Below are 72089 nucleotides of genomic sequence, written 5' to 3' on the forward strand. Positions count from 1 at the left end.
AGAGTGCATGCACCTGAGGACCTTGTCCCTTACCTCCTTCTACCTAGATTCCGAAGCTCCCTCAAGTTTCTCCATTCTGAAGTCTGCATGGACAGCCCTTCCCTGGATTCTGCCAGTCACTCTATCACCATGGCAATAAGGGCCTTTTATGCTAAGGTTGGCAGAGTCAATGTCTGACACTTTCTCCAAAGAGTCCTAAGTGACACACTCTTTCTAAGCAATCTTCAAAATCTGGTCCTCTGCTCACTGCCCTCGCCTACTTCTCATCTACTTTCTGGCAGAACTATCAGTAGCTGAATGCCTTCTTTGTGACATGCCTTCCACGTGCATTGTCACTAATCTTAATATCAACAATGCAGAGATGGTATTCTTGCTACTTTATCAACGTAGAAAGTGAGGCACAGAGAAGCTAAGCAACTTGCCCAAGGTCACACAGCTAGTGAATAACAGAAATGGCATTCTAACTGGTCTATTTACTGCCCTCAATCAGTAAGTGGAATTTATTGAAATTGAGATCGACATTTCACAGACTCCTGGGGCGGTGAAGATCTTACGCACTCTCTAATGAAGCATTTTCATTTTCTTTCTTTCTTTTTCTTTTTTCTTTTTTCTTTTTGGTCATAGACTGTAAGAAACATTTTACATCACAACCGTGCGCGCGCACACGAACTGACACCATCTGCATGTGTGAGTGTTTGTAAAAGGAGGCAGGGCCAAGCTGCATCTTTCAAGGCTCATAATAATGATTTGTTTACTTGCATAATGCGTGTTTCCTAGGCCACACCAGCCGGATGGGAGAGCTGGAATCAGAACCAGCACAGGCTGTTCCTCTCTCACTCTGCTTTCATCAGCTCTCCCAGAATCTCCAGCTCCCCCACAAAGCCCCTGTCCAGTTTCTGAGGATGCCCAGGGAACGTCACACACATGCTCCCAAACACACACCAGATCCTCATTTCCCTTCTCCTGTGCTCTGGCTCCTGCTGGGATCATCCGCCAACTCCTCTGTGGGGCTGTCACTGCTGCTGGGTCACTAGTGTTGAGCTGCTCCTGGTGGAAAGCCCGGTGACTTTGGTGATATCTGAGTTATGCACTTGCATGGGGACGCTGTTGGTCTTGTATCTCCAGTGCCACAGCGCTGTGTGCAGTTCCTCACAGCACCCACCTGCAATGCCGCGATGCCCACTAAACTAGAGAGAACCCCCTCTGTGACAGGGATCCCAAGCAGATTCCTCTTACCCCTTCTAACTTACACACGTTCAAGGGCAGAAGGCTGAAAACAATCTTTGTCCCGTGTTTAGAAGCACCTTCTTTTTCTCCAGCTCTGGACCTTGTCCTTGGACTGAATTTCGATGTCGTAGTCTCACCCAAATTGGTGAGTTCTTTCTTTCCCAGGAGGATCCTTGGTTGCTTTATGCAAATAGACTCTTGGCAAGGCCACAGTCTGTCATCCTGCCCAGAAGTGCCTGCTTCCTAGAGTGAATACAGACTTAAGATAAACCCATTTTTATTTGAGAGCTTTGCTTCCCAGGTATCAGGAGTCACATGTTCAGAGTTCAAGTCCTGTTGCAGCAACGATGATGATGATGACAAATCTTTCCCATGTATCCCATACTAAACACTTTGGATACATTACTGGATTTAATTCTGCCAACAATTCTGTGTGATGTATATTATTATTATCCTCATTTTACAGAGGAGAAAACTATAGCTTAGAAAGCTTAAATTGTAGCCTGCAGTCACGGCTGGCAAAACGCAGAGCCAGCCCTGGACCCACTCAGCTACTCCTCCAGGCTGGGCCTGGCATCGAGCCTTCCTCAGCCTGGCCTCCCAGACCCCCTGGGCCTCCTGCCAGCTCTGCTTTCATCCTTTCTAGGCCAATCTCCCAGGGTCCCCACCGCAATCCACAGGTGGCTTATCAAACCTTATCTAAAGGTGTCTGAGTTTGTGGAAACTCCTAAGCCTCCATCCTCCCGATTCCCACAACTCTCTGAGCCCAACCAGGGCTTCCTGGAGAAGGGGGAAGTGTCATCAGCAATAAGAGCCCCCTTGCCAGGCCCCCTAAGACTTCAACATGGTAAACTGCTCTCCCTAGCCCCCTCCTCAGATCCAATCCTTCAGTCAGGACTTTGTCTTTCCTAAAAGGCCATTAGCAATCTACATGACAGGGTTAACATTTTGCCTGATCTTAGTGGGTTAGTGGGTGTTTTCATTGAATAGGGAATTCAAGTCTGGGCTTTAAATGCCATAGAAAAAGAAAAAGTTACTGTCTTTTCAGAATGCCCATTGTAATTTGTCCTTAGAGTCCCCACTCCCCTCCCCATGGTCCTTTTTCCACTTGAGCTGACAAACTTAGCCACCAGATACATATAGCGGCAAAGTGAAGTTATGGATATGATTTCTTTCCCTCATCCATTTGCCCTCTGGCTTACTCAAGTCAAAAATAAAAGACTGTTCACACTTTCTTTGACCATGTCTAAAGAGTACAAAGCCAAGGTCTGATCAAGCAATCTTGATAATTTGATACATTTGACGGGGAAACACAGGGAGCGAATGACCCTGTTTAACCGCATCGATCAGTTTAACCAGGTATCTGTGATGGTGTTACCCCACACAGAGTGGTGGCTCTGCTCCTAACCGTCCGAATGACCTCTCAGTAACTCAGTTTCCTCATCTATAACATTTTGGAGATCGAATCTGAGAACTCCAAGGTTCCTGAAAGTTCTCCGGGTCTTTATTTTATAATTACAAAATGCATCAGTTACAAGTCAGATAAGTTAGGGGATGGGTGGTAAGAATAAAAACAATCCTCTATAAAATTTTTACCACATAATTATTTTTATGGAGCAAATTTCCACTGTGCACTGAAGCAGGATGCAATTTACAAAAATCTGGCTTGCAGCCAACTTTTAAGTGACACTTTTACCATTTCAAGTAGGGCTTTGCCCGTGGGTCACAGTCTAAAAACACTCTCATATACTCCCTCCCTCCCTCCTTCCCTACAGAGACTTTGACAGTGAAACATTAGTAGAATCTATTCTAAAATCATTACTTATCTTGGATTGAGGTGTTTTTTTTCCTTTTCTGTAAAAATGCAACATATTTATATATCCTCAAAAACTGGCTGAATGATAATAATCTACTGGTCCTTTTGAAGCACAAACCAGATTAAATCACTCCTAAAACACTGGAGGGGTGTCTGCTGCTCCCTGGGGGGAGGCCAGGCCCTTGTGTCTGTTTGCCCCACCTAGAATGCTCCCACTCTCTCTTTCATTCCCCCTTACCTGGGAACTCAGTTTAATCATTACTTCTTCAGGGAACTGTCCCCAGACTCCCTTGATGAGATCAGATCCCTCTATTGTAACTCTGAGATGTGATGTGACATTTCTTTGGATGAGCACGTCCTGACCATGAATAGCTTCTCTGCTCCGTTGTCATTCTAGAAGGCTTACTTTTTGCACACTTCGTGCACAACGCTGTCCAGGCACTGGGTGCCTCCCTTCATGAAGCTTACAGTCTTCTGGGTAAACAGACAGAAATCCGCTACAAGAATGAACATGCCTTTGCTGCTCCGGCCCCCCGCCCCCCCCCCCTCCGCCCACCTCCAGAGTTTATAGAGATTAAACAAGTGATAGGCATGAGCATGTGATGCGAGGGAAAGGGGGGCTGGGTAAACTGACAATGCATCAAGCTCTCATAGAGGTTGAGTTTATGTCATAATCACACCTTTGCTCAAATATTCCTAAGAACATTTCTCCGCTAAGAAGCTGAGCAGGAGAAAGGATTGCAGACTGACATCCCCTGGCCAGCTGTGCCAGCTCTAGGGATAGCCGACTTCAGCATGCTAAGAGGACCCACAGTTTATTTTCCAACGTGTCCTCCAAGCTAAGTGTCTTCCCACCCTCTTGGACTATACCGCCCTATCCCAATGTCAAGGACTGTTGTGTGTTTTTTTTCTTCTTTAAATTAATTTCCTATTCCAAGGGTACATTCTCTTTTCCATCAAATGTGACAGTAACGTAGCCTACCGTTTTGATTTAATGTTCATAATATTTATGGAACACCTTGGCGACCATCCTCATTTCACAGGCAGGGGAACAGATGCAGGGATAACATCAGCTAGTTTGTGGCAGAACTGGGACCTCAACGCCAGGTCTCTGGCTCTTAGTCCAGTGCTTCCTCCACCCTGTCTGAGCCTCCTGGGCTAAACCAGGATCTTTTCAGGGCCCTGAGAGGCCAAAGTTGGCTGCCTCCTGCTGGCAGGGAGCTCTTTCAGGCTTCTGGTTCCACTACTAATCATTAGTAGGGGGACTGAGAAATGAGGAAAGTGGATTATGCACAGAGGCAGGCCACACTGCCATCTCCACACCTCATTGGGGAAGGAGAGGATGGCTTACATATGGGGGGGAGGGAGGTATTATGATAACCAATAATTCATAACTGTTGATAAGTGTCAGAAAAGTATTTACTCACATTCATTCCCTGAAAGTCACATTCTCCATGTGTTCTCATTTGTCTTTCAACGATGGCATCAGTCAGGTGGATTCAGCAAAAACTACCAAGGTTTTAGCCAAATGCTGCAGAGGGAGAGAGTTTCATTTAACTTCATTTTTCCAGCCAGGGCTGGCTCCAAAGCGAGTTTTTGGTTTGCTACATGCAAAGCAAATTCCCAGAGGTTTCTGAGACTGCCGAGATCTGATACAAGATGACTGCTCCCACCCACCCACCCACTAATAAGACAGAAAGCCATCCTATTTTTGGTAACAATTAAAGAGCCTCCCCGTGCAAGCGGAACGCTGTTTATTTTCTGTTACATCACTTCACTTTGCCTTTGAAGGCTGGTCTGTGCTCAGTGTTCTCGTGGTGATGCAAGTCGGCTCTCTCCTCCAGCCGTTGGGTCCCTCCCATCACACAGCACCTCACAGGTCTCTTCCCGGAGCAGCGCATTGCTGGAGCGAAGAGCAGCTCACGAATCAGCTGCAGGTCCCCGGTTTGAAAAGCAGAGATACAGAGAGGCAAAGGAAAAGGGTGGACTCCTGTGTGACCTGGTCTCAGAGCAAGACAATCACCAGCTGAATTCCAGAAGCCCTGTTCATGTTTGGGGATATTTTTTCGACTGCATGGAATCAGAGAGAAGCCAAAGGATGGGAAATGCCTGCATCCCCCTGAAAAGAATCGCTTATTTCCTATGTCTCTTATCTGCGCTTTTGCTGACTGAGGGGAAGAAACCAGCGAAGCCAAAATGCCCTGCCGTGTGTACTTGTACCAAAGATAATGCTTTATGTGAGAATGCCAGATCCATTCCACGCACCGTTCCTCCTGATGTTATCTCATTGTAAGGCCCGTAAGCATTTTGATATCTAATTTACGATTTAAAAATTCCAGCCGATGTATTTGGGGCTTTTTGTATGTATCGGTAGGAGGGCATGGAGAGAGAAATTCCTCTTGCGTGCTTGGCCATTTGACAATGCTAACATTTTGCTGCATTTAGAAATTTTGATTTTTATTAGCTGCTATGGAACCTGCTTAGAGACCCCCCAACCCCTGAACATTATTGTGGGAAACCTGTAGCCGATTCATCTCTCCTACTTCATCTGGGAAGGAACAGTATCGTACTTCATAAAATAGTGTCAAAATAGTGACTGTTTTGCTAAACCGGATTAACATAAGGTTTGTTCTGTGTGTGTGTGTGTGTCTCTTTGTGTCTGTCTGTCTGTTTGTTTTTTGTTTGTTTTCTTTCAGATCCTTTGTGAGATCTGGTTTTACTGAAATCTCAGAAGGGAGTTTTTTATTCACACCATCGCTGCAGCTCTTGTGAGAAATATTTATATCATGACTATTTTTAATATAGCATATATTTGGATAAGCCCTCTAGTAAAGCGATCTCAATATTAATTTTGTCAAATGTGACTGTGTTTCTGGAAAGAAAAAGAATATCAGTAAAGTAAGAGGTAGCTGGGTTTGTTTGCGACTTGACATGGGCAGTGCAGGTTGTTTCTTGCAAGGGTAAATTTGCTAACCTGTAATGCTGTCTACTTTCATGGCTATTTATGAAGTTGTTGGAATGTTTGCAACAATGATCCCAATTCCATGCCACTATTTTACTTTCATTTTTGACTTGGGAACTTTGCTTATTTCGCCCTGGAGTTTTTGAATTAGTCCATACAGAACCCTGCGTAACATATGCGCTCAAGATGTTGTCTCCCAGGGATCTGGGGCTGGCTGCTACCCTGTATGATTTACCATGTGGGGAAAAACAAATCCGGGTTCCTTCGAGGTAACTCCTTAATATATTAACTCTCGTGAGATTGTTTTCTAATCTCCTGTAATTTATAACTTACAAGGAGGGAAGGAAAATATTAATATAGGATAGTGCAAAGGATTAGTCTTTGCTGTATGTTTTGAGTTAGCCACGAGGGAACCACATATTCAGTCTATGTCTCGAAACAGTCAAAAAACAATATTTGACTAAGAAATCAGATTTCTCCACAGGCACAATATCACATGTATAATTTGTTCAGACGTGTAATGTTGGGGCCATTGGAGTGCTAGTCCTTAGAGCAGGACCACGTGAGGGTCAAGAGGTCCCCTGGTACTCAGGTATCAGGCAACAGATTAGAGTTGTAGTGACATGGGTCCAGGAGGAAATTTAGCCAATTGTCAATCAACTGAGTTTTGGCTATCTGAACTGCATGATTCAGGACCCAAGTTTTTTGCTTGCTTGTTTTTTGTTTTCTTGCCTTCATTGGCTATCTTGGCTGTTTTAAATTATATATAGAGAGACAAACAGCATGATTTGAAATTGGAGAGAACTGTGTAAATCTAACCCCACTATTCATTAGAAACTAGACATGGAATCTTGTGCAAATGACTAAATCTCTCTGAGCCTCAGTCTCCTCATCTGTAAAATGGAGGTGATAATGCATTGAAGGAGTGTTACCAGAGATAATCAAGATTTAAGTAGATAAAATGCTTGGCATCAGGTATGAAAAATTGTTTACACATTTTACAAAAGGTGGAGGTTTAATTTTTTACATAAAGCTATAAAGCTAAAAAAAAAACAACTCGGTTAAATCTGTTAATATATTGCTTTATCTATATGAAATCCCAAAACTGGTTTGTCTATGTCATTGATTCACAACCCCGATCAGGTGTTATGACATTATGTAACAATGTTGGCTAATGTCTTTCTACCAGCTAATGTCTTTGAGTGATACACAATTGAGTAGAATATTCTTAAGGGATTTACCTGATTGATGGCTAGTGGTGTGATTAGGGGAAGTGTTTACACATCAAACAGACCCAAAAAAGAGTCAGGCAAGGAGCACATGAAGAGGCAAAGCCTCCAGTGCTGGAATCCTTCTATAGCGTAAGAATTGGTTGTATCTGAAAACGCGATACATTGTGCTTCTGTTGTCCACTTGTTAAATAAATAAATGGCTCATTTAAAAAGCATCCTTTTGATGAGCTGAGGCACCTCCTTCCCCCCAGGATAGTTAAATAGATCAGTCCTTAAAACTCAAGAAGGGTCAGTCAACACATACTAATATTCCAACACTAAATAGACATTAGCTGTGACACAGAAAACCTGGATAGAGCAACCCCATCAGTCAGAACACCTCTACTTTGTTTTTGCTGGAGGACCAGCCTCACAGGCACAGATGCCGGACAGTGTTATAGGAATAGTTACCGGCTGCTGCGGGGTAATGTGATTCCACGTATTTAGAATCACAGAGGGAAGCCAAGGAACTGGTTTTTAAATAGCCCACACCGAGTGTGTGCCATGCCCCTGTGTCCCATGCTCTGAGTTCCTATGGAACATTCCAGCCCTTATTTCTAAAAGCAGTTCAGGTTTCAGAAATAACAAAAGGGCGAGTGATTCTTGCCCGGTATGTCCTTACTTAACTCACATTGGCTAACCTCAACATGGCAGATTTGTGCCAGGGCAGAGCTTATGCAAAAATGTCAGGTGTCAAAGTTTGTCTCTGATCTCAGGACCCTGTTTCCTAAAGATTTTGCTCCCTATTCTTCCTGCCCAATGTTCTCTGCTTCCTGCTCCTCAGGAAAGGGTCTAATAAGCTGATTTTCACTGAGGAGGAAATAAATTCTAAGGCTCCAAATACGAATTGTGCCATAATCATAACATTGATGGGACTAGATGGGTCACAGACAGGAAGAGTGGCCCTATGGGGTAGGGCCATCCAGTGCCCTGAAAAACCCATGTGGGCTGCCAACTCCCCATGGAACATGAAGACAAAGGGGCCTGAATTTGCCTTTGCATGACTTTTGCCATCAAACGAGGCCTGGATCACACCAGCCATTGCTTGTGTTTTGCAATGAATTCTAAAGCATTTGTGACTATGGACTGACCTGTCATATCCTGTGAAGATGCAAACTTCAGACTCAGTTCTGCTTGATTGACACACAAACACAGTTGGTTTCTTGCTCTGTTTTTGAAAAGGGAAAAGAAATGACCCATTCCCATCATCCACGCTAACAGTCTGATAATTTTGTTATGGCTTTTTCAGACCTTCTGCAGAAGCATGATGAGAAGTACTTTTTGAAATGTCAGCTCCGGGTAGTGAGGGAAACGGACGCAGTGCCTCCTTAAGTTGCATACCGTGTTTTGGGGGAAAAGATCCTGGTAGGCCATGGCTGGCAATGTGCATGGGAGAGCAAGAACAGCAAAAGCCCAGACTCTGTAGAGAGGAGAGAAAGAATAGAATATCACAAAAAAAAAAAAAAAGAAAGAAAATCATCAAATTAGTTGTACAAAACATTTTAAAAATGTCTTATTTACGGTTTTAAGCAGCAACAATAACAAAACTTTGCCTAAGAAAATGCAGTTTCATTCATGTTTTCCATAGGACCAGTCACGAAGCATAACCAAGGAGAATGATTATTCACTTGGGTTTGATTTTAGCGGTGGGGAACAGTGCTTGGAGTGAATGCAATTTACAGAAATGTGTTTTCACACATTAAAGCCCTGTTCTTCTCAATTACAGACTGAAATCCCCAATGATAAAGGCTCATTCCAGAAGTAAAATTCTAACTGAAGAGTATAAAATGTGACCACATTTCCATTCATTTATAAAATGTTTAATAAACTAAATCCCTCCAATTCTTATGAGAGTGCTATATGCAGGGAATAAATTACAGGGTTGATTTTAGTATCATGCTATATATATAAGAATTCAGTGTGGTCAGAAAAAAATTCTATTTATTCCAATGAGATTTGATCTTGTTTGAAGCAATAGAATTGATCCTTGTGGGGGAGAAGATATCAAAAAAATCACTATTTCTTTTCTTAATCCACAATCGGCACACAAGTACATAGTCCATAAGAAGTAAAGAAACTAAATAAGGAAAAAGCAAATACCATGAACAAGGTAAATAATAAGTCCATCCTTATTAAGGTTTTATCGTTTAGTCCTTCAAAATATTCTTTGTCTGGGAAAATATATCCATGGCCTATCTCTTCTTTGCAGTGATCAGCCCCCTTTCATCCTTAGGTTACAAGATTAAGAAAAATGTAGCACTCTTTTTTTTTTTTTATTTTTTTAAATGATTATTTGTTTTTGAGAAAGAGAGGGAGAGAGAGAGACAGAGCACAAGCAGGGGAGGGGCAGAGAGAGAGGGAGACACAGAATGCAAAGCAGGCACCAGGCTCTGAGCTGTCAGCACAGAGCCTGACACTGGGCTCAAACTCACCAGCCATGAGATCGTGACCTGGCTGGGCGCTTAATGACTGAGCCACCCGGGCACCCCATATGTAGCACTCTTTGATGAGTACTCAAGCCAGACCTAAAAGCTAAGAGGGCTTCTAGAGGAATTATTTGCTGGCTGTGGATGAGCCTGTTTTGGTTTATGCCCAGCTGATGCCCCTCCCCCCCACAATAGACCAAGAAGTAAAAATTTCAGCCAGCTAACTAGGTTGTTCTGTCTACAACTTGCCTAAGGACCCATAGATCTGATTTTGAGCTTTTTAATTAATTAATTGTCGTGACTGCAAGCTGACCCTGTACAACCAATGTTTTCTCTGAAAGTGTATTTCATCCTTTCAATTATTCAAGCAAGAAACTTAGGAGTTACCAGCCCTTTATCCCTCACTATCCACTTCCAACCAGACAAGTCCTCTCTCAAACAGGATGAGAACCTGCCACCTCTTCTTCACCCCAGGGCCATGGCCCTGAATGAGGCTGCAATTCACCCCTCAGGCCACTGTGGGAGTTTGTGCACTGGGTGCCTGTTTAACCCTCCTCCATTAGTGTTACTGTCCTGAAACACAGATCTCATCAAGTCACACTTGTGCTTGGAAATGTTTAATGTTTCCCTAGAAACAGAGAAAGACTGAACATCTGAATTGGTATTAATAGAATTTGGCTATTGGTCCAGGGTCATCTCTCATAATATTGACACCACACACACACACACACACACACACACACACACACACATTCTCTCTCCCTTGGCTCCATTTATACCAGACTGAAGTACCTCATTCCCTGACCTCTATTTTCTCAAGCTCTATAGATTTTACAGATGTCTCTCGTTCTTCCTGTCACTTACTAGAGTTCTTTGTGCTTGTATCTGCCCCATGTCTCTGGACATCATGGAGGGTTATCAATAGCCAAGGTCCTAGAAAAGAGCCCAGATGTTGTAAGTCTGGACTAAGCATGTTATTTGTTGGATTCAATCCATATTTTCACAGATTTTATGCTTAATACTCTTGCTTTCCTATCAGTAGATAGTCACATCCTTTTTCATGTTTGGTGTACCCTATCAGATTTCACATGAGCTAATTGTGTGGAGAGCTAGAAAGTGAACTGAACCAAAAAAGAAAAAAAAGTGAAGAGATTTCCTTCAGCCTCAGAATAAAGGTGTTGTTCACCAACTCAGTTCCTCCTTTTTAAAAAAAATTTTTTTAATGTTTATTTATTTTTGAGAGAGACAGAGACAGAGCACGAGTGGGGGAGGAGCAGAGAGAGAGTGAGACACAGAATCTGAAACAGGCTCCAGGCTCTGAGCTGTCAGCACAGAGCCCGACGCGGGGCTCGAACTCACAAACTGCGAGATCATAACCTGAGCCGAGGCCAAAGCTCAACCAACTGAGCCACCCAGGCACCCTCTCAGTTCCCTCCTGCATACTGGCATCTTAAGTTGGGAATCGTCCCCCTTCCCTAGGAACCAAGGACTGTTCCTACAAAGAGAGTAATGGTTGGGTGATATTCTCTCAAGCCAAAGAGAAGCTCCCCAATCTGTCCTAGGGACCCAGGTTGACCTAGAAAGTGTGGGATAGAACACAATGTGGGGAGCCCCTGGCTCTGAGGTTCAGGTTACTGGAGGACTTCTACCCTCCTCCCTCCTGAAGACCTAGATATAGACTAAATTTGAGTGGGTCAGGCAGAGAGTCTAGTCAAGAAACTACCTTGCCTTTGGGACCAGAACAAAATCGTGGAAGGGAGACCGTGAGGCACGGCCACATCCTCTTCCCCAGGAGAGGCCAGGGCCAGTAGAAGTTTACCTGGAGACCCCGCCCTCCCTGTTCTCTGCCTCTTCACTTTCTTTATGCTTCCCCCCCCCCCATCTCTTCACACCTACTCCTGGGCTGTCCCAATCCTCTCTTCTCTGTCAGGTGTATTATTTGTACATATAAATTATACTTAAAAAAAAAAAGGAAAGGAAAAAAGCATGGTGTTATGATGTTAAACTTCACCAGAGATTTCCAGTATACCAGAACGTAAAAGGCAAAGCTTTCAAAGCCTTTCCTGAGACGCACTGCCTGAATCTCTTCTGTCCCACTTGGACTTCTACTAGGCCTTTGACATGTAAGAAATCAAATATTTCTCCCAGGTTCTCTATTGATTCTGGAGGTCAGCTAGCTTCTCTCTTGTGAAGGGTAAAATTCCCCCATTCTCCTATCCAACAAGACATCCAAAGGGAAATGTTGCTTAAGCTTAAAGAGTATGAAGTTGAAAAAAAAATTCATTAACATAGGGTAATTTCCTTTTTGACTTATTTATATTTGCTTAGCTAAAAGTATTTATTCATTGCATCGTGGCAAGCAGTAACAAAATGAAAGCAAAAAGTTTCCCATTTCATAAACACATTTTTGGATTCTGCTGTGCAACAGGCATAGCATTGGACTTTGTTAGGGACACAGAGATGAGTGTCACCTCTCTCCCTGACCTGATATGCAGCTCTCAGTTAACAGAGATCCCTAATAAGGTAAATTATAATTGCCTGATTTTGAATGTATCATAATGTAGTCTCTTTTTTAAACAATTTTATCGTAAACTAGTCTTTAAAAATTTTTTTAATGTTTATTTATTTTTGAGAGAGAGAGAGAGAGAGAGAGACAGTACGTGAGCAGGGGAGGGGCAGAGAGAGTGGGAGACACAGAATCGGAAGCAGGCTCCAGGCTCCGAGCTGTCAGCACAGAGCCTGATGCAGGACATGAACTCACAAACCATGAGATGATCTGACCCATGAGATCAGGACCTGAGCCAAAGTTGAATGCTCAACTGACTGAGCCACCCGGGTGCCCCTATTGTAAGCCAGTCTTGATTGGCTTTCTCATTTTGTTCAAAATGATATCCAGTTGATTGGTGATGATGGTGATCTGGCATCTGTTGTGCCAACTGTTGAGATATAGGCTACAGAATGATTGAAGGGGCTTTGTGGTGACAGCTGTGATATCCAAATGGCTAACCCTGGAGAGCTGGCAATGTGGCAAGTAGCAAAGAACACAGGTTTTATGGTGAAATAAACATGGGTTCAGTTTCCACTCTGTTGCTTAGTAGTTCTATGAGTTGGGGCAAGTTTTATCAAGCCTCATTATCTGCATCTGCAAAATGGGGACTAATCATAGATTGCACAGGATCACAGTAAAGATTAAAGGAAGCAATAAAGCAAAAAAATTTTCATTCAAAAATGAAAAATAAAGTACTTGGCACTGTGCCTGTAAGTCAATATTAAATGTTAGCTTTTATTACAGTTTTTGAAAATCACTTTAGTATATATGGGGCTGAAGCGAGCACTGAAAATCACTTTAATTTGACTGACCACAACATCAGATTAGCATCCGATTGTATGGGCTGGGTTTGTTTAGGATCCTAGATTCAAAATTTTGTTGTTCTACGCGTAGGTCTGCATCAGAACCTGCTAAGAAATCTTTCCTTCAAATACTTCTGACAGAAAACATGAACTATTTACCTTTCTTGGGGTCAGGGACAGAGAGGAAGCAGAATGCTCTCACTTCCTCCTCATGAAAACAATGCACCACATTTTGTAAAACATGATTTTGTTCAAAATAGTGAACACTGACCAGTATTCAGATGAGTGGTTCTGTGACAGGATAGAAGGAAGTCTGCGCTAGAAGACATTTGTTTCAAATCCAGTTCAGCCATTAATGGGCTTTCTGAACTTGGGTTGGTCACAAAATGTCCATGGGCCTCAGATTTTATATGTAGAGAATACCAGAGATAGACCAATTATGGTTCTCAAACTCAAATGCCAGTGGGGGTTGGGTGGTAGCATAAATAAAGGAATCAGCTGGGTATAAGACCTTAGGGCCTGGTAGTGACTGGGGTAAACCAGAGAAGGCATGCCTTGCCTAAAAATGACATCCTCTGCTCCAACTGATTATTGCTGATGAGAATATGATACATGAACATGGGGTCATATTTTCCTTATTTTCAGGAAAAGGCAAAAATCTGGAAGCAGATTTTTTTTTAAAGGATAAACACCAAATAAAATGTAAGTTGACATTTTGAAACCTTTACATTCAATTAACTAAGGCGTCTTCCTGGCTTAAAACAATTCTATTGTATTCTGTTCTATTCTACAAATAGAGTTACTTTAAATTATAATATAGAAAGTGGTCTTGTTAAAGAAATGGACAAAATTTATTGTATCAGTTCTAACAAACCAGTAAATTGGATTGTTAAATGAAAGAGCCTCATAATATGGAATTGACTATTATAGAATCATTATTAAAATAATAATGTAGTTCTCAATTTCTCATGGTGGCTGATGATAAAACAATATTTCACTATGCCTCCCATGGGCAGGGACTAGAAAGGAATTGTGCCTGTTTGCATGGCGAGATGGCAAGTGTTTGCCTGTGCCAGGTGTGATTAAAAAGCAACGAGCCTTTAAAAAAATAAAGAGACAAGAATTTGTATGTACAAATAACTCTGGAGTTGCAGCGAATTCCTATGGAAGGTCATAGATTCCTCCCTTCTATGCTTCCATGGAGAAGCATTTCTAGGTCCTTCTCTGAGAATTGTCTTTGCTGCCACTTTACAAGCCATGCAGTAAAACCAGGCAGTCTTTTTAGGGGGTGTTTGTCATTTTTGAATCGCCTGATGCTAAGCACTTTATAGATCTCTCTCTCTCTCTCTTTTTTTTTTTTTAACTTCATCATCACAATAACCCTATGAGGGGGTATGATTACCTCCATTCCACAGAGGAAGCACTGAGTCCTAGAAGGGTTTTAGGTAACCTCCTCAATGTCTCACCCTTCCTAAGTGGCACATCTGGGGTTTAAACCCACGTCCTCACTTTTAATTACTTTCGTCTACTTCCTCTTGAACATGAATCACCGGGCTGGACTTTGCACAGTTCTGTTCCCAAAATCCAACCCCCTCTCAAAGGGTCAACCTTTGCCATTAATGAGGGTATTCAGGGGAATGTGTCCTGATTCCTGGACACAATTAATGAGAAGGGGTTTCAAAAGCCCTTTGAAAGAGTGGCAGCATTACTGGCAAGAACATCTCGTTTCCCTAGGATTCAACTCTCATTTGTATGTGTAAGCTCTGGTCTCCTTACTTGAAAAAAAGAGAGAGAGGAAAAAAATAGTAAATGAAAAAGGACTTATATACTTTAAAGTTATGCCTTAGACCAGCATTTTCTAAACCTGTGTCCTGTGGAACAACTGTCCTGAAAGAAATGCGTCTGTGCTCAAATAAATTTGGGAAACTGCACATTTTACCCCCACCTTGACTATTCACAAGGCACTTGGGCTTAGAAAAGCCTCTGGAATTATTTCATGTCATTTCACTTTTCTTAACATCTCATAGGATATTGGGAATCTATGCCTTTGGTATGCATATTATTTTATTAGATTATTTGTACCCCACCTTCTTTTAGAAAGCCTTGCTAGCAGTGCTTAGGCAGGTACAAAGAATTCCATCTTGGAGGATACATGAAACCATTTATCTCCATATAAGGCCTAACTCAGACCATCTTGTTAGTGTGGATTCATCGGGTGTGAGATCTGGGAGGACGCCTCCCTGCCACACTGTCCACCTGGTCAAGCAGCTTGGTACACACAGCTTCTCTGGGCACCTCCCAGTGGGTGCTCCATCTTCCTGAAGAAGGAGATTACCACTTGCAGCATGTTAAAGGAAAAATGCCCCTGAACTTAAATCTACACTCTCACCGTTTTTGTCTGGAGCAGGTTCCATCACAGCTATTTCCCAAATGGCTAATCCAACATTTCTGTGGGTATGTTCCATGGAATATTCGTTTTACATAAAGCTCAGTGATAAAAGGGTCCCATGATCAATAAAATTGGGAAATTGCATATTTCGTTCCCTTTTGAAGAGTCTCTGTTTAAGGATAGAAAGATCAGTGTAATTAAGATTATCTTCAATTATCTTCACTTACTCACTTTTCCCAGACTTACTTGGATTTTTGTTGTTGTTGTTGTTGATGTACAATCTCTCAACCCTATAAAGCCTCATATTTCAGGGAATATACTCTGGCAACAACTGGGCAAGGCTGTTCTAGATTTGTAGCAGATAAGTGGGCAGATCTGATGGGATTAAAAAGAGGAAGCGTGGCCTTGCCTATAACCATTACCAGTCTAAGCACAGAATCCCAGCTCTGCCAGTTATAGGCTTCAAATTACTTCACCTCTCTCACTTTGGTTTTTCTTTATATTTTAAGAGGAGAATATAAAACCTAAATTAAATGTTCATTTTAAGATTAAAATGAGTTAATAGATGGCAAGCTGCTGAAGATGAGGCTTGTCACAGAATAGGCTTAAAATTTAAGTCCCTTCTCCGTGGTGCTTCAAGACCAGGGCAATACACGCTGAATTTACACACAACATCAGGAGGATGGGCTGTTGACTAGTTATGCCAACTCCTAGAAAGGAAAAGTTTGACTATCCTGGGATGAGAGATAATAGACTATAAAAGCAATGAGGTAGATTCATGCTCTAATCTTTGCTAGTATGCATGCCAAGAATATTCCAAAGGGAATCCCTGCAACTCTAACACCTACATTCTAATCCTGGCCCTGCCACTGATAAAAGATGTATGTGACCTTAGGTAAATCACTTAACTTATGGAGACTTGTTTTCTCACCTTAAAAAAGAGGAATTGGGGGCACCTGGGTGGCTCAGTTGGTTAAGTATCCAACTTCTGCTCAGGTCATGATCTCACAGTTCGTGAGTTCAAGCCCTGCATCGGACTTTCTGCTGTCAATACAGTGCCCACTTTGGATCCTCTGTCTCCCTCTCTGTGCCTCTCCCCCCTCTCAAAAATAAATAAACATTAAAAAAAAAAAGGAGGATGTAAACTACATATCTCTCTGGAGTGCCCCTCACCTCCCACCATATTTACATGAAGCTAAAGTAGGGTTGTTTCCTATCAATCCAGATGAAGAGGTGGTGGTCTACTTAAGTGTCAGCTGAATTGCACTGAGAATGTTTTGCAAGGATGAGAGACCAAAAAACCCCCAAAACCAAAAAACTGTGACATAATGTGCTCATATGTGATGCTTCCCATTTTAATGCTTTCCTGTCTTAAAAACATATTTTTAAATATTCAAGTGTAAATTATTCACATGGCACATGCACTTAGAATATGTGCATTTAACTAAAGTGAATCATCAGCCTATCATTAATTATCATTCAACCAGCCCTATTCTTTTAGATAAAGGAGAATATTAGTAACTGAAGGGGCTGAATCATTTAAGCACAGTGAGCTCTAAACAAGTTGGCAAGCTTTCCAGCTATGCCCTTAAATCTTCTAGCAGCTTATAGCCTGTGTGGCTTGATCTCTCATTTACCTATATATGCATATATAACACATGTTGCATATGTGCCTGGAATTGTGCGTTTTTGTGTCACACACACTACCCATGGCTGGTTAATTCCTTGGACGATGCCCATAACAGTTCTCTTGGACAGGTGACAATCTCACTAGACCTCAGTTTCCCTAGCAGTAAAACTAAGGTTCTTCACTATATCTAACGGCTCTTCCAGATCTGATGTTTTATGTCTATGCTCTTTGATTATTCTCTGGCAGAAGCATTGGAGACATGCTCACGTACATTCTCTCATGTAATTCTTAGAATCTTCCAGGAAGTCTTTTTGTTATCATAATTCTGATCTTGACAGATGATGAAACAGATTCACCTACTTTATGTATCATGTACATAATAAGTGACAATTACAAGCTTCAAAACCAGATTCTCTAGTCTATATCTGATTAATGCCATCTCCAAGTGAAAGTACTGGCTGCTCACTCTTTTCTTCTTCATGCAGAGTAGTCTTTACTGAGGGGACATTATATGGGAGACCCCTCCTAAATCATCTCCACCACCCCCCCACCCCAAATAGCCAGAAGAATCTGCTCTGGCCTAGAAGACACAATGCAGGCCACTGATGTGTGAATGAAAATTCTAATGGTAATCGAGATATCACAAGTGACTAGAGGGAATTTGAAGTAGTAGGTATCATTAGAGTCAGGGGATGCTGGCACATGGCCAGATCAGCAGTCTGGTTGGAGACTAGGGGAGATTTTCTGAGCAGGATTACTCCTCCTATTCAGCTATCTGCAGCTCCCCATGCAGAGCCCAGTCCTACTCTTCCATGAATGAAGCCCACAATGCTACAAGCATAGATTCATATATATTTGAAGTTAGAAACAACCTAAAATACCTTGTCTTGCCCCCTCATTTGACAACACAGCCAGGAGAAGTCTCAAGGCCACACTGAGTATTTATGGTTAATTCTGGGAATTAAGAGCCAGTCTTCCTGATTCCCTCTTCAGTGTGCTCCTCCTGCTGTCCCTGGAGAGGTGAGGAACCAGGGCAGGAAACCACTTCAGCGGCCCATTAGTCTTGGCATCAACACATGTGCCCGCCCAGTCCTTTTGCTATTGTGGACTTCCATCTCCAGCCTCTTGGCTGGACGTTGGGCAGCCTGAAACTTGACCTTCTTCCAGTGTAGCTAGATCCTAATTCTCTGATCTTCTGCTCATTTCTTTACTTCTCTGTTGTTACCTCAGTTTCCCTCAGGACTCTGAGCTCCGTGCTGACCCTGTCACCCACTTTTTTGTTCCTTTTGAATTAAATGCTCTGGTCCTACCTTTTGAATTCAACCAGGAACCCCCTAACAATTTTATGGCCTTGGTGTTAATTTATTGCTTGCGAAGACATGCGACCCCCACACACACACCCTCCTGCCATCTAAGCAGTTGGATGTAGGCACCAGAGGGAGGAACTGGAGCTTGAGGCTAGCAGATACTTTTAAGATACCATCCTCTGTTCCCACTGCGATATTAACAATAAAATCATGAAAGCTTTTTTAAAAAAACTATCATTGATAGGGAATTTTAAGAATATTATTCTAAATGCTTGAGGAAATCAAATATGCAATTTGAAAAGATTATTACCGGGGGGTGGGAGGCAGGGGAGGGTGGGTGATGGGTATTGAGGAGAGCACCTTTTGGGATGAGCACTGGGTGTTGTATGGAAACCAATTTGACAATAAACTTCATATATTGAAAAAAAATAAAATAAAGTGCTCTTCTCCAAGGTCAGAGCATTCTTGATGGTGATGTGATATGTGTTATCAATAAAAAGTATATATTTCATTAAAAAAAAGATTATCAGAAGTAAAGTCATATTTCTAAATATTTTCATTTTAAATCAGAAAGAATAAACATATATGAATTGAGCACTAAGCTAAATATCCTAAGGAAAACAAGAGAAAATAAACAATAATTAGACAAAATAATAAATTAGAAAGCAATTGGAATAATAAATAAATCCAACATTTGATTCTTGGGAAACCAATAAAATAGCAGACCTTTGAAGGAAGCAACACTCACAAATGGAGAGAGCATTAATTATTCAATAAAAGGTTTTGAGTAAATTTGGGTAAGTATTTAGGAAAGAATCAAGGCAGTATCTCATCTCATATTATACATAAAAGTAAGTCTCAAATGGATCAAGGAGTCAAATGTTTAAAAAAAAATTTTTTTTTTTTAAATTTTTTTTTCAACGTTTTTATTTATTTTGGGGACAGAGAGAGACAGAGCATGAACGGGGGAGGGGCAGAGAGAGAGGGAGACACAGAATCGGAAACAGGCTCCAGGCTCCGAGCCATCCGCCCAGAGCCTGACGCGGGGCTTGAACTCACGGACCGCGAGATCGTGACCTGGCTGAAGTCGGACGCTTAACCGACTGCGCCACCCAGGCGCCCCTAAAAAAAAATTTTTTTTAAGGGGGTAGATGTAGGTAATAGTTCATTGATCTTTATGTAGGAAAGAACATTTTAAGAATAAAAGCAAAGAAAGAATATGTACCATATGTATGCATATCAATATCTTTGGGTAGTATGATTATGTAATCTTTAGTTTTTCCTTTAAGCATTTCTGTGTTTTGCAGAATTTCTACAATGAGCATATAGTGTTCATAAGCAGAATACACCAAACTGCATTCAAAAGTTTTCAAGTCTTTACTTGAAAAAAAAAATACAGGTTTAAAAGGTTTTAATATCACTTTGAGACTACTCACATTAATTAGTTCCTTTAAAAAGGGGATTATTGTTTCATTGTATTTCTTAAATCCCTATGAGCTGAACAGTGTTGTTACGGTTGTCCGCCAGAATGTAGCTATTAAGTCATTTTGTGACCCTATACTGACAGGCTACCAGGTGTGTCAATACCAGGGCACTGGACAAGGAGTCTTGGGCCTCATGACCTTAAGCAAAGCTTTTCACAGCCCTCTGATCCTCAGTTTCCTCTTGTCAAACAGATATTAATATCTCCTCTACCACTTTCACAGAGTTTTTCCAAAGACCAAATAAGATAATCCAGCAAGAATCTATGAAATATAGGCTATTATGAAGGCAACAACCATCATTTAAAGAATGAGCTATTGCCTGCCTGGAATTAACAGTTGGTATGTACAGTCTTCCTAAATCTCCTTCTTGTAAGGAAACATACACTCCCTTGGTTGCAGAGAGGAAATAAAGTCCTCCTCATTCCTCCTACAGTCCCCTTTCTTACTGAATTCATGAGGGTGATGACTAAGAGATATAAGTGCATTATCTTTGGGGGCAAGGTCAGATCGGTCAACACACATCCCTGTGTGCACCTCTACCAAAACTCTAGGGGGAAATGCCTGATGTTTTCCTTCCCTAAGAATAGAGGAAGTGGCAGAGACCTCACAGGTTCCCATAGGACCAGAGGTGAAGAGCAAATTCTAGACTATCTCCACACCAACCCACAGGATGGCTGCTTGGCAAGCCTATGGGATCTAGATCTCTGATTTGTGCCTCAGAGTATCAAGTTCATTCAGATGGTACATTGGTCCCCACCAACCCTTCTATGATGCTGCTTTTGTGAGCATGGTTGTCAAATCTGAGTCATATTACTGCAGAGTCTTACTACATGTAGTTATGGGGACAGGACCATCCACAGCACCTCTATGTCCCAGAGCCACTGCTCCAACTAGACTTGCTACAAGGAGCGAACTGCTCTCTCAGCCACCACAGGTAAAGAGGGGGTAGTGTAAGTGACCTGGAAGGGAAGCAGACCATATGCAGCCCAGGCTGCATGTAAGAGTCACCTAAGGAGTTTTTAAACATCCTCATGACCAGGCCACACCCCAAGTGTAGAATTTAACTAGAACCCCTCAGGGTAAGAACCAGTTACCACCATATTTTTAAAGCTTCTCAGGTCTTTCCAAGTGCAACCAAGATTAAGAAGCTGTGGCTTAGGATCTAACACAGACCTAGGCATCTCCCCTGCTTCAACATTCACACAACCTTCCCTTTGCAAGTCCTCCTCCACATTCTGCTCTCTCGTAAGTGTGCCTGGCTCATACTTTGCCTGCCAGGGAGCTAACTCAACCCTGAGGCGTCCTTTCTCCTTCAGCTCCTCTGCTGGCTGGCTCCATCTCTGTTTGCTGATTCCAAATACCCAGAAAGGGACTTATCTTTAGCCTAATTTGCCTTTTGAACCAGGGTATTTGGCCCTTGGGAGGCTGACTGACCCCAGGATCAGCTATTCTGGATAAAGACATGAGTCCTAGCCCTAGTAATCTGTGGAAAGGGACAGAGTTTGTGCTCTGCTTGGTCTGCTCTAGGTCTGTCATGTGTGAAGATGGTATGGAGTAGCACAGTTTCCTTTTAACAGGGACTGTGGGATTCTTTAACAACTGGCCCAATGGCAAATCATAATATTGAAATCAAACATATTTCAAGAAATTCATAAAAATTAAGGATCAGAGTTTCACCCTCTTTATAGAACATGATTTTTAGTCTTTTAAGTATACATAGAATAATAAAATGGTTAGCCTATTCAACTATATTTATAATGTATGTATAATTTTATACATCTTTGTCTACAGAATCCTTGTCCTTAGAAAACCACAACTGAATTTAGAATTGAAAGACTAAGATACTCATTATTATCTTAACCAGAGTGATTTTTTTTTAGTTTTTATTAAGAAACTTTTTTTTATTGAAATGTAATATACATAATGAAAAGTGTACATATACTAAGTGTTTATCTTGATGACTTTTTAAGAATGTTTTTCAGAGAAGTTTTAGGTTCACGGCAAAATTCAAGAAAAGGCACAGAGATTTCCCATATACCACCTACCCTCAGACATGCATACCCTCCCCCATTACCAACATCCCCCACCACAGTGGGACATTTGTTACAATTGATGAACCTACATTAATACCCAGGGTCCCTACTTTACATAATGGCTCACTTCTGATGTTGTAGATTCTAGGGTTTTGACAAATGTATGATAATATGTACCCATCATTCTGGTACCATACAGAGTATTTTCACAGCCCTAAAATTCCTCTGTGCTCTACCTATTCATTCCTGCTTCCACACCACTGTGGTTTTTTATAAAGTGAATATCTTTGTAATCAGCATCCAGGTCAAGAAACTAAGCACTATCATTACCCCAAAGACTCCCCTTGAGCTCCCTTCCAGTTACTACCCATCTCCAACGGTAACCACTATCTCGATTTCTGGCAGTATAGCGAGTCTTGCTGGGGTTTGTGGGGTTTTTTTGTTTTTATTTTGTTTTGTTTTTTTTGTTTTGGTTTTTTTTTATTATGTTCTGGCTTCTTTCTCTCAACTTAGGTTTGTGAGATTCATTCATATTTTTACATGTAGCTTCCATTTTAGCCAGAGATTTTAATCCTTGAAATATCCAGTTCAACAAGCATTATTTAACCAGGAACTGTGCTCAGGGCTGGGGACACAAAAGTAAATAAGGGTAAGCCCCTGCTCTAAGGAACATTCAATCTAGTAATGTAGTAATGACAAGAAGTTAATGTAAATTGAATTCCTTTTGTTTAACAAATATTTATTCAGTGTCCACTATGGGATGGGCAGTATTACAGGTGCTAGGGATAAGCAATGGACACGCAGATACAAATTCTACTGGGAATCCTCTGTTTTATTTCCCTGACATGCGTGGGCAAGTTCTGCCCACTAATATCTATTTCCTGCTCTGTTTTGCATCTAATTTCAACATAAGGGGAACTAGTGTTGAAAGCTCTTTCTTCTGGTGACTTAGAGTGTACAGTTTTGAAGTGGCTGCCCCAACCACGGGGCAGTTTGCAAAGCAGTGAGCATGGGAGGTATTTCTCAGTATCTATTTTTGCCTTATTCTATTCTGTCCATCACTGATACTGCCTATTCAGAATGAAACAAAGCTCTGGAACATGAGGAAGGCTTTGGATGTTACTTGGAGCAAAGCTGAGCAATCTTGTTTTTCACAACTGTGAAGTAAGAAGAGACAAGTGCCAGAGTTATGACTGGAATCATAAACCTTTGAATTTGTTGTAATAACTACAAGCATCTAATAAGTATCATTATTCATCAGTGTTGACTTTTCAGAGTCTAGTCAATGACTTAAGTATAAAGCTATGATGTTGGAAGAGGAGAGAAAGAGAATCCAACATCACTCCAGGATTGATAGCTTAAGATGAAATGGAACAGAGCATCTAGTTTTATTTATTTGGTTCATATTTCCTCCCATATAAAAGTAGAGATAATAGTAAACTTCACTTCCATGTATCTCTGTTTTACCTTCAGAGATTCTCAGTCATGCTCAATTCATCTCCAACTCACTGCTTTCCCCTCCCCTGATTATTCTGAAGCAATCCCAGATGTCAAAATTTTCAAAAATGTTCAGGAAGTAAGATCTCTTAGTATTAATCTCCTTAGTTACAGGTATAGAGAGGTGAAATCACCAAGCTAGTTAGTGCCAATTATTTTTAATCCTTAGACTTCAAAAGTAAGTCAAAAAGATTCCTAACAGAGAATATTGGACTTTACATAGTGCAGTTAAATGGGATGTATGAGATTTGAATTATCAAATTATGTCAAACACCTGGTCTAGTCCATGACCATGATCACATTTTGGATAATAGTTACAAGTGGAATAAGAGGTTCCCCCACACAAGAGCCTTAATGTGTAGATGGAACATCACTTGAACCCATTATAAATTTGTCACCAGTACATTTAAAACTTTATTTTTAGCTTGTATCAACACTTTATCTAATGAATTCCATAAATTAATACTCACTCAAAAAAAAAAAACACCTCATCTTTGTATTATTTGGCCTATAATCACCTCTTTTAAGCCTGTCATTCAGAAGCTGGCAACTTTTCCAAATTGTTCAACAGGATGTTGGGACTGCAGGTTGATGTTCCTTTTCATCAGTAATTTCAAAACCAAATTCTTGTGGATTTTGACATTGCAAATAAATGTGCCCAAGTGAAACTGTTTTTTTCCCAACTATTTAGTAATAAAATGGGTCTAAACCTTTTCCTAAGCCTCACTGTTTCCCATCTTCAGCCTGTTCTATTATCTAAGAAGGATGTTAGTTGATGTTCATTGAGCCAGTGTTGATGGCCTATCTACTGTGAGATATCAAAGCAAAACTAGGCTTTGATGGAGCTACTTTTCCAGGGCTTACAGGCTTAACACCCTGAGGCACCATTGTGTGAGCTGATCAGAATGTTCCAGAAGTTTCTAGAGCAAGAGGGAAAGATTCTGTTAGTGTCTTTGTCATAAAAATGTGCAAAATGTTGCTTTGGCTGCTTTGACTGTCATACTTGTCCAGTTATATCTCAAAAATGTTACTCAGGGCATGTGACATCCATCACTGTGAGAAGTGGGACATGAAGACTCTATGAGTATCTGATGAAGAGAGAATTGGGGTAAAAAAAAAAAGCTTCAAAGATTACCTAAATAAACAACACTGTGGAAGACAGACACCTAGATACTTTTCCATACACAACTCCCATTCATTTCTTTAAGACATAATAGCAGCAAAGATTGACAATCTGTCAGGTTAACTGTTTTCATTGTGTACTTTTTCCTGGGCAGATTATTCACATCGAACTCCTTTGATGTGATCAGTGATGATGCTTTTATTGGTCTTCCACATCTAGAGTATTTGTAAGTAAAAAAAAACTTTTCTTTAACATAATGATTCAGGACAAGTCCTCTTGGGTTCCTACAGCTGTCTGACAACAAATATTATAACTTATTGCAGATTCATAGAAAACAACAACATCAAGTCCATTTCAAGACATACTTTCCGGGGACTAAAGTCTTTAATTCACCTGTAAGTATGAATGTTGCTGTTACTTTTTAAGCTTACTAATAGACAATGCAGTTTGATAATCTGTGGCTAAAGCGCCCACTTAATGGGTAGTCCATGAAAATTTAAGAAACCCAAATGATTTCTCTCCATGCATACTTGCCATATCTCCCTGTTATCAGCCAGTGTGTGTCCAAGAAATTGATTACTATTAATAGGATTAGCCTAATCCAACCATAATTAGGAAAATAATCTAATGCAGGGAAGTTGTGTGACTGAAATAACTTTTTAATTATCTACTTCATTACTCACTTCATGGATAATTATGGATCGACTATATAGCTTAATTTGATATGTGCTGTTTTTCTTTTTCTGTGTAAATCCTGACTTTATATACATTTAAATATATGCTATACCCACCAGCAATGTCTACACAGTACCTGAACAACTTGTTTATAAATTAAATGTTTAATTATTCAATGGATGGCTAGAGGTACAACTGTTGTTCTTAACAGGAGACAATTTTGCCTCCTAGGGAACATTCATCAATATGTAGAGACAGGTTTGATTGTCACAACTGGGGGCTGTAACTGATATCTAGTGGGTAGAGGGAAGCAATGCTCTTAAAAACCCTACAATACACAGGACAGCCCCCACAACAAAGAAATATCCAGCCTAAAATGGCATAGTGCTGAGTTTGGGAAGCTTGAAAAACATGAACAAAATAACTTATTTGTCCTAGCCTCCCCCACCGCCTACACACACACACACACACACACACACACACACACACACACACACAAATGTATTTTTAAGAAAGCTAGAGGGCATGGGAAGAAAAAGCACTAACATTTATTAAGTCCCCACTATTATGTTGGTCAATTTGCTTTACATGGATTTTCATTTAATCCTTTTAACAATCCTGCCAGATAAGTAAAATAATCCCCATTTTAGAAATGAGAAAACAGAGACCTAGAGGTGATATGTGACTAGTGAACTGAATAGCTATGGGATTATAGCATCAGTAGTCGAACTGTAATGATTATTCATCCATTCAAGGCTATTTTTCAAGTGCCTAATATATGCCTCATTAATGTTGAGACAAAAGTCCAGGAGATCCAAATGCCACTCCATCAACTTTAACCTGTTCCCACACAATACCTCACTATCAGCTCTGTTCTAAGCCCCAGGATCTATAGCAGGGAACAAGGCAGACAAAAATACTTGCCTTTTGAGCCACATTCTAGTGTGTCCACATGGTCCTAATGCTTCTTCTCACCAAGCCTTGTTTCAACTCCTGTTTGGATTTGCAACAAGGAAGGGGGAACTGATGGCCAGATGTATTATGCACAAATCATTATACCTTTCAAGTCTCCTGTAAAAAGTAATTATAATAAAAAATGTTTGCTAGGCTGTTCTGCATGTCAATGATATAATGTGATGCAAAAATAATCGTGCATGGTATAAATGTTATGTCATTTTATCACAGAGCCAAACACCACCAAACCTCATTATTTAGAAAATGATAAATAACAGAAACAAATATATGGAAGAAGAAATGAAAGTCTTGACCTCAACTTGAGAGCTTCTTAATTCACATAAATCCCATTCAACATAGCTTCTGTGTGATGCTTAGCATCATGAAGGGCTAAAGGAAGGATGTAAGATCCAGGTATCCTTTCTGGGAACTTGCAGTATAAGTCTTGCCATTCCCCTTGGTTCACTCAAGTGTATCTTCTCTTCAGTCTAAAGGATTGCCTGACTTGGAAAGAAAGGAGGAAGGAAGGAAGGAAGGAAGGAAGGAAGGAAGGAAGGAAGGAAGGGTTAATGAAAGGAGAGAGGGAGAGAAAGGAAGGAAAGAAGGGGAAGAAAAAAATGGAAGGAAAGAGGCTAGAGATGGGGAGCAAAGGGAAAAAGAAAAAAAATCTATACCACACCCTAATGAAGAACATCTATTTTGTTTGACTACAGACTGTTAGGTCCATCAAATGAAATGGGAATTGAAATTTGGGTTATAATGAGGCCCATTATAAGAAGGGGACACTGGTATAGCATGTGCTTAACATCTAGACATTTTCAAGCTCAAGGGAACACTAAAGTCAGTATTCAGAGGCATGAATCTTAAGGGTCAGATGGTGAAAGGAAAGACGAACCTCTCTGACCAGGTGCTAGAGGTGGGAAGGTGTTATGAGGGAACAGGTTAAAGTTGACTAAATGAATATGACCCTTAGGTCTCTTGCATCTTTATCTAATACTCAGATTGACTCATTTGGCATTGCCAATATTAGACTGTTTTTGATCTACAAAAATGCAATGCCATATGGTTCATCCTAAATAGTCTTTAAGAAAGTGTCACACAAAGATGAATAAGATCCAATTCCAACCTGGAGAAGCTCAGCCTGGCAAGAGGAATTAGACAAACAAATATTTACTCACTGAGTGCCTTTGTCCCCAAGTTATATTCTCCTTTCCAGTTATGCCATTCTTTGAGCTGTACTCCTTTCTCCCTTCCTTCCTTCCTTCCTTCCTTCCTTCCTTCCTTCCTCCCTCCCTCCCTCCCTCCCTCCCTCCTTTCCTCCTTCCCTCCTTCCTTCCTCCCTCCCTTCTTCCTTTCTTCCTTTCCCTCCCTCCTCCCTTCCTCCCTTACTTCCTTTCTTCTTTTTTTCTTTTCTCCTTTCCTTTTTTTCCTTTCAAGGAGAGATGGGTAGGGAAGATTTGAAGCCTAAATGTCCCTCTGACTGCTCAGCACGTCAAGTTCATTTTCCATTATTTACCACCTATAAATAAATCTGGCATCTGTTGGAGCCATTAGTGTCCTTTTTAAGATTTTAGGCTTCAAAGTGCAATTTCCTCCACCTCGGACCAAGTCTTCCAATCAAAGGCAAGCACTGAATCAGTGAGGAATGATCACCTGACCCTCTAAATTGCACATACTGGAGGAAGAGTTTACCAAGTTTTTTCAGGTCTTGACCTCATTATAGTCTCCTGGTGACCTTACAAAAGAGACAGGACAGTGGCACTACCCACAGTGACATGAGAACATGGAGGTGCACCTGCATTTAAGCTGCTCCCCAGCTAGTAGTAAAAGCAGAAGTTTCCTGGGGTCTTTAATAAGACGTCTCGTGCCCTCCCATTATGTCAGGACCAGAAAGCTTTGATCGAGCTGCCTGGATCCTCCCACAGGACATGGTCTGAGGAGCAAATATGACTAGGAAAGAAGGAAAAGATCCTGAAGACAGGAGCCCTAGCCTCACTCTTCATCTCCAAATGCAAATAGTTGGGATGAGACATATACTTTTAGGTCCAGCTGGCTTCCACTCTGCTCCACCTGAGCATATACACATTCAGTCAGTTCCTAAGGAAGCAGCACACTTACCTTACCTTCTTATACATCTATCTCAGGAAACTTAACTTCTAAAGAGAGATTTATAGACAACTTAAAAGTTACTGTATATACACACTCCCCCTCAAGCTAGCTTTCAGAGTAGGGTGAATACATTTCAGTCCTTATAAGGCCAGTCAAATCCTGGGACACTATCTATTAGTTTATTTTGAGTGACTGTCCCAATGTTATACATGTTTAACTTGAATGTTTGAATAGTTTATATATTTCAACAAGGTTTGAATTTTTCTAATGACTGTGCATTACTCTTGAAATCAGGGGGAAAATGCATTAAAAATATTTTATGGCCAATGATGATGAAATCTGTAAACATTGTGTATTTCTGTTAATACCCATGAGCCTTTTTCATAATTATTTCCTTGGGTATCACATATGTGTTTGTAACTAAGGCCCAATAGAGGCAGGTCTGTTTGCATATATATATATAAATATTTGGGGAAAATTGTCATCGATCTGTATGTGTTGTGGGGCACCTGCTGGTTGCTCAGCACTGTAGGGGTGCAAAAGGTATATACAGCAGTCCTCAAACTCAGGGTGCCTATGTGTCCCCAATCAGTCAGGCAGGATGCCTTCACAATGACATACATGCAAGGAGGCAGTGCGATGCAGTGGCTGAGGGTGATCTCTGCCACCAGACTGCCTGGGTTCAAAGCCTGAGCAACTGTGGAATATCAGGAGGTCACTTAACTCCACTGTGCCTCAGATTTCTTATATGTAAAATGGGAGTGATAATAATCTGTAAAAATAGCGACAGGAAACAATAAGATACTTAGGAGTACCTAACTCCTAAGGTTATCATGAGATCAAGCGAGTTAATCTATGCAAAGTGCTTAGCACAGAGTCTGGTATGCAGTCAGCACCATTATGTAGGGATAAATTAAACTCACTGCCTAACTTCTATTCATTCTGGATCAAGATTCCAAATGCTGCAATGTATTTATCCCCTTTAAATGTTTTGTTTGAAATGAAAATAACTGCACTTGAAGCACTACAAGTTCAGTCAGACAGCAACTCAAGACGAGAATCTGCACTGCAGGGAGGCTGGGAGCACCCCAGATAGCTGTGGGTGATGTTTCTTAGCAGCAGAGCCCAATGGCACTGAAACAAATGTGCTGTCTGAGACAGTCTGGTCTGCCTTAAGAGACAAGACTTTCCAGTAGGTTCCATAGTCATAATCACAGGTTTTCTCAGGTAAACCAGGAAGACACCAAAGTGGAGGGAATGGTCATCCCCTCTGTTGGGAAAGAAAGACTGTCTGCCATTGGGAATGCTTGACCCTACTCAGCTAGTTTCAAGGTAACTAGACTTTCAGTTGGGTAATTTCCTGGTGTCTTAAAGAATATTTCTAAGGCAGACTCTGAACCAAGACTAGAGAATGGTGCTTAGTTGAAGGCACACTTTAAAGAGCCTCCACATTGCTTTGGAATGAGTGAGGCTAAGTGAGGGTGAGGCTAAGAGGAGGGAGGGCTCTTTGTGAGCAGTGGGTCTATGTGATGTGGGGGTGCATGGCAATGGCAGTTCACAGGGCTTTGTACTTTCTCCCTAACTCAGTGTCTTGGTATAAGGGGGCTAAGAGAAGCATCTTCTACTCTTCTTTGTCTAGATTGGTGCCCTTCTACTCCTCCACTCCAGCCTGCCTCATTCATATCTGAGTATCTACTAAGGGCTTACTTTGTACCAGGTACTAGGAATACAGTGATAAGAAAAGCATCCTTCCAGTACTAACTACAGAATCAACCTAGAACAAATTAACATTGATGAAATATATCCTCAAACCTTTCCTTGCCTTGTCTTCACTCCTCTCCTGATCAGTGCTATCCCCAACACGCTCTTCCCCACCTCAGACATTCCGGTACACCCCTACTCCCTATAAAAACCTGTGACCAAACTCATTGACTCTTAACAATGTGGCTTAAAGTATTACCCCTCCTCATATCATTTCATAATTATTAAAGATGAAGCCATAGCCTTTCACAGGTGAAAAGTATAAAAATGTGATTTAAGAGCTAGAATAGAACTTGCAGATTATTCTGACCAAGTGATCGTTCACTTTGCAGAAAAGAAAACAGTCAGAGCTCAAACCCAGTACGCCATTCCTGGCCCATGTCATTTCCACCCCACTCTGCTGCCCAATCCAGGGAGCTATGAAGAGGGCAGACAGGCAAAGTGTCGGCTTGGTCAGTTGCCCAGATTTCCTTCAGTCATGCGATGCAGAACGTCTTTTCCTGACAATTCTAGGGCCACCTCTGACTCCTTTCCTCTCTCTCCATCAGCCTTGTAATTTGTTTTCCTCTTATTCCTAATAATACTCATATTTAGTTTTAAAATCTAGCAATGATTTGACCCTTACCCACCTAACATATTTTTGAAGAAGAAGGAGGCCCCCCACATCAGTTCAAGCTCACACCCTTTCATGCCATCTCACACTGGACCAGAAAGGAGACAGAAGGTCTCTAGACCTTTAGGAACAGTAACATGTGTCTCTGAAATCACTTGCTTTCCACATGAATACCACCATGAGATGAACGCTGTATTAATGACTAAAAGAAAATATGACAAAATCTTTCTTTAAATGTTTTTATTTATTTTTGAGAAAGAGAAAGAGACAGAGGACGAGCGGAAGAGGGGCAGAAAGAGAGGGAGACACAGAATCTGAAACAGACTCCAGGCTCTGAGCTATCAGCACAGAGCCTGATGCAGGGCTCAAACTCGTGAACTGTGAGATCATGATCTGAGCCGAAGTCATACGCTTAACCAACTGAGCCACCTAGGCACCCCAAAATATGACAAAAATCTTAACAGTAATTGGCAGGATGGTTATTGTTTTACACTTGAAAAATAGAATTTTTATACTTTCCAAATTTTCTTGAAGAAATAATAATGTGTTATTACATATGTATGTATACATATATACGCATATGCATATATGTGTATATATGTATATCAGGAAAAAATATATGCCAGTGACATATCTATCACTAATAAATGTGTATGTTTTATATACATCAGTAAAAGATGAGACACTTAAAAATACCAAGGCATAAAGTTCTGTCTACTCAGAGAGGCAAAGAAAATAGATGATCTCAACCTCCTGAATTGAGCATTTAAAAGTGCTTAGATATTGGGGCACCTGGGTGGCTCAGTTGATTTAGTGTCTGACTTTTGATTTTGGCTCAGGTCATAATCTCACAGTTTGTGAGATCAAGCCCCATGTTGGGCTGTGTGCTGACAGTACGGAGCCTGCTTAGGATTCTCTCTGTGTCTCTCTCCCTCTCTCTCTGCCCCTCCCTGCCTCTCTCTCTCTCAAAATAAATAAATAAACTTAAATTTTTAAAAAATAATAAAAGTGCTTAGGTATTAAGTATCACTGGCATTGACAACAACCAAGAAACAGATTAGTTTTGTGCCTTGATTATCTGACATAAGGCTTAAAAAATCACATGCAGATGCAGAAATTTTCCCTGGAATCTATTTCAAAAGTGTGTTTATAAAAATATTAGTAGTTTTTTGTGTTAATTTTCACAATAAATGAAATTGGTATTCTTTACTTAGTTTTGCAGATGTAGAGACAGAAATCGAGAGAGGTTAAATTAAGTTGGTAAAAGGCACACTCCTGACAGTGAGGATGCTCAAATGGAAGCCCTCGTCCACTTGAGACAAAGCCAGCACCCAAACTACTACACTGATGTGGGTATGAAAGCGACAGCCAGTTTTACAAAAGACAGAGATCATATTTCAACCAAAGCAGCTATTAGGGAAAAGGGAATAATATGAAGCTGTTACTCATGAAACAGGGGGAAGATGGAGGGAAAGGAGAAACTGAGAACATTTAATGGATTGGATTTTCCATTTTGCTCTCCAGTAGCAAGACTCAATGTAGAGATGGAATCTGAAGAATCAAATGATCCTAACATCAAGTCTAAAAACTCTAACCCTAACCCTATCTCAATATCTCTAGCTGTTTCAGTAACCTAATAGGCATGAAATCTTCACCCTTTCTGCCTAAGAACCACATGCTGAGCAGGCTTCCCGGAGCATCAGGGACTTGCTACTTTTTCTTCCTAGCAGCCCTGGCCCAGACCCCTCAGGAGCTCCCCACCCCACCCACCCACCTCCCAAGTCTCTCAGAGAATTGCCCATAAGCCCCAGACACCCATGATGGTTTTGGAAGCTCCAGGCCTTCCTCAAAGCTGAGTTTCAGCTGGTGCAAGGAACCCAGAGGTGTAGCTCCAAATCTGGACTGACTGCAGTCCTAAATCTCCTCAGAGGATGAGGGCCTGAAGCCATGTGGGAATCTTGTGAGAAAAATGGGAGCTCCATCCTAAAACTGATCTCATGAAATAGTTGACATCATCTGACCATGACAGTTATTCACACTCCAGCCCAGTAACTTCAGAACTTACAGATGAAGTAAAATAATTGGTTTAGAATGATTAAATCCTCACTGGACAGAACCATTACATACACATATACTAAGCAATGGGGTCTTTTTAAAACCTCAACTTTATCCTTTGTTTCTTCTGAATTTAGAATTTAGAATAACAATACATGCTCGATGATAAAAACTCTTACAATCCAGATGTTTACATAGCAAAAGTAAAAGATTCTAAGTGTAAATGATTATATCTTTTTCCAGACCTTTATGGATCGTTAGACACATATCCTCCCTCCCCAAGTGGGATTATCTTCTATTTACTATTCTCCAATTTCCCTGCTTTTTGTTTTCCTTTAGGCATAATCTCATGTCAAATAGTAGAGATCTACCTCATATTTTAAAATCTCCTGCAAGGGGCGCCTGGGTGGCTCAGTCGGTTAAGCGTCCGACTTCAGCTCAGGTCATGATCTCACGGTCCGTGAGTTCGAGCCCCGCGTCGGGCTCTGGGCTGATGGCTCAGAGCCTGGAGCCTGCTTCCGATTCTGTGTCTCCCTCTCTCTCTGCCCCTCCCCCGTTCATGCTCTGTCTCTCTCTGTCTCAAAAATAAATAAACGTTAAAAAAAAAAATTTAAAATCTCCTGCAAAATATTCCATGTTAACTACACACAATCCTTACTGACGGACATGCAGGTTGTTTCCAATTCTTTTCTACTCTAGATAATTCTAGATTAACTATCTTTCCCCAGTTGTGCAGTGGGTCTCAACATAATTCCAATTCTCTTTACTTGGTAAATTGGAAAATACTCTTAACTGGCCAGCTAAGAAATGTGTGGAAGCATTTCATATTTCTCTTCTTCACTTTGCAGACTCTTCTGATCTCCTGTGTGCCCTGTGCATCCTTCACCATGTGCCCATCAGCCTGCACTGGCTGCTTTATATCAGGGCCCAGTTACATTTGTTTTGCAGAATAATTCCCAGGCTTTGTCAGCTTTGCTTTCCTAAGACATTCTCTGCTCCATTCCCTCTTGCAGCTTTCTTCTTATGCAAATGTGAACCCTGTCACTGAGGCCTCCCAAAGGCTTCAGGGAAGCTGTCTGAACTCCAATTCCTGGGCCTCTGGCATCTGGAAGCCTTCCTCTCATTTCTGAGTCTTCCACTTATTTCTGCCTCTTTTAGGATTCCAGGCAGACTTCTCATGCCTCCCTGTCACCAAACCTAGGCATGAAGCTCCATCCTATCTCCTTCAGAAACGGTCCACTGTGAGTCAGTATTTCACTGAATTTTGGCAGTGGAACAGGGAAAGAGTCACATTGAGTGCAGTAAATCCATCCATCACTTCTGCCTTTGGCACCTCTTATGCTGTCCCACCCTCTGGTCCCCAGAGTGAGAGCCTCTCTGTCACAAGAAGTCCTCAAGAGGCACAAAGCCTTATTCTACAGCCCATCAGGTCAACCTGCCTTCATCGGCCCCATCCCCCAACTCTGTTGAATTAAAAGTCCTCCATCTTGTCATGGAAAAATGATGTGTCTCTACCCCAGAAGCCTGTAGCTCCAAGTCTGTGTCTTACCAGCTGCTTCTGTGGTTGCCTTCACCTTGGGTATGTGAGGCCTAGAGCTCTATGCATCCTTTGGGCAGGAAGTGGAACTCCCAGATTTGTTCACTGTTTAGAAGAACTGCCTTGGAAATGAAATGGAATGGAATGGAATCAAATGGAATGAAATGAAATGAAATGAAATGAATTGAAATAAAATAAAATAATAAAATAAAATAAATAAAATAAAATAATTGCTTTGGGCAGCAATACAAACAGGGTATCTCTTCCTGGGCAACCCTAGTGGCAGTAGTAATTCAGGACTTGTCTGTTTCTTCATTTCACGTCCACTGTCCTATGATCCAGCCTCCTCCAACCTTGTGCCCTGCAGCCAGGTGTAGTTTGTGCTGGTTTCACCCATGTAGGAGTTAGCATGAGAACTTAAAGACACATCGTGCCAGAAAATAAATTGAGACACATAACTCGGGAATGACTCTGGACTTGTCCAAGACACTAGGAAATCTCTTAATTCAAGAGAATTCAGAAAGGTGAATTATGGAGACATTCTCTTGAAAAGTCTTCTTTAGCAACATTTTATTAATACTAAATAGGTGGACAGTCATGGTAGTTTTTTCATGTGGTCAGTTTTCTAAATGTTGTTTCCTGAGCAGTGTACACACAGAAGCCCTTCTCCTTCATTTCCTCTCCCCACCTCCCTGCTGCCCTTTGTTGAGAGTAGACCAGATGCCAGGTGCCTTCCTGAGTTATCCCATTTACTTTTTCTAACAATCTTATGACATGAGGTATTATTAACCTCCCCCTAAAAATGAAAAAACTGAGTCTTGAGGAAGATTTATAAAGTCGCACAGCCAGGAAAGAGTGGAGTCAAGATTCAAACCAAGCTCAGGATGACTCCAAAGCTGTGCCCTTCTTTATATAATGGACTGTCATTGAGACCGGAACATTCTGATTCAGTTCCTATTCTTACGTTCCAAGGTCCATTGAAAAGAGTTTTCCAATCTAGTAGTAATTTCTAAAACTCAGGAAAACAACAAAATTAACTTAAAAATAGGTTTTGAAAGTCTTGAATGTTTGCACTTGAGAAATCTCATAGTAATTAGAGCAGGTGGAAGACAAGAAGAGTTTTGAGTGTGTTTTAAATGGAATTTGAGTGAATTTTCAAGGACTTTGGAGGCCAAACACATAAGCTCTTTTTATTTCATTTAATTAAAATTTTTTTTATTTTTTAAATTGTTTTTAATAGTTTTGTGGAATAAAAGCAATCATAAGAAAAGTATATAACATGTATATATACAATGCTGGTTAAAAATAAAAAATTACCAGTACCTACATTCCTTCCTATCATGCAAGGCTCACTCCTTGTTATGTCCACACTTCTGTAGTATGGACACATTTCTCTTTTCTTGATAGTATCAGGACTATTTTCTACTCATTAGCTTTGATTAGAATCATTCTAGTGATTCATGAAAGAACAAATAGAGAAAAACAATTCCTGTGACAATAAGACAAGAACTGGAAGAAAAGGAAAGAGGAGATGATTAAAGAGGATGGATGGATGGATGGATATTTGTGAGAAAGCTGTTTCCTGAGGTCGAATGAATGTATGTAAAAAGGGAGTATATACTTTGGAAAGAAGAAAGGATATGCTGGCAGAGAGGTAAGTTAGACAGAGTCCTCAAACTCTAGAGCTATTGGCACTATCAGTTGTGGATTCAGTTGCTGTCTAGAGCACCTGAGGAAGAGAGAGGCAGGAGGAGGGGCAGCCTGAGTGTGAGGGGAAAAGGGCACTGTCAAACATTTAGTTAGTCATCATTTGGGACACATCCCCTAGACTGAATGTCCAAGAGTATGAATCTCATATTCTATTCTACATAGAAGGATCAATGCCCAGTATCATTTTATTGCTGGCATTGTGGGGGTTGTTTCTTAGTTTCTTTTTTTACCATGACACATAAAGTGCCATAAACACTGAGCAAGTGTTGAAGCAATGAGACCAAGAATTGAAAATATGATAGTAGGAAACTGAGTAGTATCTTAGAAGAAGGAGAAGAAAAGGTACTGCAAGTAATTTAGTGTAGTCGGGAAAGAATAAAAGGAACTTATAATTAAGTTTTATCATAATGCATTTATTTAGTTTATGACTATAGTTTACATCACTCTTTTTTTTTTTTTTTTCTTCCAGGAGCCTTGCAAACAACAATCTCCAGACACTCCCAAAAGATATTTTCAAAGGCCTGGATTCTTTAACGAATGTGTAAGAGGACCTAAGAAATCACTGATTAATTAATTCACAGTTGTTAACAAAGAAGCCTGGTATTGAGGATTAGAATTCGTAACTGGCTTTAAAATTAAGTTAGAATTTTAAATTTTAAATTTTAAATTGGCCTAAATTTTAAATTTACTTGAACTAATGTTGGAGCCTTCTATGATATTTCCCACTGGAAATTCTGAATATATGGTGCCCAGGCATTCCTTTGACAAAGTGTGTGTCCTCTGGGAGGTAGTGCTGATAAGGGACTTTGAGGGTGTGGGAAGAGGAGGCCCAGAGTGAAGTTTCAAGATGCCTTTTTTCACATGAGTTCCAGGAAATGGGGCTACAAAGGAAAAACATAAAGGAGTCTGGGAAACTGACCGAGTACAGATGAAAGGTTACACCCATGGGTTGGTCAATCAACAGAGAAATGGAACAGGAAGTGGGGGAAGGGAGGCAAGTTTGCCTTTTCTCTAGTTAGACTGAACAACAACTCTAGGCTTAATCCCCAGGAATTTGGCTTAAGCCCCAGGAAGGGAATGAACTTAATTATTTTTGACCCTTTTTCAAACAAAAGAGCTTTCAAACTTTGACTTTTAAGCTTCAGAGTGAAAGATCTTTGTAAGGAATTTGTATATTTTGCTGTAAGCAAAGCAAGTAATATACGCCTAATCCTCTCAAAAGCAATTTAGCTTCATTAAGTGCTTTCCAGACATTAGAAGGGTATTTAAATGTCATAAGATAGATACAGGAACAAATGAAAGAATATATGAAACCAAATGATTTCTTCTTATCAATTCAGGTACTTTGCTATAGAATATACATTCAAAACAAATTTTCTCCAATGACAAAAGATCTAAGTCAAGTATTTTCTCCTAAACCTAGTATTTAACTTCAAATCAGTAAGCTAATGAAAAACTTTCTTTGTTCCTTGTGGTATTTCCCCAGCCCCTCCTCAATGCCTATTACCCCAATTCCTGAATGATGGTTTATTTCCAAGAGAGTGCCAGAATCAGGACACTTCCAAGAGAGTCTCAGACAGACCACAGTTATCCGTTCTGGTTTACAATCACCCAGAAAAACCGATACTCATTATTCTGGGTCAGAGTATTCTTGGGAGATGAAGTCAGTCTTGGGAATGTCTTAGAGGTTAGATGATATGCTATGACAGACTTGGGGATACAGCTTATTTGGGCACCATCCTTTGGCCCATCCTGGTGTCAGCCAACACTGCACACTAGAAACAAAACAAAACAAAACAAAAACCCAAAAAGCAAACAACAACAAAAAAACCCACTTGAAATTGGCTCAACCTCTATGGAAATCCCATAATGGATTTGGCCTCTTGGGCCTACTCTGAGATGCCCAAATCAAGAATTATCTAAGAAGTACAAGGATCCTTGCCAAGTTGTCTTTTAGTGGATTTCTTGGTTTTCTTGAATGTATCCCTCCAAAAGCATTTTTAAATGCTTCAACATTTAAAAATTACTCATGTGCTGTGTGAACACTAGGCAATACCTATCTTAGGAATTCCGTGTGACCAAGAAGGGTTTTAGGAAGGACCTGGAATTTCCGAACAAAAGCAATGCAAATAAACAGAAAACTTGGTGAGTTGGGATCATATGTGGAAATTTGAACTACCCATTCTGTATAGTTTATTACAGACATGAGTTGTTGTATGTCTGAGTTAACTCTGCTGTGTCGAAGTCATTTCCTATTAAAATTCAATTTGTAGACCATGGAGTAGGATCAGAATGAATTACAGCTGTGAGGAAGAAGAAAAGCAAATAGCTCCCTTGATTTAATTAAATATGATATAATAAGCACTGTATTCTATCCTCTAGACCTGCATTGTCCAATATGGTAGCCACACATGTGGTCACCAAACAGCATTCATAGTGTAACTGAGGAACAAAACTTTAAATTTTACTTAATTACAAAATTTTTTTTTAATGTTTATTTTTGAAGGAGAGAGACACACAGTGTGAGTGGGGTAGGGGTGGAGAGAGAGGGAGACACAGAATCTGAAGCAGGGTCCAGGCTCTGAGCTGTCAGCATAGAGCCTGAAGCAGGGCTAGAACGCACGAACTGCGAAATCATGATCTGAGCTGAAGCCGGACACTTAACCAACAGCCACCCAGGCGCCCCTAAATTTTACTTAATTTTTTTTTTTAATTTTTTTTCAACATTTATTTATTTTTGGGACAGAGAGAGACAGAGCATGAACGGGGGAGGGGCAGAGAGAGAGGGAGACACAGAATCGGAAACAGGCTCCAGGCTCTGAGCCATCAGCCCAGAGCCTGACGCGGGGCTTGAACTCACGGACCGCGAGATCGTGACCTGGTTGAAGTCGGACGCTTAACCGACTGCGCCACCCAGGCGCCCCCTTAATTTTTTAAAAATTAAGCCAAAAACTAAATTTAAATGAGTTCAATTATTGGAAGAAAATGTAATTATGTTTGGAACAACTTGGATGTGTGAAACTATTGTTTCCAGCTATAAATTTTATGAAATCTAAATCCATATCACACACTTCTGATGAAAATTTAGCATCCAAATTGAGATATACTCTAAGTGTAAAACACACTAGACTCTAAAGACTTACTATTTTTTAAAAATGTAAACTATCTCATTAATAATGTTTGTATTGACTACACATCTAAATAATAATATTTTGTGTGAAATACTAAGCAAAATATCATTTTAAAATAAATAAAATATATTATTAAAATTAATTTCACCTATTTCCTGTTACCTTTTTAATGTGTTTATAGAAAATTTTAAATTATGTATAGAGTCCACACTATATTTCTATGGACACACAGCTCTAGACAGAGCTGCCTTTGATCCAAGAGGGAATAACTTCTGAGGTTCCATTGACTGGGTAGCAATGAAGGGTGCACTGTGGGAACTCTCTGAACTCAAAGTGAATTGTCAATCAGGTTTAAGGTAGATTATGGGGCACGATGTAAAGCCAGGTAAAGGCATTTTGCATGTGTTAATTGCTGAAGTAAAGTCATGCCTTTGGAAGTAGGACCCTCATACAGCAAAATCAGCTGAAATTTGTCTTTCAGGGACCTGAGAGGGAATTCATTTAATTGTGACTGTAAACTGAAGTGGCTGGTGGAATGGCTAGGCCACACCAATGCAACTGTTGAAGACATCTACTGCGAAGGCCCCCCAGAATACAAGAAACGCAAAATCAATAGTCTCTCCCCAAAGGATTTTGATTGCATCATTACAGGTAATGGATTCCAAATGATTCCACCTCATAAAGTTAAAATAAGGGCTACATTTTATGTGTGTGCAGGAATTGATATTTTTTATATCTTTAAAAACCAACTGACCGATTTAATTTTTAAAATATTATAAAGCATTAAAACTTTGTGTGTTTAAAAGCAAAGTAAAATTATCATTTTACTATTTCTCTTAAATAAATGTATTTCTTATGGACATTTGAGATCTAGCCAAGGAACAAGGCATTAGCACAGTTATTCATCATCATTTCCTGTTTTTGCAGAATTTGCAAAGTCTCAAGACCTGCCTTATCAATCACTGTCCATAGATACTTTTTCTTATATGAACGATGAGTATGTGGTCATTGCTCAGCCTTTTACTGGAAAGTGCATTTTCCTTGAATGGGACCATGTAGAAAAGACCTTCCGGAATTATGACAACATTACAGGTATGAAAAGCCTGATTGTATTTTGAATAGAAAGTTAAGCACGTTGAACCAAGGGGAACAGAAAAAGACAAGTGGTATAGGGGGATGCTTTGGGCAGGCTTAGAGTCATTTAAACCCCAACTGTACCATTTACTAAGTGACTTGGGGTTGTTTCCTAAACCTTAATTTCCTGACTTGGAAATGGGAATAATAATACCCAACTCACAGGGTTGTTGTTAAGATAATGCAATCATAAGATAATGTGATCACATATTCAAGGAACTTAGCACAGAACCTAGCCTAGTAAACACACAACAAAAGGTGGATTATTTTTCCAGGAAAAATATTGGACTAGGAATCATGAGGTTTAATCCAGGTTCTGCCACAAACTAGCTGGGTGAACCACTCACCCTCACTGGGCCCTTCCTTTTTCTTAACTATAAAATAAGGATGTTACTTTAGATCATTGAATCTCAAGCTTTGTTGCACAAACATGACTCCTACAAAATGTTAATGTACTCCTAGTGACAGAAAGGGTTTTTGGTCCAATATATCTGTGAGCTATATCTCCCTCTTAGAGATTCATAATACACAGTAAAGACCCTGAGAAGTCTGGCAGTAAGGCAGGCTCTTTAAAGTGTTTTATGCATTTAATTTGACGTTGGAAACCACCTTTTTTCCCTGAAAACTTTTACTTAGGTGCCCTCTTAAGTTTTGCTCTCATTTCAACAACTTTACAATTTTTAAATAAGTGAGAATATGGGGCCCCTTCTGAAATATTTCCGTTAGCTTTAGCTTCTAACGTATTTAAATCTTAAACTTTTCCATAAACTTCTCCATAAACTTCTCCCACCTTTTTGGGTGGGAAGGGTCATAATTAGATTTTGTGGGTGGCCACAAGCCCCATCGCTCATAGGATCAAGACAGGTCTGAGGCTGGCTTGAGACTGAGGTGCCCAGATGAAGGAATCTTCTTCAAACTGAAGTTGTCCCAGAAACCTCCTTCTTTCTCAAGGTGGAAGGTCATGCTTCCCTTTCTCCCCAAAACCCCTCAGTTTTCCCATGGGCTATTGTGCAGCTCTGTGCAGTTTAGTTCAGGTTCTTCTTACCCGGAATAATTCATCATTATTCCAGATGAATCTTAAGATGAACACTTGAAAGAGAAATGAATCACACATTTGCAGACTTTCAGAGACCATCATCTCATCTAGAATGACGAATATATGCCAAATATGCAGTTACTATGACTTCCCTTACCCCAGACAGATATCGCTAATCAATCATGGTGCTCTTGCTTACAGAGTGCAGACAGGGCAACAGAATCCTTCTCAACATAATTTTCCAGGAAGTTTTCCAATCAATCAGTCGATACGGTACGTGGTTGAAATCTAGTGGACATCCCTGATCTGGTCCAAACTCTCATTGTATAGAAGAGAAAACTGAATTTTAGAGAAGTAAAGTGATTTTCCTGAAGTCATACAATCAGTTGAGCCCTTGAAAGGTCACAAATAGAATAATTTCACCTATTAGTACAGAGTTGATGCAGAATTTATTGCCTCAGAGCCTTTAAAGTTGCAGTCAGAAAAGGCGTGGGCCCAGATTTGCCCCACTCTCTTTGGATTTCTTAGAGCCAAGCTCCTACTAGTCAACCAGAATTTACTGATCAAACTCTCATCAAACTCTTACCAAAAGGATACTGAGCTGGTCCACTGATCCCATATTGTTTTCTGAGATTTCCCAAAATAACTGTTAGGAGTATCACCCATGACTGTACCCCTCTTCCATTTTTCTCAAAGATTCCTCTTTCTTCTCTTCTCTCCTGCCACCAAAACTTCAGAAAAATTACAAGTGTCATCTTTTTCCTTTCTTAGGGGAAAATTATGTTACTTTTAGAGCAAGATTCAATTCACAATTAGAACAAACCAATTACAGTTAGAACCATGGGCTACCCAGATCACTGCTCAAGACTTTGTAGGATGGTCTAGAAACTTGTGGGATCCTAGCCCAAGTTGGAAGCCCTGGAATAGCTCACCTCCTCCCAGCTTGGGTTAAAAGCATAGAGACTCTGGTAGACCTGGATTTGAATCCCAACTTTGCCTTCTCTTAGCAGCACTGAACCTCTCTGAGCTTCAATCTGCTCATCTGCAAAAGGGAGAATAATAATATTTATCTCTTAAGATTGTTGGGAATTTTTAATGAGATGATTTGGCAAAGCACATAGTTGGTGCTCAATAAATGGCAGTTTTCACTAGAATTACTATAACTCATAATATGTCAGGGAAAGCAATCCTTTCTTTCTGTAAGAAGTGAGAGGAGGAAACTCAGGCTGTAGCCATATGTCCTGAATGTCTAGTGCAGGTTGGATGTGACATGACAACTCAGGTGTTGGTAACAAGGCCTCATGAGGCACAAAGGCACAGAACGTCAGGATCCTGCTGCCATTGGGTCTTAGAGATTGGCCTTGCCTGTTCAACCAAGGAAATCTCTTATTTCAGGCTGATTTTGGTGGAAGTTGTATGGCCTCAGCCTGCATGTTTACATGCTGCAAAAGAGGATGGCCATCCAACTAATCTCTCATTTGTCTTTTCCCAGGCACGTCCACTGTAGTGTGCAAGCCTATAGTCATTGAAACTCAGCTCTATGTTATTGTGGCCCAGCTGTTTGGCGGCTCTCACATCTATAAGCGAGACAGTTTTGCAAATAAATTTATAAAAATCCAGGATATTGAAATTCTCAAAATCCGAAAACCCAATGACATTGAAACATTCAAGATTGAAAACAACTGGTACTTTGTTGTTGCTGACAGTTCAAAAGCTGGTTTTACTACCATTTATAAATGGAATGGAAATGGATTCTACTCCCATCAATCCTTACATGCGTGGTACAGGGACACTGATGTGGAATATCTAGAAATAGCCAGAACACCTCAGACACTCAGAACGCCTCATTTAATCCTGTCTAGTAGTTCCCAGCGTCCTGTAATTTATCAGTGGAACAAAGCAACACAATTATTCACTAACCAAACTGACATCCCTAACATGGAGGATGTATATGCTGTTAAGCACTTCTCAGTGAAAGGTGACGTGTACATTTGCTTGACAAGATTCATTGGTGATTCCAAAGTAATGAAATGGGGAGGATCCTCATTTCAGGATATTCAGAGGATGCCATCACGAGGATCCATGGTGTTCCAGCCTCTTCAGATAAATAACTATCAATATGCAATTCTTGGAAGTGATTATTCCTTTACTCAAGTGTATAACTGGGATGCAGAAAAAGCCAAATTTGTGAAATTTCAGGAATTAAATGTTCAGGCACCGAGATCATTCACGCATGTGTCCATTAATAAGCGTAATTTTCTTTTTGCTTCCAGTTTTAAGGGAAATACACAGATTTACAAACATGTCATAGTTGACTTAAGCGCATGACACACCAAATTCTGTGGCTGCCATCAGAAACTTTCTACAGTACATGATCCGGACGAACTCAATGCATGATGACTCTTCTTATCACACTTGCAAATGAATGCCTTTCAAACATTGAGACTGCTAGAACCAAGCACTACCAGTATCTCCATCCTTAACTGTCCAGTCCAGTGGTGTGGGAAGTTACCTTTTATAAGACAAAATTGAATTGTGTAACTGTTCTTTGCAGTGAAGATGTGTAAATAAGTGTTTAATGGTATCTGTTACTCCAAAAAGAAATATTAATATGTACTTTTCCATTTATTTATTCATGTGTTCCAAAACAACTGCCAAATAAAATGTTTACATTTTCTTTCATATCTCAAAGGTAATTATTTACAATTATTTTATTCTTGGTGATGGATGCTGAGGAAATAGCTTTATACAATAGGGTTATATTTACATCAAGAACTTAGGGTGTGAATAGTAAGTGATGATGAAACACTGATATTGATTACCCAAGATATATGAACAGGTTTATCAGCTGCTTTGGAACATTCAAGGGTGTTTCCAAAGGTCACGGCATTTAAGAACATTTTGTGGCGAAACGGTGATGAATTAAAAGCAGGGTAGAGAAATTTGCTTATTACAAGAAGACTGATTTAAAATAAAGAATCGTAAGACCCATCCTTTCCTATCTGATAGCTCTAGCTAAAAAAAAAATTATTCAAAGAACCTATAGAAGAAACCAAACTCAAGAATCTGAATTTTAAAAACCCTATTTAGGGACTTTCTAAATGTCTGACTCTAGAATTATCTGAGAGCTGATATAGACTGGTAAACCTTACAGTACTTGCCTCAAATTTACCCAATGTGATGGCCTCTTAATCTGATCAAGGATGCTTCACTTCTAGACATCAGTTTGGATGTTACTGACATGCCACAGAGTGTCCAGGAGGCTCATATTTGATTTTCTAAATTCTTGCTCCTGGATCACATGGTTTGTTAGCACCTAGCACAGTGCCTGTTATAGGGTAGGCTCTCAAAAACTGCTTTCGAAGATGCATGTGTGTCCTCCTGTTATAATACAATAATAAACTTCGTAAGTCCCTTTGATCTATTCGGTCCTATTTATTGACTACCTATTAAGAACGGGGTGTTGTTCCTGTGGTGCTGGGGAGGAGAATTGAGGAGGAATAGGGCATGGTCCTTGCCCTTTGGGGCCTTAGACTAACCGGAGGGTTAGGACACAGAAACCTACAGAGTAAGCCCTGAGTGCCAATCATCATCTGAATATTCTGATTATAAAGATCATGGGAGTATCAAAGATGAGTTCCTAGAGGAAGTGGTCCTTGTTTGAAGTTAAAGGGGAGATATGGTTTCAAAAGGGGATCACGGCAGAGGAGATGTTTCTGAAATGATTCCGTGTGAAAGAGCTTCCCCCAACTTATTGCTCCCCACACTCTTTTTCAAAATGAATGGGGAGCAGAGAGGGGTAGACATCAACCCCACTGCCAGCACATATCTGGCAAACTTAATGGACCTAAGGTACACACAGTAGTTACACATTTTCCAGGAAGCAACACCTTGGGGCGTTATGCACAGGAACCAGATTCCTTTGCCACATGGGGAAGATATTAATTGACATTAGAGTTATGGGGGGACAAGAAGTCTTACCCACTCCCGATCTGTACACAGGGAGACAGGCCTTTGAATGTCTTATTTTTTTCAGTTCCCTTTTTCTATAAGTAGCGTATATACTGTTGAAGAACACCTACTTTGTACAGACTGCGTTTAAGTCCTGCCTTGCCATGTGCTGGCTTTGTCCACAGGCAAGTTACTTAAGTTCTCTGAGCCTCAGTTTCTTCATCTGTAAAGGGATAATAATGCTTACTGCAAGGACAGTGGAAGGATGAAATGAGATAATATGCACTTGGTGGACTGAATTTTCCAAATATGGCGACAAAATTTCCCATCCTACATGTTCTGTGAGAACCTTGCCCTCACCCCATCAAGAGGTGGTACCTAATTCCCTTATCATTAAATCTGGGCAGGCTTGTAATCAATAGAATGTGGTGGAAATGATGCAGTTTGAATTTTGGGCCTAGATCACAAAAACAAGGAACCTTCTGTCTTGTGAACTGGGACAATCGTTTCTGGAGCCCTGAGCTGCCACCTGCAGGATCCTACTAGGCTGAGGCCACCATTCTGAGGAAGTCAAGGCTTTGATCAACAGCTCTGGCTGAGGTCCCTCCTAACAGCCACATCAACCACCATCCTGTGAGCGAGGATGCCTCTGGGTGATTCAAGCCCCAAGCTGTTAAGTCACCACCAGCCATCCAGTCTTCCCAGCTGAGGCCCAGACAAGCAGCTAAGACAAGGGACAAACCATCCGCATGGTACTGGATCCAAATTCCTCACCCACAGAATCTATGAGCATAATAAAATTGTTTATTTGAACATCTAAGTTTTGGGGCGATTTTTTTTATACTGCAGCAGTGATCAGAACAGCACACCAAGTACTTAACACAGACCCAGCACAAGTCAGCACTTACCAAGTGCTAGTTAATGGGCTCCACACCTGGAATGTTGCGTGCTTCGGGGTCATGCTCTACCTTATTACCTTAATGTAACCCACGGTCATTTCGTTTTTAAAGTCTATCTCCTGTTTTCAATACATTGCCAGTGTTCTAACTGTGCCAGGCCCTCTGCTGAGTTCAGGGATGCAGAGATGAAAGACCTCGATTCTTCTCTGTTTTCATAGAAGCATTATTAGCAAACCGACTCTCGGATTTACCTGAAACCTGAGACCGGAGCTGTGAAGCAAGCCAAGTGAGGCAGGCTACAATCCCGGCCTCTGGACACTCAATTCAGATCTTTCTTCATCACATGGTGCTGCCTTTCAACACCTCACCCTCCAGTCTGAACCTGAGATTGCAGACAGGGATGAGGTGAGGAGTGAGAAGGCTGACAGAAATTCAAGAAAGACTGAGGAGGAGGACACATGGTAGGGTCCACTTTCACTGCAATTGGCCAGTCCTTTCTCAGAGTTGCTCTTTTCACCTGTACCCTTCATCTACCTTACACTGTATAACTCTGCCCCCTCTCCAGCCATAGATGGTTGGACCTGAAGTGAACTCCTCATCCAGGGTTCAACCTGGATGCTGGGCTGGGCTCAGCCTGAACTGATCTAGTTCTCTCTGCTAGATATTTGGAATTAGGACAGCAGAAGCTGGGTCAATTAGCCACAGGCACTGGAATTGTAAAATGATCTTAAATCAGGTCCCCTCAAAGCAGAGGGATTTATTGGGGGAGTGCTCTCATGCTATACCTGTAAGGGAGTGAGACTAGGGCAGGGGAAGATGCCACACAAAGATGTCCTTTCAGGAGAAGTTAGCTTCAGCCTGACTCCACCACGGGGAACTCCAGAGTGTGAACTGTAGCACACAGTGTGTCCTGCCTTGAGGCAAGGAGGACAGACGTTCATACCCCACCCCCCACATGATAGTCTTTGACCAAAAAGTATGGGGCATAACGTCTCAGACATCTCCAGCAATGAAAGTCCCTATTGGCTAAGGACAATTCTCAGAAAAGTATGCAAATGTAAGCTGATATAAACTGACACCCATGGCTGCTGCAGGATGGGTGCTTCAACCTAGTAAAGAGCGGTTGGGTGGGAACCAGTGAAAGATGCTACAGGGACAGTCACTGAGGTGCTAAAGACACCATTTTGGACCAGCCATAAGGGCAGCAAAAGAGCAGAGGAAGCTAGTCTGAAAAGTGAGAAGAGAATGACATAGAAGGTCAGAGAGAAGAAGGGGTGAGAAACTACCTAGTCTGAGGGGGAGAGGGAGGAAGAGCTAGGAGAGAGAGAAAGGAGAGGGAGAAAAGGTAAGAAAAAGAAGAGAGAGGGAGGTCTGGTGTCCCAAGTCAGGTCGCCTGAGAACCAGACTCTGAGAAGTACTGAGAATGTACACACATTTATCAGGTAGTACCCTTGAGACGACACCCGGCAGGGAGAAGAAAGGAGAATTCGGCAGAGAGCAGCTGTGCTGTGGTGCAGTTCCAGTAAAAGTAGCACTGTAGGGAGCCAAGACGCTCCCTCTCAGGTGTCCCAAGTTGGAGCGAGGGCCCCACCAGGTCTTTACACCTCCATGTTGATTAGTTATTGGATATGGGCTGAAAGAACGAAAGGCTGTGTTTTAACCACAGCAATCCCCAAAGAGGGGAGGAAGCAGAGGCTGTCTCTGGGAGTCCTCCCAGCAGCTGGAAAAGTAAGTCTTTTATGTCTGAATAGGATCTGAGCAGCACAACACAGCATCCACCACAAGGGGAAAGAGGGGGAGAGAGAGAGGGTGCGAGAGGGAAGCAGCCCAATTCCTAGGGATTGTCCATTTCCCGCAAATACCTCATTACATCCAATGGCACTCCCTGCCCCTGAATTCCTTGATGTACTTCAGTAGCCTTCTAGTAACAACCCCACCTCCACCATCACCACACACACACATTTGGCTTTGTTCCAGATTAGTTTGACTGGGTTTCTGTACTTGCCACACAATTATCTTCACCTAAGTCAGAATGTTTAGGCACAGTTACTGAAATGTAAATACAATGCGGAGTACTAGATATTCCCATCTCTTTTTCCTCTGCTATTCAAACTGTGTGATTTCTATTCATCTATCTTCAAGTCCACTGACTCCTCTGTCATCTCTGACCTCAAATTTCTTTAAAAGGTAATATTACTTCAGCTAGATCAGACCTGCTCAACTTTTAAAAAATATTTTAATGTTTAAAAAATTTGAACCATGGAAATTTAAAAAATCTCCAGTGTATTTTAGGCCAATGTCTTTCCATTGTGTTGTGGACCAACATTTTTGGAAATTAGAATAAAAATGAATTACCAGAAAAATGATCAAATGCTTCATTATTGTGGTCACACTGCTGTAAGAGATTCTCAACATTTCCTTTCTTTTTTATTAAAAAAAATTTTTTTTAACGTTTATTCATTTTTCAGAGACAGAAAGAGACAGAGCATGAGCAGGGAAGGGGCAGAGAGAAGGAGACACATAATCCAAAGCAGGCTCCAGGCCTGAGCCATCAGCACAGAGCCCGATGCAGGGCTTGAACTCATGAACTGCAAGATCATGACCTGAGCTGAAGTCAGAGGCTCAACTGACTCAGCCACCCAGATGCCCCCTCAACATTTCCTTTCAAGTCCTGTACTCAATCCATCCCAATTTAATTCCAAACTCTTCCCAGCCTGGCACTAGATGTGGTCCTAGGACCACATCTGTATGTATCTGAACTAGTCAATGAGAGCTAAACTCTCTCAACTCAGTTCTTTGTCGATTTTAGTGTGGGATATAGAGGTATTTATTTTTATTTTTTATTTTTTATTTTTTGAGATAGAGTATGCCCTCAAGAGTTGGGGAGGGGCAGAGGGAGAGAGAGAGAGAGAGAGAGAGAGAGAGAGAGAGAGAGAGAGAGATCTTAAGCAGGCTCTAGGCCCAGCTCAGAGCCCAATGCAGGGCTAATCTCATCACCGTGAGAACTTGACCTGAGCCAAAATCAAGAGTCAGAAGCTTAACTGTCTGAACTACCCAAGTGCCTTGGATATAGAAGCATTTTAACATGGTTGCTGTCATGGGTATAGTGCACCCAGGACCACCGCAGGCCTAGGAAGACCTACAGTGGTTCCTATAAAGTCCTAAAGGTGGAGTTCAAAATCTGGCCAGCTTCTCCTTCTACTCCTGCACCTCTGTTTCACCCACACTCCCTTTATGCTCACAATTTGCCACTCCCTGTTTATCTGAGCACATAGTTGCTTCTGTGCCCATGCTACCCCAACTACCAACAATGGCATTTCCCAACTCTTCTACCTTTTGATATCTTAGTCCTCATCCAACCAGTTAGATGTGCATTCTCCTTTCTCAGCCCATGTCTTTTACCATGAGCAAGGCTCATAATTCATCCTGCCTTACATTATGGTTGGTTGTTGATCTATACATCTCTCCACAGGTTACACAGTCCTGCAGATCAGGACTATGTCTTAGGCATCTGTGATTCTTCTATGCCATCCTGCCCTCTAGCCCCTGGAATAGTCCTGCTTTGTAGAAACTCCATAAAGCTGGTAGAAATGAAATAGCTTTAAGCCTACCAGCTTCAGCCTCCCTGTTTTGCATATCTGAGAAGCGGCCTCATCCCCTACAGCAAATTCCCAGTCTCACAAAGAATCCTGGCCATGGAAAACATAAGAGACTCTTAAATATAGAGAGCAAACTGAGGGTTGCTGGAGGGGTTGTGGGGGATGGAGGGAATGGGCTAAATGGGCAAGGGGCATTAAAGAAGACACCTGCTGGGATGAGCACTGGGTGTTATAGTAGGGGATGAATCACTGGATTCTATTCCTGAAATCATTATTGCACTATATGCTATTTAACTTAGATGTAAATTTAAATAAACAAACAAACAAATAAATAAATAAATAAATAAATAAATAGATAGATAATCCTGGCCATGGATTACCCCAAAAGAACACACGTGTATAGGCCCACTTTCCTAGGGGTAACTGGGGTGGTCTGGAAGGTAAAAGAAACACAATTTATTTCCTGAGTAAATCCTTATTCAAACAATTTATTTCCTGAGTAAATCCTTAGGCAAATCTACCTAAAACCTGATCCACAAAAATGAAGGACTGGAACTAATTTAATTAATCCATAGAGACCCAAAGAACACGAGGCTTGATATTAACACTTTCAGAAAGTCTATGCCCTTTGAAATTTTTATCCCCAAGAGGGATCCACGTCCATGGTCAGCACTACTCAGAGATGCCTCAAAGGGAGCATCTTCCCCAGCTGAAGCTTTTAACAATAATTCTCAGCAAAACTGTGTCCCAGAAATTAGTCCTTCCAACAGTGCCAGATCCCAGGACAACTGTCCTTTGTCCTTCATTCCCTTAACGCTGTCCACCCACACATATTTAACAGTTCTTAAAAAAACTTTAGGAATTTTAACATTTTAATTCAGTATTATGATTTATATTTTAACATTTTAATTTCATTATAATAGTAGGTGGCACTTATTGAGTACTTACGATGAACGAGGCACTATATTTAAAAAAATTTTTTTTAACGTTTATTCATTTTCTGAGAGACAGAGAGAAACAGAGAATGAGTGGGGAAGGGACAGAGAGAGAGGGAGACACAGAATCTGAAGCAGGCTCCAGGATCTGAACTGACAGCACAGAGCCTGACGCACGGCTTGAACTCATGAACCGTGAGACCATGACCTGAGCCGAAGTTGGACGCTTAACCGACTGAGCCACCCAGGTACCACTGAGCCAGGCACTATATTAAATGCTTTATCTGTACTGTCATTCCATCTTCTAGGATTCTGTAATAATAGCATTGTTTTACAAATGAGAGAGCTTAGTCTTAGAAAAGCTAAGTAACTTGCCCATATAGCCAGTTAAGAAGGAAAGTCAAGATTCATTTTGGATAGTATCCATCAATGACATCATGGCATGCTATGAAGTGCTTAAAGACAAAACACATATTAAAAATTAAAAATTCAGGACTGTGTAAACTGCAGATAGACACCCCAATCAAGAACCTTGAATGTTCCAAGTAACCTAGGACTACTGATTGGTATTTATACCCATGGACACAACAAGCTCAATTTGATAGAAAACATTTATTGAACAGCTACTATATGCAAAGTGCTATGAAAAATGATATGAAGGAAACAAAATGAGCAAGAAGTTCTCCCTCCTTTTATTTTTTTATTTATTTTTTAATTTTTTTTTTTGAATGTTTATTTATTTTTGGGACAGAGAGAGACAGAGCAGGAACGGGGGAGGGGCAGAGAGAGAGGGAGACACAGAATCGGAAACAGGCTCCAGGCTCTGAGCCATCAGCCCAGAGCCCGATGCGGGGCTCGAACTCACGGACCACGAGATAGTGACCTGGCTGAAGTCGGACGCTTAACTGACTGCGCCACCCAGGCGCCCCTCCCTCCTTTTAAACAATGCACATGCCTCTGGAGTTTGTTTCTAAAAGGCAGCATGTAAAAACAATAAAAGAGGCATCAATAAGTTCTACAGTATCTAAAGGAGAAGTGAAACATGACCCACGTTTTCTGGCCTTTTGCCTGTAAATCTATCCTATTTGGTGACCAGAATATTCCTCTATTTAGAGCCGCAGACATAGTGATTAACAACATGTGTTTTAGACTCAGGCAGATCCGCGTTTGCATCTCACTGTGGCTACTTACTAGTTCTATGACCTTAGACAAATTAATCATCATTTCACCACCCAGGCTCTGATCCCTGAAGGGAAATAATGGTCAGGATTCTTTTGGTTATAAATTGCTGAAATCCAACTAAACTAGTTTAAATATGAAAATACATATAGCCTCAGAAACATTACCAGTTACTCAGGTGATACTTTCATAAATCTGTTTTTCTCTGACTCTATTGCTGACTTCTTTCTAAGCCAGTCTCTCCTTTCATGGTGGAGAGATACCCATCAGCAGCTCCAACATGACATCTTGCCAGTAGCCATGCCCAGTTGAAAGACAGTGTTCCTTTTCCAGTAGTTGTAGCAAAAGTTTGGGGCTGAGGCTCATTGGCCCAGTGCCCATCCCTGAAGCAATTGTTTTGGCTAAGGATAGAAGGCTCTGATTGGCCAAGCTTGGGTCATATGCCCACTGTTGGAACCTATGGGTGAGAACCATGTGCAATGACAGTGAGGTAAGGGTGATTCCCTAAAGTAAAACTGTAATGCTATTAAAAAGAAAGAAAAGATGCTGAACAGACAAAACAACAAAAGTCATCAGCAGGAGGTGTGGTCTCTATCGAGAATCTGAGTTTAGAGAGCCAGAGTTCCCAGGGAAGAAGCTACACCCTTTGATGTTTCTAGAATCCCTTCACTAAAAGGTTTCAAAGAGTCCTTCCAGCTCTTATTTTGCAAAACTTGACAAAATATAATCTCCCATCTTTGTCTATTATTCATGATGATTCACTGTAACAATTTCTATATACATTTTTAAATGGTGTTCTCGCAAACATTCTGTTTTAAAATATTTAAACTGATATCCTCTGTTTCAGAATGATGTTTTCCCAAGTGAAGTCAGGCTGCCAATTCTGATTTAGTGGCCACCCATCCCTGGAAGATGAGATCAAGCATTCCTAGATCACTTTTTGTTCCCCTGGATGTGCTTCCGTTTCAGATCAATCTTCACCTGGCAAGGGCAGCTCTCTCCTTACTCTAATCACCTTGAGGTTGGCTTGAAGATTAACACCTTAGAGGCTCCCTACTGCTCAGGACTTTTCCTGACTTAGTTTTTCCACAGGTAACTAGCCATTAGCTGGAAATTATCATAGATCAATCTCTGCAGAGAAGAGAATGACATAAAACGCTGACTTTTGTTAATAACGGTTCCCTGACCTGGTTTTCCCCCAGAATCACCCAGAAAGCAAACTAACTACACAGGTTCCTGGGACCCCACCTCAGAGCCACTGAAAGTGAATCTTCAAAGAACAGGACTTAGGAATTTTTATTTTTAAACATTCCTTAGGTGATTGTGATGTTGCTAACCCATCACCAGTCTACTAACTGGGCCCCTGCTCTAAATAACCACATTGAACTGACCATGGCATGTCGGGAACACCAAGCCTGTGGTTACAAAAGTTGGCCAAAAGCTGTAGAATGTACAAGCTTTAAAGATTTCCCAAAACCAAGACACCGAGTCTCCTTTGGCCTCGGTTTTTTCTATAAGATATTGGAACTGGGTCAGGTCAAACTAAAGGTCTTTCAGCTCTGAAAAATCTGTAACTTTCTGTTATAATGGGGGGTAGGGAATAGCTTGTAAGTTTGGAGATCTTGGCCCAATACAACTACCTTTATAGTTTTGTGACCTTGAGAAGTCACTTTCACTCCCTGGGTCACAATTTCTTTTCTTTAAAAGTTGGTTGGAGTACATGAGTTATAATTCTAAGATAGCTGTAAGATAACAATTAAGCCTTAGATAATTCTCCAAAATAATCTGTTAATATGTATAGTATGAACAAGCTGAGGTTGATCACAATTTCCTGTTGACTTGGGTTTGCTGGTTTCAGGGTCTATAAGCAGCATTTGGTATGTTGGTGTTTAATGGATATGACATTTCATTGCACCAAATGGGAATGGAATATTTTTAGCACAGAATTCGCTAAGTTTTAGTAAAGAGGGCTTGTTCTGTGAATGGAGTGTGAACAAGCAAAGATACTATTTTAAAAGACCAAATATAACCCCCCTCCCCATCACAAAATAGTCATATGTGTACATATTTTCACCACAGAGCTTGAAGAACTTACCCCTTTTTGTATTTTCTAAAAGGCAGTATTCCATCTACTTTAATAACTATGCTGGCTCACACACATTCCTCCTGTCTTTGCATGGCCTGCATACTTATGATTAGTAGGCTAGAAGGTGCCTGGGTGGCTTAGTCAGTTAAATGTTGGACTCTTGATTTCAGCTCAGTCATGATCTCATGGCTGGTGGGGTCAAGCCTGATGCTGGGCTCTGCACACTAAACACATGAAGACTGCTTTGGATTCTCTCCCTCTCTCCCTCTGTCCCTGCCCCTACTCATATGCGCATGTGCATGTACTCTCTCTCTCTCAAAATAAATAAATAAACCTTAAAAAAAATAGGCTATCACACTCTGCACTGACAATGCAGAGTCAGCTTGGGATTCTCTCTCTCTCTCTCTCTCTCTCTCTCTCTCTCTCACACACACACACACACACACACATGCTCTGAGTCTCTCTCTCTCTCTCAAAACAAATAAACTTTAAAAAAAATTGGGCTAGGGGCGCCTGGGTGGCACAGTCGGTTAAGCGTCCGACTTCAGCCAGGTCACGATCTCGCGGTCCGTGAGTTCGAGCCCCGCGTCAGGCTCTGGGCTGATGGCTCAGAGCCTGGAGCCTGTTTCCGATTCTGTGTCTCCCTCTCTCTCTACCCCTCCCCCGTTCATGCTCTGTCTCTCTCCCAAAAATAAATAAACGTTGAAAAAAAATTAAAAAAAAAATAAAAATAAAAATAATTGGGCTAAAAATATTGTTAATGATTGAAGGCAATAATAATAGCTACCATTTATTGAACACTTACTATGCACAGAACATATGCTATTTCATATGTATTTAGCCATTCAACCTTGCACCAATGTTATTATTCTCAGCATTTTCTTAAGAAAAAATGGAAGTTCAGAGAGGTACAGAAGCCTGCCCAAGGCATGTAGCTAACAGACAGCAGAACCAGGGTTCAAACCAGGTCTCTCTGCAATCAGAACCCTAGTGATTGACTTACATTGATGTACTTATACTGATTGTTATCAGTCAGAATAAGGTGGGTTATTTGGTCATACTTTGGTGGCACTCAAATACTACTGGCTTAAAATAATAAAGACTTATTTCTTGTTCACATTACTGACAGCACAGTTCCAAGTCATCACAATCTGCATACATGGATGCATGCATTGATGAGATAGCACCAAATGGGACATTACTACATCAGAGGGGAAAAGAGCCATGGCAAAGTATGCATGACTGCTACAACTGGTTTTGGAATTCTTTATCTGATTTTTAAAAACTATTTTCATTTTCCCCCCACCTTTTTTTTTTTTAATTTTACAACCATGCCTGGCTGGCTTGCTTTATTGGAGAAGGGCATGTGGAGTTAACAATGTGAAGATAGTTGGGACCTGAGGTCCGGAAGAAAACCCTCCCCTCCCCATACATACAAACTGTCCCAAATAAAAAATAACCAACTATGGGAGAGCAGCTAAGACAGTGACTGAGGGTAGGGAAGGGAACATGGAACCCAAGGGCCACAGGAGAAACCATGCATGGGCTGGGAGGGCCCAGAGGCAGCCTCAATATGAGTAACGTGAGTGAGAGTCTCTCTACCTTCCACATATGTCTATATAAATAGAAGTTGTTCACCTTCCCCTATTCTCCCCTCTGCTCTGTGCTGCTCACTGTGGCCCCAGCTCCTCTGTTCACATGTGGGCAAAGGAAAGGGATGATGGGCAAATCATCACTGAATTGTGATCAGACCCACACATTCACCAGCTCTCGCTGGTGAATCTTTTGTGCATTACAGGATTCTTTATGTGCTCACTGAGTGCCTGGGGGTCCTTCCGCATCTGTTCCAGGATGAGCTGCATGGTGGGGTCACTCATTATCTGCTGCACCTCTGGCATGTGGTGTCAGTTGTGCTGGGCCATCATACGGTGTTGGTAACTGTCTGCAGCCTCCTTACAGTTGGCATCCAGTTCTAAGGCTTTCTGGTAGACATCCACGGTTTTCCTGCAGTGCTTCATCTCTTCTAGGGCAGATGTTTTCCCTGTGAAACCCTTGATGGAGGTTGGTTCTAGCTGGACACATTCCTCACAGTCCCTGAGCACTACCTGAGACTCCAGGAGTTTGGTGTAGCAGGCAGCTTGATTGCTGTACAATTTGGAATCCCTTGGGTTCCGTTTGATGGCTTCTGTATAATGCTTCACAGTCTGGGGATCCTCCCTTTCTGAAAACATTCATTGCCTTTGTTCTTCTCCTCTATAGGCCAGTCACCCTTGCTCCTTTCTCTGCTTGTTGGCATTTCTTTTTTTTTTTAATGTTTATTTATTTTTGAGGGAGAGAGAGAGACAGAGAGACAGAGTACGAGTGGGGGAGGGGCAGAGAGAGGGGGAGACACAGAATCAGAAGCAGGCTCCAGGCTCTGAGCTGTCAGCACAGAGCACAACACAGGGCTTGAACTCACAAACCGTGAGATCATGACCTGAGCCCAAGTCAGATGCTTAACTGACTGAGCCACCCCATTACTCCTGCCTGTTGGCATTTCTTGAGCACATCTGGGGTTCAGTGCTCTGCCAAAGACTTGTTATAGAAATGGGGGGCATCCTTGTACTTTTCTTCTTTGAAGTAGGCATTGCCAACTCGAGCATAAGCTTTGGCAATCTGTCGATATTCTTCTTGATTTTCTCATTCCACTTTGATGGCCTTCTCACAAAGCTCTAGGCATTTACTGTAGTCGCCCTTCTCGAAGTACACAGATGCTTGATTGGTCATGTAAGTCCTATTGGTGGGGTCCAGGTCCCTGGCTCTGTCGTAGTGCTTCAAGGCTGTATCAAAGTCTTTCTTCTTGTAGGATTCATTCCCCAACTCCTTCTCTTTCAGTGCCTGCTTCTTATTCTCTGGAAGATCTTCTTCCATTGGCTCTGGCTTGGTATCCTTTTTGGGAGGAGGTAATGGTGGAGGTATTGCACCTTCCTCCTCCTCATCCATACTGTCCCGATCGACTCCCAGGAGGACACTGAGAGTCTTCATGACCTGGGGACCTTGCAGTTTCATGCCCAGGTCAGATGGCTTGTTTCACAGCTTCTCTATCATTTCCTGATAGGTAGGATCAGTGAGCATTGTCTTTGTCCTGGGATCACTCTCGAACTTCTGATACAGACTGGATATGTTGAAAGGGTTCATGGAACCTCCTCTCTGCCACCTGGGCCTCCATATTCTGTAAGCCCTCTTTCAGCTGAGATTATTTGCTTCATGTTCTCAACCTTCTTTATAGGTTCACTTGGCTTCTTCAAATCGGTTTAAGGACTCAAGAGCTGCTGCTTTTCGTGAATAGCCCTTGCCTCCATCAAGCTTTAAGTCAATGGTTTTATAACCATCCTCATAAGCCTTCTGGCATAGGCCACTGAGCAATTGCTATAGAGCATGTGGTTCTGGGGATCTAACTTAATTGCTTTAGAGCAGCACTATAATGTATCATCAATGTTGCCAGCTCTCAGGGCCTTATTGCCCTTCTCTTTTAGCTTATTTACCTGCTCCATAGCCTGGTCCAGAACCGCATTGAATCGATTCTATCCACTTCACATTCCCAATTCTTAAGAACTATTTGCATTTAATACGTAGATAACTTTTTTAAAGGGAAGTTTTCCCAAATATGGAGCTTAAAAGGGCCTAAGCTCCCCCCACCCCACCTCAGCCATCTCTTGGAGATGTCACTGTTGGTTTGATGAAGATTTTACTGTCTTGTCCTCCTAATCTGAGTCCAGTATGCCCTGTAGTCATCAATGATATGAGCCAGATGGTCATGTTTATAATATTTACACTGGTGTAGGGGCAAAGTGCAGACCACCTTTATATACACACATCTGCCAAAAGGTTCTTCCATGACAAAGAAGAAAGGTTACATGGTAGGTGGATCCTCCCAGAAGTACTGCATTAGTGTGCTAAGAAGGGCCAGAGGGGCCAGCCCAAGATTCTGAGGAGGTCTACAATATACTATAAAATCTGGCAGGTATACTGGTTCCTGGTAACCCAGCACATTGGGCTATCTAAACCCAGTCTCCTTTATCTCCAGGATGCCTGATTTCACCTCCATCAGCATCTTTCCAAATCTTCTCCCCTTTACTTTCAGTTTAAAAGGTCAACCTGATGCTGAGATTTGAGATTTCTGCAGTGCTCAGGTACTGCTTCAAGGATGCTATAGCAGATGAATCATAATAATAATAACTATTATTATGCTACAAAAAGTGGCTTTGTGTTTAGAGGCCCCCAAATAGAAACTATCATAATATGCGGGGGCAAGGTCAAGAGATATCACCGTTGATAACAAATTGAATGAGTCAGGGCATATTTGATGAGCTCAGACATTTCCTGCACATATTTCAGGGCCTTTCCCAGAAATAACCCATTATCCATTGTGATGGGTGCCAGAATCATTCACTCAGACATGTTAGATAAACTCTATGTGGAAGCTGCAACCTGGCCCCATGCCACCTTCCTTAATAAATAAGACGGTTTGGTTCTTACTGTGAATTGTGGAGGAAGAAGAGTTGAAGGGTAAGAATTGCAGCCTCCTGGGGGAGAGGGACATGACCAATGGTTAACAAGCAGAACATGACCACTGTGGCCAGCAGAGGGCAGCAGAACCAGATTACTTGTGCAGGTGGCTCCAGTGACCCTGTGCCCACTACTGTGAACATCTGTGCTCCAGGAGACCAGGACGACACAGGGTAGTCCCTAGAAAAGGTACAGCTAAAGTGGGAAAGGAGGTTTGGGGAAAGAGATTTCCTTCCCATTGATGATATTCTTTCTCTGAAATCAATCCACTGGCCTGCCTCCTGGAAAATTAATCTTCCAAAGGCTGCTCATCCCAAGAGGAACAGTCAGAAAAGCAATTTAAATCACACAGAGCTAAAGACTAGAACATACCCTATGACCCAGCAATAGCACTGCTAGGAATTTATCCAAGGGATACAGGAGTACTGATGCATAGGGGCACTTGTACCCCAATGTTCATAGCAGCACTCTCAACAATAGCCAAATTATGGAAAGAGCCTAAATGTCCATCAACTGATGAATGGATAAAGAAATTGTGGTATATATACACAATGGAATACTACGTGGCAATGAGAAAAAATGAAATATGGCCTTTTGTAGCAACGTGGATGGAACTGGAGAGTGTAATGCTAAGTGAAATAAGCCATACAGAGAAAGACAGATACCATATGGTTTCACTCTTATGTGGATCCTGAGAAACTTAACAGGAACCCATGGGGGAGGGGAAGGAAAAAAAAAAAAAAGAGGTTAGAGTGGCAGAGAGCCAAAGCATAAGAGACTGTTAAAAACTGAGAGCAAACTGAGGGTTGATGGGGGTTGGGAGGGAGGGGAGGGTGGGTGATGGGTATTGAGGAGGGCACCTTTTGGGATGAGCACTGGGTGTTGTATGGAAACCAATTTGTCAATAAATTTCATATATATATATAAAAAAAAATAAAGCCAAACCAGACAAAAAAAAAAAAAGACTAGAACATAAATGTCTAATGACTCAATCAAGATATAAACAATTCATTAAATTCAGCCTGAAACAGCCACCATCCTTCCCTATGCCCTAACAGATTTACCATTGCATTGCTTGTGCCACCAATGTCCACCACCTCCACAACAAAGACACATAATATAAACACTTTGCTCTCATCTTCCCAGTAGATCTCTTGCCCTCCGTTTTCTTCTCCAGAAGGTCAGTGTTCTTAATCAGAGGGTAGTGAGTATGGGCAAGGGGCAATACACACAAAGAGAGGACCTGTTTCATCCTCCCTTTCTTCTTTGGTTAAGCCAGAGATGACTCAGTATAGTTGAATTTTACTGTCCTTGAACACAGCAAGACTCCTTAAACTTCACGAGTAGAGGAGGGTCAAGTAGGGCATACCACTAAGAATTATTGCTATTATGATGACTGTCCCAATGAGTGTGGGTAGATGCTCAGATGCTTAAAGGAAATTACGGCTAACTTTGTTATCAAAAATGTAAGTCTAATCAGGTAAAAATGTTGATGTCAATGTATTTTCAGCCCTTTCCCTGGCCCTATGAGCTAAAGAAGGTTCTGCTTTTTTCTATTCTGTTTCTTCCTTTCCCACGCTCCTCCCAGCAGGGTCCTGTTTTGGGGACTCTCATGAAGCCGTATTGAAAAAATAACATAAAGAAACTCACAGGGCAGGCTGAAGGAGGATGTTCAAATCTGTGTTTTAGAAGAGAGAGGCCCAGAAGCAGCTGTGGAAGGGGAGTGGGTGGGTGAGGACATGGGGATTCTAAGTATTTCTGTGGGTTACAGCCTTTCATGACATTAAAAAACATGTTGTACCATGTTCATTTGATGCAAGTCTTCTTTGAGAATGGACATTACGAATCATAGTTTCAATAGAATTATAGAAGACACTAACACAATTCTGCCTCTTCCTTGCAGTGATCATTTGCATAATTTGAGTAGGTTATCCTGTAGTACATGAGGAGCATGGAAAATTACCTAACTCACAGAATCTCAGTGTACCAAAAACCGAGCAAATCAAAAGCCAGATACTTAACCAAAACTCTGCTGTTTCTCATCTCTGCTTCTGTGTTATTGTACCTAGGGCTTTTTAGAATCATCTTTGCTGCTTGAAAACTGTTGGAGACTTTTCCACTCCATCTCTCTTGGAAAGTTTCTTCTTCTGGGGACCTTTAGTTTTACCACCTCATGACACAGTTCAAGGCTGTCCTGCAAAACCTCTCACTGGGACCTAGACTGACCAGGCTGATGCTTTATACACTGAGGCCTCCCCCACATGACAGAGCCAGTGTTCTTGGTTTGGTTCCTTTTTTCTGTCCTGAAGGGACCCTTTTAACTTCCAGAATTGGAGGCATTTAAAGAAGAAAACAATTGCTGGGTGTTATTATAGCCTCAAGGCCAAAAGGCACTTAATTAATTAAATGTTACATGTGGATTTAGGATGACAGCAGAGTAAGAGGCATGGGGACAAGAATGGCTTTTCCTCCCAAAAAAAGAAAACCAAATAAAGAGGTAACATTACCTGGAGAAAATCTCCTGGTTACAGATAGAATTTTGATATCTGAGAAGCTGGGATTTCCAATCTCTCTCTCTCCCTGATTTTTTTCTTCATTGGAGGAAGATGAGGGCAGAGATAATTGAGAGGAGCTGGAATTCACTGGGGAAATTACCTCAGAAGCAAGCTATGGAAGAGGGCACCACAGAAACAGGTCCCCATGTAACCATGGTGACAAGCAGAGGAAGGAAAGGGTGGGGAGAAAGGGAGCAAAGAGCCAGTACAGATAGAGGGCAGGAGGGAATGCGGGGAGGGGAGGGGAGGGGCACCCAGGTCAATGAGTGAGTGGCAGGAACTTTTAAGCTAAATTCAGGTTTTTAAAGGAAGAAAGAATTAATTTGTAACTGCAATTAACTAGGAAGGCAGGATGTATGTTACACTATGGATTCTTTTTACATTTAGAAAGGGTTTTTAAACGTTTCTAGAGTTTAGCTACTTTAACAAAGCAAGATTAGGAGTGAACGGTAGAAAGTCACGGCTGAGCTGGGGGTGAGGTGGGGAAGGATGGAATAGAAACGTAGGTACACTCCCAGAGACTGCAGTCATCCAGAGTCCACAAAGCACCCGGCTGCCTCCTGGTGGCAGCTGTCCTCCCAGAGATTCCCCTACTGAGGCTGAAGTGGAAAAACCAACGCCATAAGGACAGAATGCCCACATTTAACAAATACAAATACAGTTAATTTCCAATGTCAGATAAACAGCAAATAATATCTTAGTAGGTTTGTGTTCCATGGCAACCCTAATAAGGTGGTACCCACTAATTAAATATCATCTTGTTCTCTCATCCCCTATATATTTAAAAAAGAAAGGAGAGAGGGGCGCTTGGGTGGCTCAGTCCCACAAGCATCTATTTCAGCTCAGGTCATGATCTCAGGGTTCGTGAATTCAAGCCCCACATCGGGCTCTGCGCAAACAGTGCAGAGCCTGCTTGAGATTCTCTCTCCCTCTTTGCCCCTCCCCCACATGTGTGCGTAGGTGCGCATGCACTTTCTTTCTCTCTCTCAAAATAAATAAAGAAACTTAAAAACAAAACAAAGAAAGGAGAGAGGCAAAGAAGGAGAAAAGGGAGGGAGGATCTAAACACTAAATGGTTACTTTCTCTTTATCAACCCACACTCCATTCCTTCTTGCTTTCCTCTCTCATCATCATAGAATATTCTCTATTCCCTATACAAAGCCTTCAAACAATCAAATCCGAACAAAGCCACACACAATCAAACCAGACCTCTCTGGTTCCTACAACCTCACACTGTCTTTTCCAGGGTGTTGGTCGTGTGTTATGGCGCCTCCTCCAGCCTCACCTGGGGCCTCCGCCCTGACCTCACTAATCTTTCTTGCAGCTGCTGGTTGTTCCTGCCGATCTGCACCTGTACCGGTTGACCCCACCTCTGAGCTCCCTGCTGGCACTTTGTCAGTCCCTTGTCTACAATTAATGCACAACTCTTAAAGCCTCCACCAGTTAGGTGGCAGGTATCAATAAATCCTGTCACAGCAACATTTCAACAGTGTTTTACAAAAAATCAATGCCTATGGTTCAGCAACGGTAATGACTTTGTTTGATGGATGTTTCTCACTCATGCCACCTCAGCTCCAGCCCTAACCAAACACCACTATGGAAAACACCAAACAGAAGACAAGAAATTGGTTCACACATCACCTTAAAACTTCAGATCATGTTATTTGATTTAAAACCCTCCACTGCTGTCTCATTACGTTGAGAATAAGACACAAAATGCTCACTATGGCCTGTAAGTTCTTCAGGATTTTCCTCTACCCACACATCTCACTCCATCTATGACTCACCCACTGTTATTCAGTCACGTGGAACCCTTTTCTGTTCCTGGAAAATGCCAGGCCTTTTCTTGCCTCCGGATCTTGCTCTTGCTTTCCCTTCTGCCTGGAACATTTCCCTTGACCAGATCTTTGGTTGGACAAATCATTCTGATCCTTCGGAACTCAGTTCTGGGGTGCTAAGTACATTCTACATTATCTTGAAATTTGTGTGCTTTACTGTATGAATGTCACAACCCAGTGAAAGATAACATATTAAGTGGGACACCCTAGTAATTTATTATCACATCACCCTCTTTATTTCCTTCCCGATAATGATCACAATCTAATGGTGATGTTGATTTGTTGGCTGTCTGTCTTCCCCCAAATCAGAGTTGGCAAAATGATGTCCCATTGTCCAAATCCAGCTACCATCTATTTTTGTTTTATTGGAACTCAGCCATGGCCATTCATTCACTATTGTCTGTGGTTCCTTTTTCATTGACTATTGTCTGTGGAAGAGCTGAGTAGTTCTGACACAGATTTTGTGGCTTCATGAACCTAAAATGTTTACTACCCAAACAAAATTTGACTGTCCATGCCCTCAGTTTCATGAGGGTAAAAACTGTGTCCATCTTAGTCATCTCTATTTTCAGTGTCCAAATAGTGCCTGGTCCAAACTTAGGAACCCTTCAATAAATGTTGGCTTCCCATTATGCCTCCTGCCAACTGGCTCCCACAGTAGTCATCTCCTGGTTGTTCTTTCCCCCATCAGAGCCTGGATCCTGACCAGTTGCCTGCAAACTGTAGGTTCTTGCCATCTGTCGTCCCCTCCTAGCCCTACCTCCTTGCTCTGTATCTCCAACTTGGGCTACTGAAAAGCAATCTGATCACAACCAATAATCCCATACACAAAGCTTCCTCTGCTTTGTGGCCATCAGAACCATGTTTTATAATCAATTATTATATGGCAAATCCATTCTTTATAATCATGAAAGCATTCCTACTTAAAATTTCATTCTTCTATCATTCAGCTTCTTGACAACATATTTATTTAGGTCATTTTCTTTTTTTTTTTTTTTTTTAATTTTTTTTTTTTCAACGTTTATTTATTTTTGGGACAGAGAGAGACAGAGCATGAACGGGGGAGGGGCAGAGAGAGAGGGAGACACAGAATCGGAAACAGGCTCCAGGCTCTGAGCCATCAGCCCAGAGCCCGACGCGGGGCTCGAACTCACGGACCGCGAGATCGTGACCTGGCTGAAGTCGGACGCTTAACCGACTGCGCCACCCAGGCGCCCCTCATTTTCTATTATAAAAATGATTTATACACATAACATGAAATTTTGGAAATATAGAAAATAAAATAAAAAGTCACCAAAAGATGATCACTTTTATCATTTTGGTGTAGTTTCTTTCCATTCTTCTTTCTATCTTTCTATGCTTTTTTTTTAAAGTACACCTGTATAAAACAACAAAAGATACCTGAAAATAATTTCTTCTCTTGCATTATAAAAAACATTTTTATATTGCACATTCTTTGTAAATTAATATTTTTGGTATTGGCAAAATATTACATTGAGTGAATATATTTATGAAATATTTCCTAGTTCTTAAGAAATATTTATAATATATAATATATCCATATTTTAATAACCAAATGTCTTTGTGCATGCATGAAGCTTTTTTTCCCTACCTTTTGGATAACCCCCTCAAGTAAGATTTTCAGAAGCAGAATTACTGGATCAAAGGATCCTTTTTTTTTTTTTTTTAGTTTAGACACATATTGTCATTCTCACTTTTGAAAAGGCATAAAAACCTCTGGATAAAGTTCTCAAAGTAAATATACTCAAAATCCTCTTTCCTGTACTCCAAATCCATAAGAATGAGAGATGAGATATTAAGATATATATTCATATACACTACTGTCAAAACACAAGAGAAAAATGTCAGTGGCTCAAAACAGAGAGAAAACTTAAACAACAAGCAAAGTGTCAAGTCACAGGAACCAAAGGTGGGACTGGAGCCAGACAATTAAATACCTCCTAAGAAAAGTCTGAGTGCACCTTCTGTAACAAGAACCTGAGCTGGGCTTCCCACCCAAGAACAGTGGATGACATAGCTCCACCCATGCATCTAGAATTGTAGTAGAAACACCATTACCTACTCAGGGCCAGAGTCCATAGCAGAGTCTCCTTCTGGTCTATACCATGTGAATTGTGGAGAATTGTCACTCCAGAAATGGGGAGCTCTGAGCTGAACTACAAATATATGACCTGGGTTGACTCTGGTCAACCCATGAGATCAAGGCTAAGGCAGCTAAGAAACTACCTCACAGAAGAGGGATGCATGGGAGAAAAATCCTACACAATATGAGCTTTCCAGAAAAAAGTTTCAAAGCACACTTAGCACAATGAAAAGTAGTCACAAAGGAGAGATTTACACCCTGAGGGGAGAGAGATACAAGAATCTGAAAAGAAATTTGAAATGAATCTGTCTGAAATCCTCAAAGAAATAAAATAAGGTAACATCAATAAAATCAGAATAGGACATTATAAAATTGGAATAGGTAAATAATGAAAAGAACATTAAAAAATTATCCACCCTTGGGGTGCCTGGGTAGCTCAGTCAGTTAAGCATCCAACTTTAGCTTCAGTCATGATCTCACAGTTTATGAGTTCAAGCCCCACATTGGACTTTTCTTCTGTCAGCGCAGAGCCTGCTTCAGATTCTTTGCCCCCTCTCTCTGCCCCTACCCCATTTGTGTGTGCTCTCACTCTGTCTCTCTCTCTGTCTCAAAAATAAATAAACATTAAAAAAATATATATGTACCCTCCAAACTTAAAAATAAAAGCAGCGCTTAAAGGAACTGTACTTCACTACATTGACAGAAGAGGGTGATCTTGAACTAGGAATGGCAAATTTCTCTAAATCCATGAAATGAAATGAAGTATCATAAATCCACACAAAGCAACTCCAAGGGGGAGGAAAAAAAATTAGAAATTAGAATAAAAACACCTCAGCTGGAGAAAATTTTTACCAAAAAACACCCACAAAGCAACCACAAAACACAAAATTCCAAACAGAATTAATATCCTCAAACAAGCATTTGGAAATATGAAAAATGACCTTAAATTAGAAATTCAAACTCCAAGAATAGAAATGGACAAAGTGATAGGTGGAGAGAGAAAGAGAGAGAGAGATTGAAGTCAGGAAAGAAAATGCATATTCATGTTAGGAATGAAAGCTACATTATAAGTACCCAATGGAGAATAGAATCAAATGAAGTTGTTCTTGTTTTTTTAAGTTTATTTATTTATTTTGAGAGAAAGAGAGAGAGCACACAAGCAGAGGAGGGGGAGAGAGAAGGACAGACAGAATCCCAGGCAGGCTCCATGCCATCAACGCAGAGCCCAATGTGGGGCTTGAACCCACTAACTGTGAGATCATGACCTAAGCCAAGAGTTGAGGTCTCAGATGCTTACCCAACTGCGCCACCCAGGTGCCCCTCAAATGAAGTTTTAATAAAGAGTATTGAGGAGTGGAAGGAAAACAAGAAAACAAAAATGAAATAAAGAAAGAAGTAAAAAGATTCAGAGAGAAAGTGGTTGAAATGGAAGACAAAGAAAATGAAGGGTTCATTGGAACCCTTGAAAAAGACATATGAAACACGGGAATAAAACTTGTGTTTAAACCTACAATCCAAAATAGAGAGATATACCATGTTCATGTACTGGAAGACTCAATATTGTTAAGATGTCAGTTCTCCCCAGACTGAACTATAGACTTCTTGTCTATAAAACTTCTTGTTTCTCCTTTCCTCTCATACTCACAACTCTTCTGACAGTATTGGGTAGAAGTGTGGGTAACAAACCTACACCCACGAACTCTCCAACACAAGCTGGGTGTCCTACAGCCCAACTCAGCACTGTCTGCCTGAAGTTAGCATTATATCCCACAAGTTAAGGGCTCAGTCCCACAAGACCATCCCACTTCAGATACCTATTGTAGATCCCATGTTGTCTTTTATACTTTTGATCAACAACCAAAAGTATATCTGTATATATCTGTATATCTGTATATTAGGGTTCCCATGACTTCCTTTTCAGATTTTATAATTTGCTAGAACAGGTCACAGAAGTCAGGGAAACATTTATTATGTTTACTAGTTTATTATATAATAAAAAAAATATGATAAAAGACACAGATGAACATCCAGATGGAGAGATACATGGGAGGAAGTCTGGAAGTGTCCCAAATGTAGGAAGGAGCTTTTGCTCCATGGAGTTGGGATGTGCCACCCTCCCTGTGTTCACCAGCCTAGAAGCTCTCCAACCCCTGTACTTTTTGGATTTTTGTGGAGGTTGTATTGTGTACACATGATTGATCTTAGCTCAATCTCTAGCTCCTCCCTCTTTCTCAGAGATCGGGGAGTGGAGATGAAAGCTCAAAGCTTCTAATTGTGGCTACATCTTTTTAGTGACCAGCAGACATCCTGAAGCCATCTATGAACCCACCAAGAGTCACCTCATTAGGACAAAAACATTCCTATCACCCAGGGAATCCCAAGGGTTTAGGACCTCTTTGTCGGGAACCAGGATGAAAGACTAAATATTACAACAGAAGATGCTACTTGTGCTCTTAACACTTAGGAAATTACGAGGTTTTAGGACCCCTGTGCCAGGAACCAGGGAGAGAAATATATATATATATATATATATATATATATATATATATATATATCAGTTCTCCCCAAATTGAACTATAGACTCAATCCCAACCAAAGTCCTAATAAACTTTACTATAGGAATTGATAGCCTGTTGCTAAAACTCATATAGAAATGCAAAAACCTAGAAGAGCCAAAATCATTTTGAAAGAAAAAAAACAAGGTTGGAGGACTCACATTACTTGATTTTAAAACTTAATATAAAATGAACCATAATTAAGAAAGAGTGGCATTCATTGAGATATCATCTCTTGCCTGTTAAAATAGCCATCATCAAAAAGACAGGAGATAACAAATGATGGCATGGATGTGAAGAAAAGAAAACCCTTGTGCACTGTTAGTGGGAATAAATAAGCCATGTGATAAAATATTCACATGCATATATAGGACCAAGGACTTATATCCAGAATATATAAAGAACTCTTATAACTCAATAATGAGAAGATGGATTGTTTAATTTTAAAAACTGGAAAGGAAGGAAGATTGGGAAGGAAGAGTCTTGGGCAAGCTGATGTGGAGTCTTTAAGCCAAAGTCATGGTCCTCTTGATAGATGGGCTTCCTTAGTCCCTCTGCCATGCTTAATCATTGGAGGGAGCAGCCTGGGAATCAGGACTCAACTTAATGGTGGAAGTGGATCTAGTGGGACAGAGGTTGTGGCCAGCTAGGCAATTTTTTCTTCACAATAGAAAATACAGGTGGTACATTTTCATGGCCATGCCATCTTCTTTCTCTACTTTCTATTCTTCTTGGCCTTTGATCTCCCAAGTATCATTTTTCTCTTAGCCTCTATTCTCCCTCTATAAAGTCAGAGACATGGTAACCAATCATAATGCATTTTCCTAACATCTGACAGAGATGAAGAGCTCCAACTCTCCAAGAGGCTCCCTTGAAACTTTGAAGCAGAAAAGTATTCTTCTCACTCTTGCTAGGGACTATACCTTTTTTCTCTAGTCCTATATTCCCTACCATGGTATGTACCCATCTCTCTCAGGGAATTCTGTCTCATTCCTACACTGTAATAAGATGCTAGAATGCAGAAAATCCCACATTTCACCATCAGCCAATTCTGTGTGTGTGTGTGTGTGTGTGTGTGTGTGTGTGTGTGTGTCTCACAGTATTAAGCAGCTTTTAAAGGTTTTAAACATATTTTTTTTTTGGAAGACCTGGTGATTCTATCATAAACAGTTTTCTGAAAATTCCTCTGGCTTACATGCACTGTTAACCTTTGAAGTTGCTATGGGAACCAGTGTTTTTTAAATAAATTATATATATAAAAGAAAAAAAGACCTTGATGCCTAACTCAAGGAAAAACAAATGAGGCATTGGAAGATATTTTTAAAAAACAAAAAAACTGAACACATCAATAAGAAGAAGGAAAAAAAGTGTTTTAAAAAATGTGGGGTGCACCAGGGTGGCTCAGTCGGTTAAGCGTCCAACTTCAGTTGCTAAGGTCATGATCTCATGGTTCATGAGTTTGAGCCCTATGTTGGGCTCTGTGCTGACAGCTCAGAGCCTGGAGCCTGCTTCAGATTCTGTGCCTCCCTTTCTCTTTGCTCTCCCCTACTTGCACTCTGTCTTTGTCTCTCTCTCTCTCTCTCTCTCTCAAAAATAAACATTAAACATAAAAAAAAAAAAAGAGGGGGGTGCCTGAGTGGCTCAGTTGGTTAAACCTCCAACTCTTGATTTCAGCTCAGGTCATGATCTCACAGTTTGTGAGTTCGAGCCCCCGTATCAGTCTCCATGCTGACAGTGTAAAACTTCTTTGGAATTCTCTCTTTCCCTCTCTCTCTCCCCTCCCCCACTTGTGCTCATGCTCTCTCTCTCAAAAATAAATAAATACACTTTTAAAAAGTGCTTATAATAAGAAGAGCCTTTCATTCTTTACTCAAATTGCACTAATGGAAAGCTTGCAGAAATTCTGCTATATGGGGAATAAGAGCCCTCATTTCTATGAACAAAGTCAATTAATACTTGTTGGATGAATGAATGAATGAATCAATGAATGACGAATGAGAGACGAGACAACCCTAAGACAGTATTGAATAAAATGGTCATGCTTTATACTCACTTGGGTTATAGAAATTGGAAGGGTTCATCACCCCATGATTAGTCACTGATTCCAGCTTCTTATCAGTTCTGTTCCTTAAACCTTGAGAGATTTCACTACAAATCACACATTCATTCTTCAGAAACCTATTTTCTGGGCTGTAGGAGTTTAAAAGTTGGTGTCTACAAAAATGTCATACTATGAACCAGCCTGAAAAAGCCAAAGGTAATCTATGACTATAGGCCAGGGGCTTCCTGCCAAAGAAATTTAACCACTATAGCCAGATGTTACAATTTCTCAAGTATAAAACAAGATCACATTAATTTTTTTTTCAACGTTTTTTATTTATTTTTGGGACAGAGAGAGACAGAGCATGAACGGGGGAGGGGCAGAGAGAGGGAGACACAGAATCCGAAACAGGCTCCAGGCTCTGAGCCATCAGCCCAGAGCCCGACGCGGGGCTCGAACTCACGGACCGCGAGATCGTGACCTGGCTGAAGTCGGACGCGTAACCGACTGCACCACCCAGGCGCCCCAAGATCACATTAATTTTTAACGTCCACATTTGAATGACTGAAACCAGTGGGATCATTACTAGATCTCAAAGTCTGTAGTAATGGGGATGGTGAATCCCAGGTCTTCCTTCAGGGAAGGATTTTTATGGCTGCTGGGAGTGCTGTCAGCAAAGAAACTTCAGTTGTCAGCTCCTTCAGAGTCAGCCTCAGCTATAGAGAGCTGCCTTGCGTAAGGCCACCTTTTTCCTAGGCAGCTTACACCCCATGATGGGAGGGAGCAGGGGTATAAAGTCCCAGCCATTTCAACCCAGTGTGGGACAACTTGGATACATTTGGTTGCCTATAGGATTGGTTGAGGCTGTGGGGCCTATCTCAGTTCACCTTCTTTCTTAACCCAGTTCAGCTTTCATCTCCCCACCTCCCTGCCTGCTTCCATGTGTGTTGATCTCAAAGGCACTTCCTAGTAAAAATCCTGCACACTAAACTCCATCTCAGACTCTGCTTGCCAGAGGACCTAACCTGCAAAACTCCTCCTATCCCCTGCTACCTAGTATTGTCGGATAAAATACTGCCCAGTGAAATGTGAATTTCAGACAAACAAGGGATAATTTTTTAGTATAAGTAAGTCCCAAATATTGTTATGGCTCTATTCCCTATTCCTTGTATGGTACTTGGCTTAAGTAAATGTTTGTTAGATGAATGAGAATGTTAGGACCCCATCTTAAAATAGAGTGCCCTGGGGCGCCTGGGTGGCTCAGTCGGTTGAGCTTCCGACTTCGGCTCAGGTCATGATCTCGCAGTCCGGGAGTTCAAGCCCCGCGTCGGGCTCTGTGCCAACAGCTCAGAACCTGGAGCCTGTTTCCAATTCTGTGTCTCCCTCTCTCTGACCCTCCCCCGTTCATGCTCTGTCTCTCTCTGTCTCAAAAATAAAATAAAACATTAAAAAAAAAATAGAGTGCCCTGTCACACAAGGAAGAAGGCAGAGGTAAGTAATGGTCCCCTACTTTCCATTATGCAAGTGTTTCTCAAAATGTCAGGAGGTAAGCAAGATCCTAAAGACTTGGGAGTGGGTGGTGCTAGTTATAAATGCAGATTCCTGAGGCCTCACCAGATTAACTGAATGAGGATCTCTGGGACTGATCCCTAGAAATCTGCATTTGTAGCAAGCTGCCTGGGTGATTCTTCTGCCTCCTAAAGTTTGAGAATCTTCTACACTGAGAACGGTATCCTTGAACTAGAAAGACCAGTTTCATCTAAATTGAGAAGGTCTCTCTCTGTGGTTACCAAAGAACCAAAGACAGCAGAGGACCAGCCCTGTTTCTTTCCCACTTGTCTACCTTCTTTCCCTTTCCTCTTGAGTCTCCTTTAGACGGAAAGTAAGTTCTTGGACCAGGCTGATCATAAACTCTGGGAGAAGTGCTTTATAAGAATACCGATGTATTCATTCAGCATAGTACTGGAAGTCCTAGCCACAGTAATCAGACAGAATATAATATAAAATAAAATAATAAATACAGAAATACAGAAATAAATAAATGGCATCCAATTGGTAAAGAAGAAGTAAAACTTTCACTATTTTCAGATGACATGATGCTATTTTTCAAAAACCCTAAAGGCTCTACCCAAAACTACTAGAACTGATAAATGAATTCAGTAAAGTCACAGATAATGACTGTGAAAGTCATTAGATATGAAACTAATATATAGAAATCTGCTGCATTTTTATAGACTAATAATGAAGTAGCAGACAGAGAAATTTAAAAAAACAGTCCCATTTCAGGGATGGGCTAAATGGGTGATGGGCATTAAGGAGGGCACTTGTTGGGATGAGCACTGAATGTTATCCATAACTGATGAATCACAGGGTTCTACTCCTGGAACCAATACTACATTGTATGTTAACTAACTTGAATTTAAATAAATATTTTTTTTAATCTCATTTATAATTGTACCAAAAATAATAAAATACCTAGGAACAAACTTAAATAATGAGGTCAAAGACCTGTAATCCAAACATTATTAAAAAAAATTACTAACCTACTACATCAGAGACTCTGAGAG

General features: G+C 41.1%; 1 protein-coding gene and 1 pseudogene across 4 annotated transcripts; one reads left to right on the plus strand and one right to left on the minus strand.

The window, feature by feature from the left end:
* The first annotated feature begins 5117 nt into the window (after positions 1-5117).
* Positions 5118-43559, plus strand: LGI1 (leucine rich glioma inactivated 1). 4 transcript variants are annotated; one of them, XM_047072651.1, is made up of 8 exons: positions 5118-5332; positions 5740-5811; positions 24671-24742; positions 24840-24911; positions 36400-36471; positions 39543-39712; positions 39989-40153; positions 42724-43559. In XM_047072651.1, the coding sequence occupies exons 1-8, from the start codon at positions 5118-5120 to the stop codon at positions 43557-43559; spliced, it is 1674 nt and encodes a 557-aa protein (XP_046928607.1). The 4 variants fall into 4 exon arrangements, with proteins under 4 accessions (XP_046928607.1, XP_046928610.1, XP_046928608.1 ...); XM_047072654.1 differs by having other exon boundaries at positions 43505-43542; XM_047072652.1 differs by lacking the exon at positions 5740-5811.
* Positions 43560-55640: 12081 nt separating this feature from the next.
* On the minus strand, positions 55641-57413 carry LOC124506184 (stress-induced-phosphoprotein 1-like; annotated as a pseudogene).
* Positions 57414-72089: the final 14676 nt, after the last annotated feature.

This window comes from Lynx rufus, unplaced genomic scaffold (genome assembly GCF_022079265.1).
Source record: "Lynx rufus isolate CCGP_SWC_20201006 ecotype Redwood Valley unplaced genomic scaffold, mLynRuf1.p SCAF_11, whole genome shotgun sequence".
In the NCBI taxonomy this organism is placed as follows: Eukaryota; Metazoa; Chordata; class Mammalia; order Carnivora; family Felidae; genus Lynx; species Lynx rufus.

Coding starts and splice junctions, on each gene's coding strand:
- LGI1 (XM_047072651.1), top strand. CDS start 5,118: ATGGAATCAGAGAGAAGCCAAAGGATGGGAAATGCCTGCATCCCCCTG. Junction 5,333..5,739: donor CCTCCTGATGTTATCTCATT/GTAAGGCCCGTA, acceptor GTTTTCTTTCAG/ATCCTTTGTGAGATCTGGTT. Junction 40,154..42,723: donor GAATTATGACAACATTACAG/GTATGAAAAGCC, acceptor GTCTTTTCCCAG/GCACGTCCACTGTAGTGTGC.